Consider the following 72,089-nt stretch of genomic DNA (forward strand, 5'->3'; position numbering starts at 1 on the left):
GGTTTTTAAATGTTATGTACTGTGCCACCAAGATAGATGAGTGGTGTATGGCACTGGGCACAGTGTACGCTGTGATCCTGACACACGCACGCTGCCTTCCTAGCAGGCAACTGCAATTAGATTACAGGAAAAAAAAGCAGACTGATATACCAGCCCTAAAAAGTTTTTTTCGGGGTGCTGTCCTTACAGCAGAGATCAGATGAGTCTTTCAGGACACTGAAAACACTAGCCTAGCTATGCTTTCCCTGTCAATTCAGCAGCAGCAACACTATCCCTCCTCTCACTAAGAATGCAGGTTCCGAATGAATCTAAAATGGATGCTGCCCTAGAGGTGGGAGGGTCAGGGAGGGAGGGTATGCTGCTGATTGGCTGGAATGTGTCTGCTGACTGTGAGATAGAGGGCCAAAGTTTGCTCAATAATAATTAATAGGAGGCGGATCGAACAGCGCATATGTTCGCGCGCATCGGCGAACGCGAATGCGCAAAAATCGCCGCAAATTATTCGCCGGCGGACAGTTCTGTACATCTCTATTCATCACCCGCTGGGCAAACCGCTGCTACATGTCCCTCTTCCCGGCAACGGTAACAAATCAACCTTCTGGTCCTCTCCTGTGGGATGCGTCTTCCAGGCCGCTCTCGCCAAACATTAGCAGTAGTCCCGATAATTCCTCTAGTTGCTCCTTGGTACCTCTCTCCACCCCCATCCCTTGATGCAGTCTTACCTATAGGTGGGGAGGGTCTGGTCTTGGGGTGAAAAGTCTGTGCGTCTCTGGTGGAAGAGGACAAATTCTCTGTTGTTAGGTACCTTTCGACCAGGTCTACAAGTTTGTCTGCGGTTTCCGGACCACCATGGCTCACCCATTTCTGCAGGGTGTTGGGAAGAGACCTAAGAAATTTGTCCATGACTACTCCCTCCAAAATTTTTGGTCCGGACAGAGTTTCTGGCTGCAGCCATTTCTTAGCCAAATGGATGAGGTCCTACATCTGCGACCGAGGTGGCTTCCTCTGCTGATAACTCCAATTGTGGACCCGCTGAGCACGGACATCCAGGGTTACACCAAAACGTGCCAATATTTCCTCTTTTAATCGATCATAGTTTTTCACGCCTGCCAGCTCCAAATCGAAATATGCCTTTTGGGCTTCTCCAGATAATAGGGGGGCCACTAGTCCAGCCCACTGGTCTTTAGGCCAACTCTCTCTTTCCACTGCTCTATCAAACGTGGTCAGAAACATCTCCGGGTCCTCATCTGCAGTCATCTTTGGCAATAAGTGTCTTACCCGAAAAGTCGGTATGTTACTGGCCTGACTCCCAGCCTCGGTCTGCTGTATCTGAAGCTGTTTCACGATGGCCTCCATTTGCTGCTGGTGTCTCTGTTCCAAGCCTGCAATGCTCTCTCGGTGAGCTGCAAGGCTCTCTTGGTGAACCTGTTGTTGAGCTGCCATGCTCTCTTGGTGAGCCTGTTGTTGAGCTGCCATGCTCTCTTGGTGAGCCTGTTGTTGAGCTGCAATGCTCTCTTGGTGAACCTGTTGTTGAGCTGCGTGACCCTGTTGTTGAGCTGCAAGGCTCCGCTGCAAACCTGCATTCGTCTACTGTTGATTTGTATTTGCTATAGCCAGCTGTTTCAGTATCTCCTCCATTTTGGGTTTACTTTAACTGCCCGGGGCACTCCACCATGTGTAAGGGGTTTGCTCGGTAGCGGGGTGTGTGACCCCCTGGATGGGTTCACTACCCACTGAATTATAGAGAAACAGTCGAAGACGGTTGAAAACAAAGATTTTGGTTTATTCTTCCATCTTGCTGGAAACAAGTGCAAGCATCCAAACAGCATAAACAAAATCAAACATAAAATAAACCCTGGCCACTTGGGGCGTCTACCTTCACCACACAGGAACCTACCTATGGAGTCTGGCACACCCTAGTGCTGGGCAGACACTGCTGGTCATACAGCAGAAAAACAATAGTCTTTTGATTTTTATCACAAAGAAAAATCAATCACCTCCTCACCTCCTCAGAAGACTTTCAGCTACTGCTCTCCTTACTCACAAAGCCTCAGGATGCAGCAAATCAGTAGTAATCCTCTGGATTACTTCTAGAGGCCTTAATTGCCTCATTCTGAACAGCTGACGTTTTCCAACGCCCTTAAACCTTTTCTGGCTACTTCTGCAGCCGACGCCTAATAACAATTGGTGTATTGTCTAAACAAGGCAGAAATGTATCTCCCGTCTGTGACAACACCCACAGATTTACCTGACTTCCTGTCACAATATACTGTATATACACACATATACATATATATATATATATATATATATATATATATATATATATATATATATATATATATATATATATATATATATATATATATATATATAAAATATATAATTAGTATACCTGCATTAAAATGTTAAAATGCTATTAAAGTCATTTTTATATAATGTTTTTAAAAAAATGTAAACCCAAAAATATGGTTTTACCCATGGACTGTTCTATTACAGTTATACAGGGTTTATATTTCTATACTTAAAAAAAAATGTAATGATTATAAATGTATTTTTCATTGATATGAATGGTGTATAGCTGCATTACATATGTGGGATTCCATTCATTTCCTATACACCATTCACATGTAAATAGGCACATGTATGAGCTTTAAATATTGATAAAAACAATGTTTTTTAATAATTAGGTTAATGTATATTGTTTGGTGGGAATGTAACTTTATTATTTTATTAATATGTGGTGTATAATGTGTGCTGATTCGTGTTCAACTTTTGTATTTTTCACTTCCTCATACTGTAATCCCGCTACATCACGCGAGATTACAGTGAGAGAAGCAGTTCTCAGGAGTTTCCAGCCGTTTGTAGATCGTTCCTCATCTCAACATGAGAATCGATCTAAAAAAGCTTCATAAACAGGCACTCAGAGGAGAGCGATCTCCCCTGAGAACTGAATAGCGGTATTTTACCGCACTTTCATAAAAGGACACCCATGAGACGCTTCTCTGGGCTGCAGTTCCTCTGATCTCCACAAGATGGTGATCTCACTTCTACCATAGAGAGAAGAAGTCTCTATGGAAGACAGGAAGTGATGTCAGGGACAGACAGGAAGTTCCGGGTGAGAGGTGAGTCGGGAGGAAGTAGTGAGGAGACATCTTTGGAATCGGCAGCAGAGGAGGTAATAAGATCTTATCTTCTATTTACACCCAGTAACCCCGTCATGTCCGTCCTCTTCCTCCATAGTCACTGTGACGTCTTTTATCTCCAGCAGATGATGATACACACATATATAGTGTGGAGACCTAGATTAACCCCTTCAGGATCGGAACATTCCCCCACTTACAGGGCCGGAACATTCTCTTCATTTCAGTTTATATTAGGGTTGTCCCGATACCACTTTTTTAGGACCGAGTACAAGTACCAATATTTTTTTTCATGTACTCGCCGATATCGAATACCGATACTTTTTTTTAATGTGTCCCCACAAATGCAGCCATGTCCCCCACAAATGCAGCCATTTCCCCCCACAAATACAGCCATGTCCCCCATATATGCAGCCATGTCCCCCACAAATGCAGCCATGTCCCCCACAAATGCAGCCATGTCCCCCCACAAATGCAGCCATGTCCCCCCACAAATGCAGCCACGTCCCCCCACAAATGCAGCCACGTCCCCCCACAAATGCAGCCATGTCCCCCCATATATGCATCCATGTCCCCCTACAAATGCAGCCATGTCCCCCCACAAATGCAGCCATGTCCCCCACAAATGCAGCCATGTACCCCCACAGATGCAGCCATGTCCCCCACATATGCAGCCATAAAGTATCGGGTCTGGCATCGGGAGCATTTGCGCGAGTACAAGTACATGCTCAATATCGGTATCGGGACAACCCTAGTTTATACTAACGGATTATATGATAATACGGGATGGGGTTTTATTCAGAGGTGGACTTATGATACTTGTTTTTGATTTTATAATCTTCATGGAGGAGGAAATAACTATTCCTGATGTCTGTGAAGGTTCAACACAAGGGATGTGTCTGGATGATGACTTTATCTTTGTAAGTATCAGGTGATGTCACTGTCTATTACCCTATGCAGGAGTATTTAGAAGGACACAAGGATCTCTACAAGGACGTCATGATGGACAATCAGCCGCCCCTCACATCACCGGGTAAGAGGAGACTTTATTGTACAGGAGAGAGCAGTACGGAGGCTCCACATAGATCCCCCATCATCTGATAAACACATAGAAACAATGGATTCAGTCAGTGTGTGTGTTTCCTACAGATGGATCCAGTAATGGGAACCCACCAGAGAGATGTCCCCGTCCTCTGTATTCCCGGGATTATTCCACACAGGAAGGTCACACCATCCCCCACCATCATCAGGTAGATGAGGAACAATCACTGATAGTATCATTAGGATCTGTACATTATCTGCATTGTTACCATTGATGTCATTTTTATTCTATATTCAGAGTGGAAAGCTGAGAGATTGTAAAGTTGAGGTTAAAGAAGAGATAAACGTGGAGGATGATGAGTATGGGGTGATGGAGGAGTCAGAGTCTCTAAAAGAACACAAAGATCTGTACCAGCACACCATGGTGGAGTCATCCAGCTACAGAGACCCCCCAGAGAGATGTCCCCGTCCTCTGTATTCCCGGGATTCCACACAGGAAGGTCACACCATCCCTCCTTATTTAAAGGTTGGTGGGTTGGATCATCTAGAACATGGACTTGTGGAAACAATGTGTGGATTTTCTATGTGATATCACAATAATAAAGCTTATATCTTACAGATGATATTCTCTCTCATTTTCTTGGTTTAGAGTGGAGATCCAATCGATATAGAATTTGAGGTTAAAGGAGAAGAAGAAGAAGAGACGTATGTGAGGGATGATCAGCAGTCTATGGAGGAGGATGGAATAACGGGGACATTTATAGAGGAGGACACTCCTACAGAGATCAGCACAGGTGGGTCATTAACACTAAATACATTCCTCCACCCATACTGCTCACTGATTGGTCCAGAGTAGGGCGGGGACTGGGTGATATCAGCCTGTAATCCCCTGGTCGCTTTCCTGAGCTGTGTTCCCCGTCCTGTATTCCTGTATTTCTCTCAGATAATCTTCCTTCTCTGTGCGGAAGACACAATTTATGTCTCTAGACTGGATTTATGGAGATTCTGGGATTCAGCTGGCAGCAAAGTGTTCATTTCTCTGTCGTTCATGGACGGACACAGCACTCTCTTGACAAAGTGGGTATTCAGCCTTCAACTAGGAGAGGACTAGGCAGAAACAGGTTAATGTTTAAACATATCGAACAAACTGTACAGTACCGCCCCGGGGGCGGTCCCTCTAAGTACAACCCCTCTCCCTGCATCTTGCAGCTCAGTTTTTTTCTGCCTAGTATAGGGTAAGGACATGGCTTCCTTCGGGCCCATGGCTCTTGGAGTTTTTTTTTTCTTCTTTTTCAAATTTCCTTTTTGTTTCTGAGATCTGCTAGCAACTGCCGACTGGGCGACAAGCTGGATCCCAGATCCTTGGAGTCTCTACAGTTTTGGCCAGCAAGCGTGTGCCGACTGTTAGCTACGCGCTGGGTTGTCCACGACATGCCCCGTCATTCCAGGGGTGGCCAGTGAGCTACGTGCTCCGGGGTACGCATATGACCGGGCTCTATGCCTGATTCACAGTGTACTGGGCCGACAGTCGCCTCCGTTGCCTTGCGGAAGATGACCTGTCAGGGATGCTTCCAGCGAGTCCACGCAGGACAGGTAAGTAGCTGTTTTTTCCTTACTTCGGTGGGGGGGACATGGCTGGGCATTCCTGGGAGGCTGTTTGGGGGATTGTTTCCACCTCATTTCTCCTCTCTTTTCCCTCCTTCCTCCCTGCGCTGGGCTAGCTGCATGCTACGTGGGCCGCCTAGGGGGGACGTGATCCGGTGGCAGGGGGCTGCACTGTCCATCTTCTGGGGGTTAATTCAGCTGTCCATAGTGGGGGGGCCTCTGTGTGGGTCCTGAGTGTTTTTGGCCTGCTGCATGCCTTGTTTGCTTGCTACCTCTGTGATTACACACAACTGGCAGCCATTTTGGCGGCGCCCGGTGCTGCTTTGGCCTCTAGTGTACTTCGGTGGCCATTTTCTTGTGGCCGCGTGTCTTTTTTAGTCAGTCTGACGTTCGGCGGCCATTTTGGCAGAGGTTTTTTGTCCTCTAGTGTCTATAATTCTGTGCGAACGGCAGGCGCACACCACAGAGGGACGGCGTGATTCTCACAACAGACGCTGGGGGACTTCTCAGGCTGGAGACAGCTGACAACTGTGCGGTTTCCGTTGTTGGGTGGTGTGTCCTCTCATTCTCTGCAGCAGCTAGGAGGGTGGACAGCGTGCTGGGCCTTGGTCCTTGTGTCACATACGTGGGTCAGCATGACGTTGGAAGCGACTGATGTGTCAGTGGATGCTATGTCGGCGGTCCTGGAGGCCTTTGTTGCCAGGGTGGAAGCGGCGCATGGGGCCTCGGGGGGTAAAAAGCGCCCCCGCCATCTTCCGGAGACAATTCTGATGCTGAGTCGGGCCCGGCTGCGGCTCATGGCCAGGATTCTGATGCCTCAGAGACCGCAGACCGCGGCCATTCAGATAGTGAGGACGACTCTGGGTCTGGATCAGCACGTGAAAAGGCTCTGGTGAGCTGATCACCACAGTTGGAGGATTCTGCGGAAGAAGCGGAGGCGTTGGTCCCCTTTGGGTTCTGTAAGCCGACCCGCACTGCAAAAGTGTTTCCTTGTGTTTCTTATCTTGATAAGCTTTTGTACAAGGATTGGGAAAAACCACAGAAGGTTTTTTCTGCCCCAAAAAAATTGGCGGTACAGTATCCCTGTGAGGAGAGTTTCCTGAAGAAATGGACCTCTCCTCCGGTAGTGGACCCCCCTGTGTCCAGTCTCAACAAAGTGACCACAATTCCGGTGGAAGGGGCACCTACTTTCAAGGACCCTGCTGACAAGAAGGCTGAGGGGATTGCCCCCTATCTATTCACAGTGGTGGGCTCGGCTGTGCGCCCAGTGGTGGCTGGGGCTCTAGTGTCTCAAACGCTGACTGAATGGGCAAAGATACTGCTCCAGGGGCTAAAAGCTCATCATGCCCCTCTGGATGAGGTGGCTTTGGCCGACCAGCTAGTGCAAGGCCTTAAGCTCGTCTTCGAGTCGGACCTGGATACTATTCCCTTGCTGTCTAGGGCCTTGGTCTTTGCGGTGGTGTTGCGCCACCTGATCTGGCTTAAGTGTTGGTCGGTGGACCAATCTTCTAAGAAGGCCCTGATGGATTTGCCCATTAAGGGCGACAGACTGATGATATTATCAAGGATGCCACGGGGGCAAGAGCATGCTGCTCCTGCAATCCAAGAAGAGTCAGGAGTCACGCCGTAGGCAAGGCCCCTCTTTCACTACGATCAATCGCTTTTTTCATCCGCCCAGTGCCGCGGGTAAACGCTCCCAGGCTGACAAAGCACCTGCTGAGGGTCAGCAGCGAACTTGGTTTTGAAAACCCAACAAGCCTGCGGCAAAACAGTCCGCATGAAGGTTTGCCCCCCCCCCTCCCATTTCTCGGGTGGGGAGACGTCTTCGCGAATTTGCGACTCGGTGGTCGTCTCTGATCTCCGACCGATGGGTTTGTGAAGTGGTTTCTTCGGGGTACAAGATAGAGTTTCTCTCTCGTCCACCGATCAGATTTTTACCCTCCAGCTGCAGCCGGCGCGTCTGGCAGCCCTGTTTGGGGCGATTTAGGATCTGCTGGCTCGTGGAGTGATCATACCTGTTCCGTCGCAGGAACGGTTTCAGGGGTTCTACTCAAACCTTTTCATAGTGCTGAAGAAGGACGGAGTCCAACCAATCCTGGATCTCAAAACCCTCAGTTGCTTTGTGAGAGTGCAAAGATTCAGGATGGAGTCGGTTCGCTCAGTTGTCGCGCCTCTCCATCCGGGGAACTTTCTGGCGTCGTTGGACATCAAGGATGCATACTTGCATGTTCCCATATACTTCGGCCATCAGAGATTCCTGTGTTTTGGGGTCGTGGAGGATCACTATCAGGGTGTTTACCAAGGTGCTGGCTCCGATTCTGGCCCTGCTACGACAGCGTGGCATCGCTATCATGGGCTAGTTGGACGACTTCCTTCTGAGGGCCACTTCAAGCTCACAATTGGAGGAGGGCGTGTTTTTATAGCCTGTCAGACCCTCCGAGAATTTGGTTGGGTGCGGAACACCCAGAAGTCGGTCTTGGCCCCGTCTCAATCCTGGAATACCTGAGGTTGGTTCTGGACTTGTCGGAGCGTGCCGGCTCTGTCGGCCATCTACATTCCGGGCGTGGAAAACGTGGAAAACTGGCAGGCGGACTACCTGAGTCGTCAGATGCTGGACCAGGGAGAATGGTCTCTACATCCAGATGTATTTCGCCTCATTTGCCAGAAATGGGGCACACGGACGTGGATCGCATAACTTCTCGTCTCAATCGGAAGGTATGGAGGTTCGTGGCCAGATCAAAAAACACCTGGGCGGACGCGACAGATGCGTTGGTGGCACCATGGGGTTGGTATCTGCTGCTTTATGCTTTTCCTCCTCTAAAGCTTCTTCCTCATCTGCTTTGCAGAGTGGAGGCCGAAGGCATCCCAATGATCCTGGTTACTCCGGATTGGCCTCAGCGTCCCTGGTACGCCGACCTAGTGCGTCTGCCGCTGTGGGAGGACCTCCTGTTACAAGATCCCATACTTCATCCTGCTTTACAGTCGCTGGTTTTAACGGCCTGGCTGTTGAAAGCCAGGTGTTGAGAGACCAAGGCCTGACGGATTCGGTGATTTCTACCATGTTGAGGGCGCGAAAATTGGCTTCCAGGAAGATTTACCATCGCACTTGGAAGGCTTACATCTCTCTGTGTGAGGAGATGGGGTGGTGCCCTTGCACCTATTCGGTGCCGAGGGTCCTACTGTTCTTACAGTGTGGGGTGGACCAGAATCTTGCCTTAAGTACGGTTAAGGGGCAGATATCTGCCCTGGCTGTCTTTTTTTTTTCAATGACCCCTGGCGGCTCACTCTCTAGTGAGAACGTTCATGAAGGGGGTTCGGCATGTGGCCCCTCCGGCCCACAGAACTAGATACTCCTGAAAATAGGCTTCTCCCGACCGACGTAACTTTCCTACGCCGGCGTATCGTGGGCGCATATTTACGCTGGGTGCATCTTGCGCTCCCATTGATTTCCTATTCAAATATGCAAATGAGGGAGATACAGCGATTCACGAACGTACGTGCGCCCGGCACAGGCTATGCGCGGTGTGCATAAGTTGTACATCCGGCCTAAAGTTATCCCTCATAAAGGAGGTGTAACTCAGCAACAGACGTGCACAGGTCAGCTGGAGAGCAGCTGCAGCAGCACCGTTACGGAGGAGCTGAGCAACCACACTTGCAGGACAACACATCTGTATGCCAACATGCCAGGGGCAGCCATGGTCATAGCACTACTACTGTGTCCACAGGCACGTGCGAGGGCACGGGAGAGGATCTACCGAACGCGCATGAACGTCTTTGGCATGGGGGAATCGGAGGTGTATCGCATCTTCAGATTCAGCCCTGCTGCCATCCTGGAACTAGCCACAGCCCTGCATGATGACATCACCAGCCAGACACACCGCTCACATGCAGTGCAGCCACTGGTCAAGGTACTGGCAACACTCCATTTCCTTGCCAGTGGATCTTTTCAGCGTACAAGGGGAGCTGTGGCTGGGATGGCACAATCCTCCATGAGCAGGTGTGTGCACCAGGTTGTCCCCGCAATCCTCACACGCATGTCCCACCACATCATCAAACCCACCCAGGAGCATCTGCGGCAGAAGGCAATGCAGGATTTCTACAGAATTGCCAGATTCCCACGCACCGTGGGGGCCATTGATTGCACACATGTGGCACTACGCCCCCCCCCCCCCCGTGCCACAGAGCACATTTACCGCAATCGGAAGCAGTGGCATTCCATCAACGTACAGGTGATAGCCGATGCCCAATGCCTCATATGGCACGTCCTTGCCAAACACCCAGGGTCCAGCCATGACAGCTACATATACCGTCAAAGCCACATCTCCACAGAATTTGAACAGAATGTGTATGGGGACAGCTGGCTGGTTGGTGAGTGACATGGGAGTCAGGCATGACTGTCCCCCCCCCATGATGCAGACATCACGAGGGGCACATGCACGAATAACATCCTCCTGTCTTTTCCCTTCCAGGTGACGCGGCATATGCACTTGGTCCCCATCTCATGACTCCATACCGGAATCCCCAAACCAGAGGAGAGAGAAGATACAATGCTGCACACATACAGTACAGACCAAAAGTTTGGACACACCTTCTCATTCAAAGAGTTTTCTTTATTTTCATGACTATAAAAATTGTAGATTCACACTGAAGGCATGAAAACTATGAAGTAACACATGTGGAATTATACATAACAAAAACGTGTGACACAACAGAAAATATATTTCATATTCTAGGTTCTTCAAAGTAGCCACCTTTTGCTTTGATTACTGCTTGGCACACTCTTGGCATTCTCTTGATGAGCTTCAAGAGGTAGTCACCTGGAGCAGCACCCCATCACTCCCCTTCTTGGTCAAATAGCCCTTCCCCCGCCTGGAGGTGTGTTTGGGGTCATTGTCCTGATGGATGGAATAGCATGCCGCTGCAAGATGCTGTGGTAGCCATGCTGGTTCAGTATGCCTTCAATTTTGATTAAATCCCCAACAGTGTCACCAGCAAAGCACCCCCACACCATCACACCTCCTCCTCCATGCTTCACGGTGGGAACCAGGCATGTAGAGTCCATCCGTTCACCTTTTCTGCGTCGCACAAAGACACGGGGGTTGGAACCAAAGATCTCAAGTTTGGACTCATCAGACCAAAGCACAGATTTCCACTGGTCTAATGTCCATTCCTTGTGTTCTTTATCCCAAACAAGTCTCTTCTGCTTAAGATACGAAGAAAGAGGATGGATAGCCGCACTCCAATGACCAAACGGTTGTCTTTTATTCAAAAAAGCACAGCAAGTACATCACTTCACAGGTGCAACAAAGGACCAGGTAGATAGCCGACGCGTTCGCACTGAGCTAGTGCTTAATCATGGCCAATCAACGCGTCGGCTATCTACCTGTTCCTTTGTTGCACCTGTGAAGTGATGTACTTGCTGTGCTTTTTTGAATAAAAGACAACCGTTTGGTCATTGGAGTGCGGCTATCCATCCTCTTTCTTCGTATCTTATGCATGGTCAGTGCATTGCCAGCACCCACGGTATCCTGAGTCAGTCCATCTCTACATAGTGACCCACCTGGAGCGGTGATCCTTTCAAGTCTCTTGTGCTTGTTGTCTTTCTTTAGCAGTGGTTTCCTAGCAGATATTCTACCATGAAGGCCGGATTCACACCGTCTCCTCTTACCAGTTCTAGAGATGTGTCTGCTGCAAAAGGTGGAAGAACCTAGAATATGAAATATATTTTCAGTTGTTTCACACTTTTTTGTTCTGTATAATTCCACATGTGTTACTTCATAGTTTTCATGCCTTCAGTGTGAATCTACAATTTTCATAGTCATGAAAATAAAGAAAGCTCTTTGAATGAGAAGGCGTGTCTAAACTTTTGGTCTGTACTGTACGTACCCGTGCAGTGGTGGAACGCACATTTGGCCTCCTGAAGTCCCGTTTCCGATGCCTGGATAAGTCCGGGGGGACCCTGTTGTATTCCCCAAACTTTGTGTGCCAGATCATCGGTGCATGTTGCGTGCTACACAACTACGCCATGAGAAAGGGCCTGGAGTTTGACATATGTGATGACCTGACCCCCCAACCACACAGTCCCCCCCTGCCCGAGGCTACCCCATCTGCTGAGGGAACAGCAGTCAGGAGTTGCCTCGTGGAACGCATCTTTGCACGTTAAACACACACATTCATCATGGCACAAGGACAATGCACGCATGCACACCACTGTGGTCCCTAGCTCACACACCCCACATCCACATCACATTGGATTAGCCCAAGTCCACCAATCAGGACTTGTGAGCAGCAACGCCACACCAAGGCCCCAATGATGTTGCTGTCCATTCATACCACATTCACACGGTCGTAGGGATAACCTCTAACTGACGACCCAGGGTGACACACCTTGCTGGCAGGTATGTCCCCCCCACATTCACACACCAGTCACACTGTACCCTGCACTACTGACCGTGTACATTCACTACAAAAACGCTCATAACCTGAGCATAAACAAAAATAAAACGCTCATAACCTGAGCATAAACAAAAATAAAACGCTCATAACCTGAGCATAAACAAAAGTAAAACGCTCATAACCTGAGCATAAACAAAAATAAAACGCTCATAACCTGAGCATAAACAAAAATAAAACGCTCATAACCTGAGCATAAACAAAAGTAAAACGCTCATAACCTGAGCATAAAGAAAAATAAAACGCTCATAACCTGAGCATAAACAAAAGTAAAACGCTCATAACCTGAGCATAAACAAAAGTAAAACGCTCATAACCTGAGCATAAACAAAAATAAAATGCTCATAACCTGAGCATAAACAAAAATAAAATGCTCATAACCGGAGCATAAACAAAAATAAAACGCTCATAACCTGAGCATAAACAAAAGTAAAACGCTCATAACCTGAGCATAAACAAAAGTAAAACGCTCATAACCTGAGCATAAACAAAAATAAAACGCTCATAACCTGAGCATAAAGAAAAATTAAACGCTCATAACCTGAGCAAAGATAATAAATAAAAGGCAATCAATTGCCCTGTCGTGGGCCATGCCTGGTGCCACGGCTCCGGCTCCTTAGTTGTCTGGGGGAAGCCTCAGGTGGGGGTGGTGGGGCATCAGGAGGAGTCTCATCCACAGGTCTGCCACTCCTGGCAGGTGCTGGCTGCCTGCCCTCCTATGCCAGGGCAATGCAGGTGAGGACCGCATTAGTCTGCGCCTGCATCCACAGCTGGCGGGTGGTGTTGTGCCGCTGGTGGCGCTCCGTCTGACTCCCCCCCCGCCTTGATGGCAGCAGTATTGGCCTTTACAGCCACTGCCAGGCTCTTTACCTCTGCCACGAGGCATGATGATGTGGCCTGCAGCTCCCCAACGCAGGTGACAATCACAGCACAGTTCCCACTGACATCCTGCAGGCTGTCATTTATCTGTGCCGAGGAGGCCAGGCTGTCTGCCACACGTTGCAGGTCCCTGACTACAGCACCCATCTGGCGGGCCTGATCCATCGCAAGATTTTCCTGGAGGGACTCAGGAACACCCCTTGTCTTGCGCATTGCCTTCCTGGGGGCAGGAGAGGCTTGGGGCTGTGTGTATGGGGAGGCCCTTGAGGGGCTTCCCCTGATGGTGGAGGAGGGTGAGGGGGTTCCCCTGATGGTGGAGGAGGGTGAGGGGGTTCCTCTGATGGTGGAGGATGGTGAGGGGCTTCCCCTGATGGTGGAGGAGGGTGAAGTGCTTCCCCTGATGGGGGAGGAGGGTGAGGGGCTTCCCCTGATGGGGGAGGAGGTTTGGGAGGGTCCAGGGATGGTATCCTCAACGAGGTAGACAACTTCCTCCAGGTCCCCATGCTCCTCCACGACTTCCTCTAGAGGAGAGGTGTGGGCACACTTATCCGGGGATGGCGTGGGTCGTCCAGCAGATGACGATGGCCCAGCTCCCTCCAGCACATCTGTGGATGACACAAAGCATTCACATGTTTGGTGGACCCACACACTTGTCACATGTTCCCTTCCACCCCTCACATGCTACACACCGGATAGGGGATAAAACACACTTACCTGTCCTCAAGGCCTGGTCACCGGAGTCAAATCCCTCCATGCCCTCCACCAGCTCCCGCTGCAGACATTGGGCGATGACCTCCTCCTCATCGGTCAACCGCAGAGCAGAGGCTGGTCCTCCTCCCGTGCCCCTGGCGTGCCTCCTAGGGGCCAGCTTGTCACGGACCCGACGTCTCCAGTTATTTATCTTTTTGTTGACATTGTCGGGGGTCCTGGTCTCATTACCGACGGCATTGACCTCCAGGGTGATCTCCTCCAGGATCTCCCTCTTACGTGACCTGCTGGTCCGGGCACTGTGGGCACCATGGAGGAACTGATCAAATTTGGCTATTGCCGAAATAATAATAGCCCTCTCCTCCTTAGAAAAGTTCTTCTTCCTCCTCTCCTTGCCTCCATTTACAGTTGCCGCCATCGCTCAGCAAAAGTACCTTGCTTCAGGTGGGGAAACAAGCAGGATGTACTTTTGCGCCGGACGGGTGTATGGCTGGGCGTATTTATGCGCCGGCGTAGTTGTGAGCATGCGCACAGGGGAGTGATCATACGTCCACGTCACTGCGCATGCTCCGTTCATGATACGCCGGGCGTAAAACACTGCTCCACGCTCAGACCATCATTTGCATAAGGTCACACCCACTTACACTTACGCCTACGAAATTACGTCGCAGCGTTGGGAGCATTTCCATTGTGAATACTGTGCTCGCCGCACTGCGCAACGTCGGCGTAGCGTATATTCGATACGCTACGCCCGCCTAAAGATGCGCCGAGGTATGTGAATCTGGGCCATTGTCTCAGAAGGTGGTCTTCTTGGTGGCTATTACGTCCGTCAGACGTGTTTCTGAGCTGCAAGGCTCCGTTTCTGTTTTTTCACAAGGATAAGGTTGTGCTGCATCCGCAGCCTTCCTTCCTTAGGTCGTTTCGGCCTTTCATCTCAATGAGGATATTGTTCTCGCCCGTCACATCCAAGGGAGACTGCGTTGCACTCCTTATACGTTGTTCGGGCTCTGCGGATGTACCTTTCAACTACTGCTCCGTTCCGGAGGTCTGACTCATTGTTTGTTTCGGTGGCTGGTCCTAAGAAGGGCCTGGCGGTCTTGTCAGCCTCCATTTCTAGGTGGATCAGGCAGATCGTGATCCAGGCTTATGCTCTAAAGGGGCAGGCGCCCCCCTTTCCTGTCATGGCGCATTCCACCAGGGCAATAGGTGCCTCTTGGGCTTTCCGACACCAAGCGTTCGTTTCCCAGGTGTTTAAGGCGGTGACTTGGTCGTCCGTTCACACTTTTACAAAATTTTACAAGGTTGATGTGAGTGCATCTTCGGATGCTTCCTTCGGCCACAAGGTTTTGTAGGCGGCCGTTTGAAGGTTGCAACTCCTCCGTTGAGGAGCTCTGGGCCAGATCCACAAATAGCGGGCGCAACTTAACTTTTCCCATTTAAGTTACACTGCCGCAAATTTCCCAAGTTAGTGCCCGATCCACAAAGCACTTACCTGGAAATTTGCAGCGGTGTAACTTAAATCCGTCCAGCGCAAGGCGGGCCCAATCGAATGGGGCGAGTCCCATTCAAATTAGGCGCACTCCCGCGCCGGACGTACTGCGCTTAACGTAAATGGCGTCCAGCGCCATTCACGGACGTCTTACGCAAACGACGTTGAGGTTTAAATTTCGACGCGGGAAGGACGGCCATACTTACCATGGCTTAGACAAATAGGGCTCAGCCCTAGTTTTACACGGCGTAACTCGACGGAAACGACGTAGATTTAGATCGACGGGACGTTCGGGGATCGCTGTAAGTCTTCATTTGCATATTATACGCCGGCCGCAATGGCCTCGCCACCTAGCGGCCGGCCTAGAATTGCATCCTTAAGATCCGACAGTGTAATTCAATTACACCTGTAGGATCTTAGGGCTAGCTATGCGTAACTGATTCTATGGATCAGTCGCATAGTTAGAAACAGAGATACGACGGCGTATCAGTAGATACGCCGTCGTATCTCGTTTGAGGATCTGGCCCTCTGGTTTTTGTAGAGGTGATGTTTGGTTTTAATGCTGTTCCCACCCCTCTCTGAGTTCATGAACGGACACAGCACCCACCCCTCCTTTATGTGTTTGTACTGCTTTTTGACAAACTGAGCTGCATGGTGCAGGGAGAGGGGCTATACCTAGTGGGACCGCCCCCGGTTCGGTACTGTACACTTTGTTTGATATGTTTAAATTTTAACCTGTTTCTGCCTAGTCCAGTCCTAGTTGAAGGCTGAATACCCACTTTGTCAAGAGAGTGCTGTGTCCGTCCATGAACTCAGAGAAAAGGATTTTACGGTGAGAACAAAAATCCTATTTTTCCCCATAGGTGTTACTACACCTAGGCACCTGGGGTACGTGTTTTGGGTCTTCTATAGTAGACGGTCCATAATTAGATCAACCGGAGCTAGACGAGGAACGTCCAGCCAAGGCGCCCAGAATTTGTTGAATTTTTTCACACTCCCCCTGTGCTGATAAATGGATTTTTCCAGCCTGATAGTGTCGCCCATTTGATTCAGCCACTCCCTCATTGTGGGGGGGGGGAGGGGTTCCGTTGATTTCCAGTGCCTCAAAATGAGTTTCCTAGCCTGGAAAAGAGCCCTCGCTATCGCTAGTCTAGAGGCTTCCTCCTCAGGGACATCATCTATAATTCCCAACAAGCACAGTTTAGGGTGTCCAGCGAGATGGACCTGAAATACTCGGTTAATAGTTTCCAACACAACCTTCCAATAAATATGCAATTTTGGTCACCTCCATAACATATGGATCAGGTCACCGTGGTCCCTCATGCACCTTGTACCGGAAGGATTGTCACGCACGCCCATTCTCACCAGTCTAGCTGGTGCAAATATAACTGGGACAGCCTTTGGGCCACATTTAAGGAGCAATGGGGAACTGCGGCAAGAGCCTCCTCCCATTGGTCCTCCTCCAAAAGCTCCAATATCTTTTTCCCACTTGGATATAACCCCTGCGGTGATGTCTGGGAGGAATTTGTAGAGCAGCATATAGTAGCTGCATGAGATAAAACCTTTGTATGAGGTCACTTCCCTCATATGACTGAAAATGGGTGTGGGGCACTGGCAGGGCACAGAACCCTGGCTATGTGTTGGACTTGGGAGGCCGGGTAGTACAACCATGGGTTTGGAAGTGCCGTCCCACCTGCTTCCTTAGGATGCTGCAACTCTTCCAATTTTACCCTGGCTGGTGAGTGAAGCCAAATAAGAGACCTAAAAATGGAATTAATAACTCAAAATGTCTCCAGTGGAAGAACCATAGGGGAGTTGTGGAGTATGTATAGGATCTGTGGCATCAAAATCAGAGGAGCCATTTACTAGTTACCTTGAGGGGGGAATTGTAAGATCCTCAGAGACAAAGCTGCCTGATGAGGGCGGAGTCCTGGTTTAGGGGAACCAATCAGCTCATGTCTAGTAATAATCTTTGTATTTCTATTTTAGTAGATGGACGGGAGATGAGGAAAACCTCAGAGGATTGTCTCACTTTGTCTCCAGACTGTAAAGTAGAAGATGAGGACATCACACAGTATAGTCCAGGAGAAAACCCGACTACCTCAAATGTCCATCCGGCACCACACAGTGTAGATGGACCATCGTATTCCTCTTATCCTGAGGAACCTCAGACTGTGCGGGACGGTGCCGGACCATCGTATTCCTCTTATCCTGAGGAACCTCAGACTGTGCGGGACGGTGCCGGACCATCGTATTCCTCTTATCCTGAGGAACCTCAGACTGTGCGGGACAGTGCCGGACCATCGTATTCCTCTTATCCTGAGGAACCTCAGACTGTGCGGGACAGTGCCAGACCATCGTATTCCTCTTATCCTGAGGAACCTCAGACTGTGCGGGACGGTGCCGAACCATCGTATTCCTCTTATCCTGAGGAACCTCAGACTGTGCGGGACGGTGCCGGACCATCGTATTCCTCTTATCCTGGGAAACCTCAGACTGTGCGGGATGGTGCCGGACCATCGTATTCCTCTTATCCTGAGGAACCTCAGACTGTGCGGGACGGTACCGGACCATCGTATTCCTCTTATCCTGAAGAACCTCAGACTGTGCGGGACGGTGCCGGACCATCGTATTCCTCTTATCCTGAGGAACCTCAGACTGTGCGGGATGGTGCCGGACCATCGTATTCCTCTTATTCTGAGGAACCTCAGACTGTGCGGGACGGTGCCGGACCATCGTATTCCTCTTATCCTGAGGAACCTCAGACTGTGCGGGACGGTACCGGACCATCGTATTCCTCTTATCCTGAAGAACCTCAGACTGTGCGGGACGGTGCCGGACCATCGTATTCCTCTTATCCTGAGGAACCTCAGACTGTGCGGGACGGTGCCGTCCTTCCAACAGATGAGAGGTTTTCCTGTACAGAGTGTGGGAAAGGTTTTCGTTCTAAATACTATCTTAATAAGCATAAAAGATCTCACACGGGGGAGAAGCCGTATTCCTGTCCTGAGTGCGGGAAATGTTTTTCAGTGAAGTCCAGTCTTTCCATGCATCAGAGATCTCACACAGGGGAGAAGCCGTATTCCTGTCCTGAGTGCGGGAAATGTTTTTCAGTGAAGGCCGATCTTTACAAACATCAGAGATCTCACACAGGAGAGAAGCCGTATTCCTGTCCTGAGTGCGGGAAATGTTTTTCATTGAAGTTCAATCTTTACACACATCAGAGATCTCACACAGGGGAGAAACCACATTCCTGTCCTGAGTGCGGGAAATGTTTTTCATTGAAGGCCGATCTTTACAAACATCAGAGATCTCATACAGGGGAGAAACCACATTCCTGTCCTGAGTGTGGGAAATGTTTTTCACTGAAGTCCCAGCTTTCCATACATCAGAGATCTCACACAGGGGAGAAGCCGTATTCCTGTCCTGAGTGCGGGAAATGTTTTTCACAGACGTCCCATCTTTCCGCACATCAGAGATCTCACACAGGGGAGAAGCCATATTCCTGTCCTGAGTGCGGGAAATGTTTTCCACAGAAGTCTGATCTTGTCAAACATCAGAGATCTCACACAGGAGAGAAGCCGTATTCCTGTCCTGAGTGCGGGAAATGTTTTTCACAGACGTCCCATCTTTCCATACATCAGAGATCTCACACAGGGGAGAAGCCATATTCCTGTCCTGAGTGCGGGAAATGTTTTCCACAGAAGTCCGATCTTGTCATACATCAGAGATCTCACACAGGGGAGAAGCTGTATTCCTGTCCTGAGTGCGGGAAATGTTTTACACAGAAGTCCGATCTTGTCATACATCAGAGATCTCACACAGGGGAGAAGCCGTATTCTTGTCCTGAGTGTGGGAAATGTTTTTCAGACAATTCCAGTTTTAACAAACATCAGAGATCTCACACAGGAGAGAAGCCGTACTCCTGTCCTGAGTGCGGGAAATGTTTTTCAGAGAAGACTAGTCTTTATAGACATCAGAGATCTCACACGGGTGAGAAGCCGTATTCCTGTCCTGAGTGCGGGAAATGTTTTTCACAGAAGTCCAGTCTTTACAGACATCAGAGATCTCACACAGGGGAGAAGCCGTATTCCTGTCCCGAGTGAGGGAATTGTTAGTCACTGAAGTCCTGTCTTCCTGTACATCAGGGATCCCCCTCGAGGTGTATTAGTGCCTTGAGTGCGGGAAATGTCTTGTATATGAATGTTGCTGGACATCACAGCTCTCATGTGGGGAAGAAGCACACCCTGATATACACCTCAGATATACTCCATGGCTGATCTTCATCATGTAAGAAACACTTCCAGGGGTGTGGACATTTTTAAAGGGTGTGGGAGTTCATTGAAAACTACAAGCCGACATCGGCAAAGGACAGAACTCCTTTAACCCTTTCACTGCCAGAGACATTTTTGTGGGGTTATTTTTTGCCCGCATGTTTAACCCCTTCAATACCGGACACTCCCCCCCCCCCCCCCCCCCTCCTGCCCAGGCCAATTTCCAGGTCTCAGCGATCTCACACTTTGAATGACAATTACTCGGTCATGTGACACTGTACCCAAATGAGACTTTTTATATTTTTTTCCCACAAATAGAGATTTATTTTGGGGGTATTTGATCACCTCTGTGGGGGTTTTTTTTGTGCTACGAATAAAAAAAGACAAAAAATTATGAAAATGTTTTCTTTGTTTCTGTTATAAAATGTTGTAAATAAATACGTTTTTTCCTTCACTGATGAGGAGGCACTAATATGCAGCACTGATGGGTGGCACTGATCAGGAGGTACTGACAAGCATTCCTGGTGGGCACTGATTGGATTATCTGGTGGGCACTGCTGGTCATTGCTGATGGGCCTGTACTGATAATCAATGCTGAATATCAGTGCAGATCCCCCCTGTCAAGAGAGTCGCTGATTGGCTCTCCTCTACTCGCGCCTTGTCAGCATAAAGAAAGGAAAGCCGATAACCGACACTTCCTGGTTACCATGTGATTGGCTTTGATTGGACACAGCTGATCACATGGTATAATGGTATAGACCCCAAGTCATAGGCTCTTTACCGAGATCGGAGATGCAGTGTTTCAGAGCGACACACCTCACCACCGATCACCGCGCCCGAGCGGCTTATTCTTCTGGAATGTCATATGACGTCCAATCAGGATAATGGAGCCCCCCCCCGCCTGGCCGTCATTCTGCTATAGGGCAGGAAGGAGTTAAAAAATAATTTTAGGCCTGAAGATTATAAATAGGGTTGAGCGAACCCGAACTGTAAAGTTCGGGTTCGGTACGGACTTTGGGTTTTACCCAAACCCGAATAATTGGAAAAAGTCCGGGTTCGGAGTTCGGGTATGTTTTGGCGCGCTGCACGGCAGCCAATCGCCATTCGTTTTACTACTGTGACTGGGAACTGATCACAGCCATGCCTACTTATGGCATGGCTGTGATTGGCCAGTGCAGCATGTGACCCATCATGTGACCAGCCTCTATATTAGAAAGAGGCACACAGCACAGATCGTCACTCTGCTTCACTAATGATAGGGAAAGGCTGCTGAATCTGCTGCTTAGGGACAGTGGGGTGGATTCAGGTAGGGGCGTGCACTACTACGGAGGCGCAGCGTACCGTTTTTACGCTGCGCCTCCGTAAATTACGTGCGCTACGCTTCATTCATGAAGCAGTAGCTCCGTAATTTGCGTGTGCGCTCCGTAAAACTGCCCGGCGTAAGCGTGTGTAATTTAAATTATCCCGTAGGGGGCGTGGATCATTTAAATTAGGCGCGTTCCCGCGCCGAACGTAGTGCTCATGCTCCGTCGGGAAACTTTCCCGACGTGCATTGCGGTAAATGACGTCGCAAGGACGTCATTTGCTTCAACGTGAGCGTAAATGGCGTCCAGCGCCATTCACGATTCACTTACGCAAACAACGTAATTTTTAAAAATCGCGACGCGGGAACGATAGGTATACTTAGCATTGGCTGCCCCTGCTAATAGCATGGGCAGCCTTACGCAGAAACCGACAAACGCAAACAACGTAAAATGCGAACGCAGGGCGCGCGTACGGTTGTGAATCGGCGTGAGTATGCAATTTGCATACTCTACGCTGACCACTACGGGAACGCCACCTAGCGGCCATCGTAAGAATGCAGCCTGCGATACGACGGCATAAGAGCCTTATGCCAGTCATATCTTAGGCTGCAGTCGGCGTATCGAGCTTTCTGAATACAGAAAAGTCGATACGCCGGCGCAACTAAGCAATTGCGCTGCATATCTATGGATACGCAGACGCAATTGCATACTGAATCTACCCCAGTGTTAGGTGTATCCTGCTCCAGATATCTCAAGAAGCACACTTTATTTCTTTGATATCTGCATCATCTTATGGTATCTGGCTCGTTGTCACTGTGCTTCACTAATGATATGGAAAGGCTGCTGTTGCTGCTTAGGGACAGTCTTTGGTGTATCCTGCTCCAGAATACTCAACAAGCACTCTTTATTCCTGTGACATCTGCTGTGCTTCATATAGTTTAGGAATTTTGTTCAGCTATAGGGGCAGTCAGCAATCTATAGGTGACTCTGAATATTTCAACAGCACTGCACCTGTGATATACTGTGTTTTTCTGTCAAGTACATAGTTCAGGGACAGGTTCCAGAAATGTTCCTATAGGGGCAGTCAGCAATCTATAGGTGACTGAATATTTCAACTGCACCTGCCACCACCTGTGATATACTGTGTTTTTCTGTCAAGTACATAGTTCAGGGACAGGTTCCTGAAATTTTCCTATAGGGGCAGTCAGCAATCTATAGGTGACTCTGAATATTTCTACAGCACTGCACCTGTCCCCTGTGATATACTGTCTGTGCAGTAAATTGTTTAGGGCTGGGTTCCTGCTTCTTGCTATAGGTAGAGAAATATATAGGTGAATCTCTGCCTATTTCACCAGCTTACACTATTTTTGTATTTAAAATTTGTCAAAATTAGGGCAAGACCCTAAATTTGAGAAATATATAGGTGAATCTCTGCCCATTTCACCAGCACTCCGCCAGTACATTGTTTAGGGCTGGGTTCCTGCTTCTTGCTATAGGTAGAGAAATATATAGGTGAATCTCTGCCTATTTCACCAGCTTACACTATTTTTGTATTTAAAATTTGTCAAAATTAGGGCAAGACCCTAAATTTGAGAAATATATAGGTGAATCTCTGCCCATTTCACCAGCACTCCGCCAGTACATTGTTTAGGGCTGGGTTCCTGCTTCTTGCTATAGGTAGAGAAATATATAGGTGAATCTCTGCCTATTTCACCATATTACACTATTTTTGTATTTAAAATTTCTCAAAATTAAGGCAAGACCCGAAATATGAGGAAAACGTCAAATAAGGGACGTGGCCGCGGTCGTGGTGCTGCTGGTGGAGCTCCTGTTACAGGGAGAGGACGTGGTCGATCTGTGCCAGCTACACGCACAAGTGAAACACCTTTCTCAGGTGCGAGTAGGCGACAGAGCCTGCAGCGGTATTTGGTTGGGCCCAATCCAGCTCTACGAATGTTGAGGCCAGGAGCAGAACAGGCGGTAGTAGATTGGGTTGCTGACAGTGCCTCCAGTTCCTTCACATTGTTTTCCAACCAGTCTTGTGCTGAAAGTTCAGAGTTGGCGCCTGCAGCCGATGTCCACCATCAGTCTTTCACCTCACCCCCTTGCAAATCAGCCAAGCAGTCTGAGCCCCAAATCATGCAGCAGTCTCTTCTTCTTTTTGATGAGTCTGTTAGCATGTGTTCCCAGGGCCATCCACCTAGCCCAGCCCCAGAAGGGGAAGAGATTGAGTGCACCGATGCCCAACCACTTATATTTCAAGATGAGTACATGGGGGGACCATCACAGCACGTCTTGCATGATGATGATGAAACACAGTTGCCAAATGCTGGTGCTTTCACAATTGTGCAGACCGACAAGGAGGGCAGTGTTGAAGACTGGGTGGAAGATGATGTGGTGGACGATGAGGTCCTCTACCCGACATGGAATCAACCTCATGCAGGTGACCCATGTAGTTCGGAGGAAGAGGCGGTGGTCGCACAGAGCCACCAGCACAGCAGAAGAGGGAGCAGGGGGCCAAAGCAGAGCGTCCGTCCCCTAGACAGTACGCCTGCTACTGCCCAACGCAGCAAGGGACCAAGCACACCAAAGCCAGGTCCAAGGAGTTCCCTAGCGTGGCAGTTCTTCACACAATGTGCTGATGACAAGACACGCGTGGTTTGCACGTTGTGCAATCAGAGCCTGAAGCGAGGCATAAACGTTCTCAACCTGAGCACACCTGCATGACCAGGCATCTAAGTGCAAAGCACGAGCTGCAGTGGAGTAGACACCTCAGAAACCAAGAAAGGTCTCTGGCTCCTCCTGCTTCCTCTTCTGCTTCAGTCTCGGGCCTCTCAGCCTCTTCATCCACCTCCGTAGTGACAGTGCCACCTGCCACCCCTCAATTAGAGGACCGGCAAGCAACACTGCCACCTGGGTCACCAAACATCTCCACAATGTCCCATGGAATGTCCTATGGAAGCATTCAGCTCTCTATATCCCAAACACTGGAGCGGAAGAGGAAGTACCCCTCTACCCACCCGCGATCCCTGGCCCTGAATGCCAGCATTTCAAAATTCCTGGCCTATGAAATGCTGTTATTCCGTCTGGTGGAGACGCAGAGTTTTAAAAGCCTGATGGCATTGGCTGTCCCACAGAAGTCGTGCCCAGCCGCCACTACTTTTCCAGGCGAGCCATCCCTTCCCTGCACAACCAAGTGGGGGACAAAATCAGGTGTGCACTGTGCAATGCCATCTGTGCCAAGGTCCACCTAACTACGGATACGTGGACCAGTAAGCACAGTCAGGGACGTTATATCTCCCTAACAGCGCACTGGGTAAATGCAGTGGCGGCTGGGCCTGAGGCGGATAGCAGTTCGGCGCATGTCCTTCCACCACCGAGGATTGCAGGGCGCTTCAGTTTGCCTCCTGTTCCTAACTCCTTCTACTCCGCTTCCTCATCCTCTACCGCCTCCTCATCCAGTCATTGTAACAAATTCACCACCAACTTCAGCACAGCCATGGGTAAACGCCAGCAGGTAGTTTTAAAACTTTCCTGTTTGGGGGAAAAACCACACACCGCGCAGGAGTTGTGGAGTGACATGGAACAACAGACCGATGGGTGGTTGGCATCAGTGAGCCTCAAGCCGGGCCTGGTGGTGTGCGATAACGGGCAAAATCTTGTAGCAGCTCTGGGCCTAGCCGGTTTGACGCTCATCCCTTGCCTGGCACATGTGCTGAATTTGGTGGTGCAGAGTTTCCTGAGAACTTACCCTGATATGCTACAGCTGCTGCAGAAAGTGCGGGCCGTCTGTGCGCACTTTCGGCGTTCTCACCCTGCTGCTGCTCGCCTGGCAGCGCTGCAGCGTAACTTCAGCCTTCCCGCTCACCGCCTCATATGTGATGTGCCCACAAGGTGGAACTCCACCTTGCACATGCTGGCCAGACTGTGCGAGCAGCAGCAGGCGATAGTGGAGTTCCAGCTGCAGCACGCACGCATGAGTCGCTCTGCGGAACAGAACCACTTTACCACCTTAACTGGGCCTCCATGCGAGACCTGTGTGCCTTGTTGCGCTGTTTTGAGTACTCCACCAACATGGCCAGTGCCAATGACGCCGCTATCAGCGTGACTATCTCAGTTCTATGCCTCCTTGAAAAAACGCTACGGGCGATGATGGAAGAGGATGTGGCACAGGAGGAGTAGGAGGAATCGGGATCATTTGCAAGGCTTTCAGGGCAGTCATTCACAAGTGCCTCCGAGGGTGGGTTCGTGCACCAACAAAGGCCAGGTACACAATTGTCTAGCAAGGGCACAGTTCTAGAGGATGACGTGGTGGAGGATGAGGAGGAGGAAGACATGGAGGGGAGGAGGAACCATGTTCACAGCAGGATAGCATCCAGACCAGCTCATGGCCATTACTGGTGCGTGGCTGGGGGGATACAGAGGACACAGATGATACACCTCCCACAGAGGACAGCTGTTCGTTGCCTGTGGGCAGCCTGGCACACATGAGCGATTACATGCTGCAGTGTCTCCGCAACGACCGGCGTGTTTCGCACATTATGACAGGTGCTGATTACTGGGTGGCCACGCTGCTGGATCCCTGTTACAAGGACAATGTACCGTCCTTAATCCCCTCACTGGAGCGTGAACGCAAGATGCGCGAGTACAAGCGCACACTGTTAGGCGCGCTGCTGGTGCAATTCCCACCTGGCAGCGGGGGCACAGTGGAAGGCGAAGGCAGAGGAGGAGGAAGAGGTCGCCAACGCAGCAGGAGCACCGCCAGCACCTCAGAAGGCAGGGTTAGCATGGCCGAAATGTGGAAAAGCTTTGTCAGCACGCCACAACAAACAGCACCACCAGCTGAAATGGAACGTTTTAGCAGGAGGCAGCATTTCAGCAACATGGTGGAGCAGTATGTGTGCACACGCCTACACGTACTGAATGACGGCTATGCCCCCTTAAACTTCTGGGTCTCCAAATTGGGCACATGGCCTGAGCTTGCCCTTTACGCCTTGGAGGTGCTGGCCTGCCCTGCGGCCAGTGTATTGTCTGAATGTGTATTTAGCACGGCAGGGGGCGTTATCACAGACAAGCGCAGCCGCCTGTCCAGAGCCAATGTGGACAAGCTCACGTTCATTAAAATGAACCAGGCATGGATCCCAGAGGAGTTGTCCGTACCTTGTGCAGAATAGACACCAGGCCGGCCTTACCCAGCCATTGTTTTTTTTCTGATCTTTCTAGGGTTGCCATCTCATCCCTTTCAAAGCAAAAACATATTAATTACACAGGTTCTCTGGCTGATTAAGGTGCTGCTAATTAAACTCACTTGGTGCCTTATCGACATCAAATTAGCCCCAGAACCTGTGTAATTACTCTGTGTTCAGGTTTAAAGGGATGAGGTAGCAACCCTAGATCTGTCTCACTCTTTTGGGGTTTACCCTAATTTAAAAAATAAATCAATTAAAAACCAAAACCTGCTGTGTTGGCTACCTCCTCCTCCTCCACCGCTGCTTCCACCTTCAGTCACATTCTTAGGCTTGCGCACTGCAACTGCTTTCTTTAAGTCCCACCAGAGGTTCTCAATCAGATTTAAGTCTGGTGACTGCGATGGCCACTCCAAAATGTTCCAGCCTTTAATCTGCAACCATGCTCTAGTGGACTTGGAGGTATGCTTGGGATCATTGTCCTGTTGAAAGGTCCAACGTCTCCCAAGCCTCAGGTTTGTGACGGACTGCATCACATTGTCATCCAATATCTCCTGGTACTGAAGAGAATTCATGGTACCTTGCACATGCTGAAGCTTCCCTGTACCTGCAGAAGCAAAACAGCCCCAAAGCATGATTGACCCCCCGCCATGCTTCACAGTAGGCAAGGTGTTCTTTCATCATAGGCCTTGTTCTTCCTCCTCCAAACATAGCGTTGATCCATGGGCCCAAACAGTTCTAATTTTGTTTCATCAGTCCACAGAACACAATCCCAAAACTTGTGTGGTTTGCCCACATGACTTTTGGCATACTGCAGTCGACTCTTATTCTTTGGAGACAGCAAGGGGGTGCGCCTGGGAGTTCTGGCATGGAGGCCTTCATTACGCAGTGTGCGCCGTATTGTCTGAGCAGAAACTTCAGTACCCACATCTGACAAATCTTTTCTCAGTTCCTCAGCAGTCACACGGGGACTTTTCTCCACTCTACGCTTCAGGTAGCGCACAGCAGTCGAAGTCAGCATCTTCTTTCTGCCACGACCAGGTAGCGTTTCAACAGTGCCCTTTGCCTTGAATTTTGCATTTACTACTGTATTACAAAACCAATTGATGTCATATTAGTTGCATATGGTTCTTTATGAAGTCCTTGTAGGATTTCATTCTGAATACAATTACAAATGTACACTATATTCCCTAAAACCCTTTACAGCATTGGGGGGTTGAATAATTTTGAACAAAACTGTATGGACCTCGTCCTCAAAGGTCAAAATCATTATATTTTTATTTTTATTTTTTTTATGTTATTTTAAGTTATTTCCCTATCCACATTTATTTCCAGAGTACTTGCCATGCTCTTCCCGACATTTTGCAGCCCTCCAGCCCTTCCCCTTAGTTTTTTAGAGACATTTTTGTAGTCAAAAGTCCGGGTCCCCATTGACTTCAATGGGGTTCGGGTCAAAGTCCGGGTTCGGGTCCGAACCCGAACATCCAGGTGTCCGCTCAACTCTACTTATGATAAATTGGGTGAATGCTCTGAAGCATCTCAGTTTGTCAGCAAAAGAAACCTTGAACTGTCTGGTCGCTCTACTTTTGATTCAGTAAGGGACAGCCCCACCTCACCCCTTGGCACATCTGTACTAGACACGGTAGTATCAGCTGTGAGTGCACAGGATAGCTTCCCGTCCTATGACAATTGGTGGGAAGCTCCTCTGTCTGTATTGTATGACAGTATAGAGCAGTGTTTCCCAACTCCAATCCTCAAGGCACACCAACAGGCCATGTTTTCAGGCTTTCCATTATTTTGCACAGGTGATTTGATCAGTTTCACTGCCTTAGCAATTACCACAGCCGTTTTATCTGAGGGAAATCCTGAAAACATGACCTGTTGGTGTGCCTTGAGGACTGGAGTTGGGAAACACTGGTATAGAGGCTAAAATACAAGATAGAGTTAGCAATTTGAACCTCTTTGGAGGACCAAAGAGATAAAGTAGGGGGAGTGTGTAGCGCTGATATTCTCCCATGTTGATGTGTGTTTGCATACTTTAATAAAACGTCTATGGACATTGCTATGTTTGAGTATTTGGAGCCATCTAGTGACCAAATACTGGTAATGCAGATATGTTTTTTTTCTGAAAGAAGCTCAAAGTACTAGACAGGAAGTGACAGTTGTTTTGGGAGGAGGATGCCGACCGTTTTCACCCAGGAGGTTTGGTGACCTACCCATGAACACTTTCTTGAGCAGTGCATGCTGGGTAGGAGATAAAAGGAGCCGGAGCGGCCATTTTAGGTCTCTTGGAATCGTGTGGCCTGCCTGAGAGGATCTGTGGGGAGACGGTGGCCAGATTGCAGAGACCCAGAGACACTCATCCGAGCATCGGAGGACCGGGTCCACGAAGCGGAGCGATTGGCCCAGCTGACCGAGAAGCAAGTTGCAGTCACCGGACAAAAGTTACCACACAGAGCCTCTATCCAGTGGGTGAGCGGGTCATGGCCCACAGTTTGTTAAATCTCACATGCAGTTAGACTCATATACATGCCTCACTGGGATTTATAGTTCCACAAAGGAGCAGAGCAACTGACACTGAGTAGGCTTGAGGACTATCTACCTTGATGTCTCAAACAATGTTAAAATAGTTGTTACAGCTACACCAGGAGCATTTTCACTTCACTTTAACTCACCGAAACTGTGGATTACAAATTACAAGGAGCCACTTTAGCTAGCGAAGAAAAGAAGATCCAGGACTAAGTACTTTAAGTGAGATCTCACACATAGCTTATAAAGTAGGGGGAGCTCCCAGGTATAGACATATATATATATATATATATATATATATATATATATATATATATATATATATATATATGTATACAGTTTTGTGTTCAAATTGTTTATATTGAAATCCATTGTGCTGTCGTCTTATGTTGGGATGACAGCACAATTACTGTAATCACTTTTTTGCATATTCTACAGTAAAATATATCTCTGGTTAAGTATCCAGTTGTTGTGGCGTACTGCTTTCTCCCACAAGGTGCAGTCAGTGGATCCTGGGGTGACAATACAGGTATTTTGTACTGTCTTACATTGTATTGTATTGCATTGCATCACAGCTGTGCCAAGGGGATTGAGCCAAGTTAGTGGGGTTTATTGGTAGAGTGCAGGCCCAAATCAAACCAGCAGCTCCTTCGGGGGTCAGTGCTATATATATATATATATATATATATATATATATATATATATAAAATATTTATAAAAACAATGGCCCGGATTCACAAAGGCTTTACGCCGGCGTAAGTACAAATGTGCGCCGTCGCATCTTTGCACCGATTCACAAAGCAAGATACACCGAAAAACATGGCTTCAGTCGTCCGACGTAACTTGCCTACGCCGGAGTATCGTGGGCGCATAGTTACGCTGGACGCATTCGACGTTCCCATTAAAAATATGCAAATGAGTAAGATACGCCGATTCACGAACGTAGATGCGCCTGGCGCATTAATATACGCGATTTCCGTAAGGCTTACGTCCGGCGTAAAATTGCCCCTGCTATATGAGGCGCAGCTAATGCAACGGTATGGGCCAGGGAACGACGCCGTCGAATTTTACATTGTTTACGCCGTTTACGTAGTACGTGAATAGGGCTGGGCGTAGGTTACGTTCACACGTCGTAGGCGTCACTTAGGGAGTTTTTTCGACGTGATTCTGAGCATGCGCACGCATGCCCAGTTCGAGCGGCCATTCATTAGCATGGGGTTACGCTTAATTTAAATAGATGACGCCCACCTCCTTCCTACTTTGAATTACGCGAGCTTACGCCGGCCAATTTACACTACGCCGCCGCAACTTACGAAGCAAGTGCTTTGTGAATACTGAAATTGCCTCTCTAAGTTGCGGCGGCGTAGCGTAGAGAAGATACGCTACGCCCGCACAAAGATACGCCGCTGTACGTGAATTTACCCTAATGTTTTTTAATAATTAGGTTAATGTATATTGTTTGGTGGGAATGTAACTTTATTATCTTATTAATATGTGGTGTATAATGTGTGCTGATTCGTGTTCAACTTTTGTATTTTTCACTTCCTCATACTGTAATCCCGCTACATCACGCGAGATTACAGTGAGAGAAGCAGTTCTCAGGAGTTTCCAGCCGTTTGTAGATCGCTCCTCATCTCAACATGAGAATCGATCTAAAAAAGCTTCATAAACAGGCACTCAGAGGAGAGCGATCTCCCCTGAGAACTGAATAGCGGTATTTTACCGCACTTTCATAAAAGGACACCCATGAGACGTTTCTCTGGGCTGCAGTTCCTCTGACCTCCACAAGATGGTGATCTCACTTCTACCATAGAGAGAAGAAGTCTCTATGGAAGACAGGAAGTGATGTCAGGGACAGACAGGAAGTTCCGGATGAGAGGTGAGTCGGGAGGAAGTAGTGAGGATCTATCTTTGGAATCGGCAGCAGAGGAGGTAATAAGATCTGGGCCCAGATTCACGAAGCAGATACGACGGTGTATCTCAGATACACCATCGTATCTCGGATTTTTTCTGGTCCTATCTATGCGCCTGATTCATAGAATCAGATACGCATAGATAGGGCTGAGATCCGACAGTGTCACACTGTGTTACACTGTCGGATCTTTTTTTTGAATTAAAAATGGCGCCGGGGGCGTTCCCGCTGATTTACACTGAATAATATGTAAATCAGCGAGATACGCGAAATTCACGACCGTACGCGGACCCGACGCGGTGTTCTTACGTCGTTTCCGTAGCGCGGTACCCGTCGTATACTTACCCCTGCTAAAAGCAGGGGTAAGTATTGTTAAGTATGGCCGTCGTTCCCGCGTCGATTTTGAAATTTCCTACGTCGTTTGCGTACGCCGATTCACGAACACGCGCGTCGCAAGTCTAGATCACGTCGCAACCACTGACGTCCTATTGACGTCAGTGGGAGCAATGCACGCCGGGAAATTCCCCGGACGACGCATGCGTATTTAAATCGGCGCGGGAGCGCGCCTGATTTAAATATGACACTCCCCTAGCCGCGGAATTTGAATTCCGCTGGGGGATTTAGGATCCGCCGTCGCAAGTTTGGAGGTAAGTGGTTTGTGAATTAGCCACTTGCCTCCTAAACTTGCGGGAGCGGATCTTAATTCACGTAGAACGAGCGGATCTATAGATCCGCTGATCTACGTGAATCTGGCCCCTTATCTTCTATTTACACCCAGTAACCCTGTCATGTCCGTCCTCTTCCTCCATAGTCACTGTGACGTCTTTTATCTCCAGCAGATGATGATACACACATATATAGTGTGGAGACCTAGATTAACCCCTTCAGGATCGGAACATTCCCCCACTTACAGGGCCGGAACATTCTCTTCATTTCAGTTTATATTAGGGTTGTCCCGATACCACTTTTTTAGGACCGAGTACAAGTACCGATATTTTTTTTCATGTACTCGCCGATACCGAATACCAATACTTTTTTTAAATGTGTCCCCACAAATGCAGCCATGTCCCCCCACAAATGCAGCCATGTCCCCCCACAAATGCAGCCATGTCCCCCACAAATGCAGCCATGTCCCCCATATATGCAGCCATGTCCCCCATATATGCAGCCATGTCCCCCATATATGCAACCATGTCCCCCCACATATGCAGCCATGTCCCCCCACAAATCCAGCCATGTCCCCCATATATGCAGCCATGTCCCCCCACATATGCAGCCATGTCCCCCCACATATGCAGCCATGTCCCCCCACAAATGCAGCCATGTCCCCCCATATATGCAGCCATGTCCCCCATATATGCAGCCATGTCCCCCCACAAATCCAGCCATGTCCCCCCAAAAATCCAGCCATGTCCCCCATATATGCAGCCATGTCCCCCCACATATGCAGCCATGTCCCCCCACAAATGCAGCCATGTCCCCCCTCATATGCAGCCATGTCCCCCACAGATGCAGCCATGTCCCCCCACAAATGCAGCCATGTCCCCCACAGATGCAGCCATGTCCCCCCACAAATGCAGCCATGTCCCCCATATATGCAGCCATGTCCCCCCATATATGCAGCCATGTCCCCCCACAAATGCAGCCATGTCCCCCCACAAATGCAGCCATGTCCCCCCACAAATGCAGCCATGTCCCCCCTCATATGCAGCCATGTCCCCCACAGATGCAGCCATGTCTCCCCACAAATGCAGCCATGTTCCCCCACAAATGCAGCCATGTCCCCCCACAAATGCAGCCATGTCCCCCACAGATGCAGCCATGTCCCCCCACAAATGCAGCCATGTCCCCCATATATGCAGCCATGTCCCCCCATATATGCAGCCATGTCCCCCCACAAATGCAGCCATGTCCCCCACAAATGCAGCCATGTCCCCCACAGATGCAGCCATGTCCCCCACAGATGCAGCCATGTCCCCCACATATGCAGCCATGTCCCCCACATATGCAGCCATGTCCCCCCACAGATGCAGCCATGTCCCCCCACAGATGCAGCCATGTCCCCCCACAGCCATGTCCCCCACAGATGCAGCCATGTCCCCCACAGATGCAGCCATGTCCCCCACAGATGCAGCCATGTCCGCCACAGATGCAGCCATGTCCGCCACAGATGCAGCCATGTCCCCCACATGGCATCGGCATCGGGAGCATTTGTGCGAGTACAAGTACTGGCGCAAATGCTCAATATCGGTCCCGATACCAATACTAGTATCGGTATCGGGACAACCATAGTTTATACTAACGGATTATATGATAATACGGGATGGGGGTTTTATTCAGAGGTGGACTTATGATACTTGTTTTTGATTTTATAATCTTCATGGAGGAGGAAATAAATATTCCTGATGTCTGTGAAGGTTCAACACAAGGGATGTGTCTGGATGATGACTTTATCTTTGTAAGTATCAGGTGATGTCACTGTCTATTACCCTATGCAGGAGTATTTAGAAGGACACAAGGATCTCTACAAGGACGTCATGATGGACAATCAGCCGCCCCTCACATCACCGGGTAAGAGGAGACTTTATTGTACAGGAGAGAGCAGTACGGAGGCTCCACCTAGATCCCCCATCATCTGATAAACACATAGAAACAATGGATTCAGTCAGTGTGTGTGTTTCCTACAGATGGATCCAGTAATGGGAACCCACCAGAGAGATGTCCCCGTCCTCTGTATTCCCGGGATTCCACACAGGAAGGTCACACCATCCCCCACCATCATCAGGTAGATGAGGAACAATCACTGATAGTATCATTAGGATCTGTACATTATCTGCATTGTTACCATTGATGTCATTGTTATTCTATATTCAGAGTGGAAAGCTGAGAGATTGTAAAGTTGAGGTTAAAGAAGAGATAAAAGAGGAGGATGATGAGGATGGGGTGATGGAGGAGGAGTCAGAGTCTCTAAAAGAACACAAAGATCTGTACCAGCACACCATGGTGGAGTCATCCAGCTACAGAAACCCACCAGAGAGATGTCCCCGTCCTCTGTATTCCCGGGATTCCACACAGGAAGGTCACACCATCCCCCACCATCATCAGGTAGATGAGGAACAATTATTAGTAGGTATAAGTTATACGCAGATGTGTTTGTTATAATGAATATCATATCTTTCAGAGTGGAAATCTCGGGGATGATAATATTGATGTTAAAGAAGAGTATAAAGAGGAGGATGAGGAGTATGGAGGGATGGAGGAGTTATCAGAAGGACACAAGGATATGATGGAACCACCTAATACCAGGAACCCACCAGAGAGATGTCCCCGTCCTCCATATGAATGGGATTCCACACAGGAAGGTCACACCATCCCCCACTGTTACAAGGTTGGTGGGACGGAAGTTATAAAACACACTTATAGAGACAATGGGCTAGACTCACGTATGTCCGGCCGGCACATTGTTTTACGTTGTTTACGTTTTTTCGGCGTATAGTTACTCCTGCTATATGAGGCGTATCCTATGTTAAGTATGGCCGTCGTTCCCGCGTCGAGTTTTGAAAATTTTACATCGTTTGCATAAGTCGTTCGCGAAAAGGGATGTACGTAATTTACATTCACGTCGAAAGCAATGACGTTTTGCGGCGGATTTTCGAGCATGCGCACTGGTATTTTTTCACGAACGGCTCATACACCGTTCGTAAAAAACGTCAAATACGCAGGGTCAGATTTAATATACATAAAACACGCCCACATCATCCACATTTGAATTAAGCGGGCTTACGCCGACACAGATACGTTACGCCGCCGTAACTAAGGGCACAAGTTCTTTCTGAATACAGAACTTGCGCCCTAAATTACAGCGGCGTAACGTATGTGAGATACGTTACGCCGGGCAGAAAGATAGACGATTCTATCTGAATCTAGCCCAATGTGTGTATTTTCTATGTGATATCACAATATTAAAGCTTATATCTTACAGATGATATTCTCTCTCATTTTCTTGGTTTAGAGTGGAGATCCAATCGATATAGAATTTGAGGTTAAAGGAGAAGAAGAAGAAGAGACGTATGTGAGGGATGATCAGCAGTCTATGGAGGAGGATGGAATAACGGGGACATTTATAGAGGAGGACACTCCTACAGGGATCAGCACAGGTGGGTCATTAACACTAAATCCATTCCTCCGCCCATACTGCTCACTGATTACGCCCATTCAATTTTAGACGACTAAAGCGTACTTTAGATTTTAGTCGTCTAAAACGTAGGACATTTTAGTCGACTTAAATGTACTGGACATTTAGTCGACTAAATATGACTAAAACGAAAAAAATTGCAGAAGACTAAAATGGGACTAAAACTAAAATGCCATTTTAGTCCTAAGACTAAAATTAAATCGAAATTTGCTGCCAAAATTAACACTGGAAGGCAGTAACATGATCCCAGAGAGAGGGGGTGCCCAAGAAGGACATCAAACTGGCAGTCATGTTCCCCCAGCTGCAGCATACTTCCAGGTTTGCTCCAGTGATGAGGAGGGAATGATGGGGTCACTGACTACGTGGGTACCTGATAGGAGAGAGGAGGAGGAGGCACATCTCCAACGAGGCAGGATGCCCTCCAGGGTCCAGCTTAAGTTCAGCACACCGACTGCATCATACCGCAGAGCTCTGCATGTGCAGGGCGCTGCTGACTCCGCACAGTTTTCCAAAAGTTCTTTGGTGTGGGCCTTTTTTGAGACGTGTGCAGCAGATCACACCTTTGCTGTTTGCAACATATGTCTGAAGCGTATCAAGCATGGCCAAAACAGCAACCGCTTGGACACCACATGCTTGACCAGACATATGACCTCCCATGCAGTCTGTTGGCAACAGTACTTAAAAGATCGACACCAAAGAACAAGGCGGACCTCTCCCTGCTCCTCATCAGCTGGGATCTGCAACCCCACTATACTTTCAGTCCTCTCGGAGACCTGCAATGAGAGGAATGAAAGTGTAGAATTAGGTGTCCCAAGCGCTTGCGTGCAATCTGCTAGCGGTTCACCAACATCTGATTGTAGCAAGCAAATTTCCCTACCCCTATTGCTAAGCCGTCGAAAAAAATTTGGTCCGAGCCATCCACATGTTCAGCGGTTGAATGCTAGTTTGGCTAAATTGCTAGCACTCCAACTGCTATCTTTTCAGCTGGTAGACTCTGCCGCCTTTTCAAGAATTTGTGGAATGTGCAGTACCTCAGTGGCAGGTTCCTAAACGGCATATTTTTTTCTCGGAAGGCCATTCCAGCTCTCTACCGACATGTGGAAGGCAATGTCTTGGCCTCGTTGGACAGGGCAGTCATCAGTAAGGTGCATATTACCGATGACTCATGGTCCAGCAGGTAGTGGTGCAACGGATAACCATAACATTAGGAAAGGCTGCGGCTTCGGCCCAACCCTGGAGCCACGGCCATAACATTAGGAAAGGCCGCGGCTTCGGCCTAGCTCCAGAGCCGCGGCCATCTTGGTGCACCCGGCGGCGGCCCCTTCTCTCTGTTTACTCCAACAGAGGAGAAGGAGCCCGCACTCGTGGGACACACACACAGCTGGAAGTCATACTACTGGGGGGTGTCTGTACTACCTGGGGGGGGGGGTATCTGCCTGTACTACCTGGGGGGGTGTCTGTCTGTACTACCTGGGGGGGTGTCTGTCTGTACTACCTGGGGGGGTGTCTGTCTGTACTACCTGGGGGGGTGCCTGAACTACCTGGAGGGGGTGTCTGTACTACCTGGGGGGGTGTCTGTACAGAGGGGGGTGTCTGTACTGATAGTGGGGTGTCTGTACTGAGAGGGGGGGTGTTTGTACTGAGAGTGGGGGGGGGTGTCTGCACCGAGGGGGTTCTTTACTGAGGGGGGACTATAGTTGGTGGGAGGGGGGGTGACACTATTTTTTTCTGCACCGGGTGATATTAACCCTAGTGATGCCACTGCATTGGGGGAGAAGTGGATATTACAGTGCGGGGGGGGGGGGAATGTGGATATTACAGTGGGGGAGAATTTATTTTTTATATTTTGTGCCGATCCGAAAAATGATCCGATCCATGCCGATCCGAGAAACGGTCCGAACCGTGAGTTTTTTGATCCGTTGCACCCCTACCAGCAGGCATGGACAGGGACATTACCTTTCTTTCAAGGCACACTGGGTAACCCTCATGGCAGCTGGGAAGGATGCAGGACAGGGTGCAGTATTGTTGGAGCTTGTTCCACACCCACGCCTCCAAAATACTGGTAGTGGTGAACCTGCCACACCTCTCTCCTCCAGCCCCTCCCCTTCTTCTTCCTCTATGGCCTCTTCCTGTGCTGATTTGTCCTTGGAACCAGCGGTGCTCCGTAGGCATTCTAGGGGATACACAAGATGCCATGCAGTGCTTGAGCTGGTCTGCTTAGGGGACAGGAGCCACACTGGGGTAGAAATTCTCTCAGCTCTGCAGGGGCAGGTTTAGAGGTGGTTGACACCATGCCAGCTTCAGCCAGGAATGGTGGTTTGTGACAATGGCACCAACCTCCTCTCCGCCTTCTGACAGGGACACTTGACCCATGTGCCCTGTTTGGCTCACGTTCCTAATTTGGTGGTGCAGCGGTTTTTGTGCAGGTACCCGGGCTTACAGGATGTCCTGAGGCAGGCCAGGAAAGTCTGTGGGCATTTCTGCCGGTCATTTAATGCCAGTGCTCGGCTAGCTGAACTTCACAAGGAATGCAACCTGCCCAAGAACCGCCTCATCTGTGACATGCCCACCAGATGGAACTTAACGTTGGCAATGCTGCAGCGGCTGTACACAGCAGAGGGCCAACAATGAGTACCTGTGCGAGTATGGTACCAGGACAGGGTCAGGGGAGCTTGGCTTTTTTTTGCCACTCCAGTGGGTACTGATAAAGGATGCATGCACTGTCCTGTCAACATTTGAGGAGGTCATGAGGATGGTGAGCAGTGACAGTGCATGCATCAGTGATACTGTTCCTCTTGTCTTCATGTTGGAGCACACTCTGCATGGAAAAATGGACAGGGCACTTGAGGCAGAACAGAGGGAGGAAGAGGAGGACTTCCTTACCTCTCAAGCCCCCCTTTATCCAGACAGTATTCCTGTGGGCCCACCGCTCACACAGGAGGAGGGGGAAGATTGTGTCAGCATGGAGGTGGAGCCTAGCACTAAGCATCAGCAGCAGTCTTCGAGGGATCGTTTACAGTCCCCAGAAAAAACAATGGACTTGTACGTGGCTGGGAGGAGGTGGCTGTGGATCATGTCGTCCTTGGTGACCCTTCTTGATCCACGTTACAAGGGTAAGGTTGTGTAACTTATCCAGCCTTCGCAGAGGATGAAACATCTTTAGGAGGCCTTGCAGAAAGATTTGTGCAATGTGTTTCCAGAGCCTGGGAGGTTACAAATTCCTGGTCCTCCTGGACAACGTGTTGCTGAGGCTTTGGTCAGTCACAGAAGGGGCGGTGGAGAAGTTGGCCGTCTGACCGATGCGTTCAGACAATTTTTTAGTCCGCAGCCCCAAGGTCTGATCGGTTCCAGCAACCATTGATCAGATCAGACTTGGAGACCTTTCGAACTGAAAATCCACTGGGTTACTGGGTCTTGAGGATGGATCACTGGCCAGAGCTTGCACAGTATGCAATTGAGCTACTGGCCTGTCCTGCATCCAGCATTCTTTCGGAACGTACATTCAGTGCTGCTGTAGGCTTTGTAACCGATCACAGAGTGCACCTGTCCACAGAGTCAGTTGATCGGCTCACCTTCATAAAAATTAATCAGTCTTGGATCACCAGCTACCAAGCACCTGATGCTGATGTAACTGATTAATTTTTTTATGAATGAGATCCCTTGAAGACTGCCTATGCTGATGCTGAGTGACTATCCTATTCCTCCTCAATGATCATGTTGATAGCTTCTAAGAACATTTTTGGTTCTGGGCACCAGCACCAGTGCCTAAAGCCCAATTTTTCTGCCCCTGTTTAACAGGGGCGTGTAATTAAAATTTTTGCTATAATATTTCGCAGCAGGGCTCGTTCCTTTCCTTAACAAGAGTATCTGTGAGGCTTTACAGTGTTGTGTCACCGCACCCCGCCGCTTAAGGCCCAATTTTTCTGCCCCTGGGGCGCGTAATTAAAATATTTGATCTAATATTTCACAGCAGGGCCCGTTCCTGCGCCCAACAAGAGTAACTGTGAGGGCTTACAGTGTTCTGGTACCACCAACACCTAAGGCCCAATTTTCTGCAGAGTATATAGGGCAGGCTGTATAGTATATACAGGCGGTCCCCTACTTTCAAACATCCGACTTACAAATGACTCCGACTTACTAACGGAAGGAGACAACAGAAAGTGAGAGGAAATCTACCCCTAGGAAGGGAAATTCTCTCCTGTAATGCCTCGTACACACGACCGGTTTTCCTGGCAGGACAGATTTTGGTCAGCAAAACTGGCCGTGTGCATGCTCCATGGGAGTTTTCCTGCCAGCAAAACCGCCGGGAAGGAAAAATGATAGCTTGTCTTTCCTGCCACGATTCCGGCCGTGTGTAGGGGGGGGGGGGGAAGCTGCCGAGCAGGTCCTTGGCTTTTCCCCTCAGTTTTCCTGGCGGTAAAAAGTCTGCCGGGAAAACCGATCGTGTGTATGCGGCATAAGAGTTAATATGGGAAAAAGGTGTCTCCTCTCCACTGATGCTTTATCACGAATCCTTGTTTCCCTAAAAAAAACAAATTTTCTAAATCCAATTGTCCTTGGGACAGAAAGTGAGGTGAAATCTTCTGAACAGGGGCACAGACAGCAAAACAAATGTTACAGGGGTGATAACCCTTCCCTATGATATCCAAAATATATCTTAAAAATAGATTTTTTGGGCTGGAGCTACACTTAAAAAATGTACCTGTTCCAAATTACAAACTTAAAGCGGGAGTTCACCCATTTATAAAAAAAAAATTTTTCTCCCCTTAGCTTCCTGCTCGTTCGGTCTAGGGGAATCGGCTATTTGTATTAAAATATGAGCAGTACTTACCCGTTTTCGAGCTGCATCTTCTTCCGTCGCTTCCGGGTATGGGTCTTCGGGAGCGGGCGTTCCTTCTTGATTGACAGCCTTCCGAGAGGCTTCCGATGGTCGCATCCATCGCGTCACTCGTAGCCGAAAGAAGCCGAACGTCGGTGCGGCTCTATACTGCGCCTGCGCACCGACGTTCGGCTTCTTTCGGAAAATCGTGACGCGATGGATGCGACCATCGGAAGCCTCTCGGAAGACTGTCAATCAAGAAGGAACGCCCATTCCCGAAGCCCATACCCGGAAGCGACGGAGAGGATGCATCTCGTAAACGGGTAAGTACTGCACATATTTTAAAATAAATAGCCGATTCCCCTAGTAAAAACGAGCAGGAATCTAAGGGGGAAAAGTGCCCTCTAAGGGTGAACCCCCGCTTTAAGAACAAACCTACAGTCCAGTAGACAGATTCAGAAAGACTTACGCCGGCGTATCTACAGATACGTGGTGTAAGTGTAAATATGCGCCGACTTATTTATGTTCCGTACCCACAGAACAAGATACGCCTGAAAATAGGCTTCCTCCGACCGACGTAACTTTTCTGCACCGGAGTATCGTGGGCGCATATTTGCGTCGGGCGTATCTGGGCGCACCCATTGATTTCCGATGCAAATGAGAGAGATACGTTGATTCAGAAACGTACCTTTGGCCGGCGCAGGCGCGTAAGTCGTACGTCAGGCGTAAAGTGTTTCCATCAAAAAGCTGGAATATCTTTGCACCAGACTTGCACAGGTCAGCTGGAGAGCAGCTACAGCAGCACCGTTACGGACGAGCATCTGTGTGCCAACATGCCAGGGGCAGCCGTGGTCCTAGCACTACTAATGGGTCCACCGCCTCGTAGGAGGGCACGGGAGAGGATATACCGCACGCGCATGGACGTCTTTGGCATGGGTGAATCTGAGTTGTATCGCATCTTCAGATTCAGCCCTGATGCCATCCTAGAATTAGCCACAACCTTGCATGATGACATCACCAGCAAGACACAACGCGCACAGTCAAGGTACTGGCAACACTCCATTTCCTTGCAAGTGGATCTTTTCAGCGTACAAGTGGAGTTGTGTCTGGGATGTCACAATCCACCATGAGCAGATGCGTGCACCAGGTTGTCCCTGCAATCCTCAGACGCATGTCCCACCACTTCATCAGACCCACCCAGGAGCATCTGCAGCAGAAGGCAATGGAGGATTTCTACAGAATTGCCAGATTCCCACGCACCGTGGGGGCCATTGATTGCACACATGTGCCACTACGGCCCCCCCGTGACACAGAGCACATATACCGCAATCGGAAGCATTGGCATTCCATCAAAGTACAGGTGATAGCCGATGCCCAATGCCTCATATGGCATGTCCGTGCCAAACACCCCGGGTCCAGCCACGACAGCTACATATACCGTCAAAGCACCATCCCAACGGAATTTGAACAGAACGTGTATGGGGACAGCTGGCTGGTTGGTGAGTGACATGGGAGTCAGGCATGACTGTCCGACCCCATGATGCAGACATCACGAGGGGCACATGCACGACTAACATCCTCCTGTCTTTTCCCTTCCAGGTGGCTCGGCATATGCACTTGGACCCCATCTCATGACTCCCCAAACCACAGGAGAGCAAAACTACAATGCTGCACACATACGTACCCGTGCAGTGGTGGAACGCACATTTGGCCTCCTGAAGTCCCGTTTCCGATGCCTGGATAAGTCTGGGGGTACCCTGTTGTATTCCCCAAACTTTGTGTGCCAGATCATCGGTGCATGTTGCATTCTACACAACTACGCCATGAGAAAGGGCCTGGAGATTGACCTACGTGATGACCTGACCCCCCAACCACACAGTCACCCCCTAACTGAGGCTACCCCGTCTGCTGAGGGAGCAGCAGTCAGGAGATGCCTCACAGAAGACATGTTTGCACATTAAACACACACATTCATCATGGCACACGGACAATGCACGCATGCACACCACTGTGGTCCCTAGCACACACACATCACATCCACATCACATTGGATTAGCCCAACTCCACCATGCAGGACTTGAGAGCAGCAACGCCACGCCAAGGCTCCAATTATGTCGCTGTACATTCATACCACATTCACGCGGGTCATGGGGATAACTTCTCCCCAACGACCAAGGGTGACACCCCTTACTGGCAGGAGTGTCACCCCCCCCATTCACACTGTAGCCAGCACTCCTCACTGTGTGCTTAAAAAAAAAAAAAAACTCATGACCTGAGCATAGAAATAATAGTCTAAAAAAAATAAAGGCACTTATTTTGCCTGACGGGGGCTGTGCCTGGTGGCAGCTTTCTGGGGTGGGGGGTGGTGGGACATCTGGAGGTGGCTCATCCCCAGGTGATGGCTGCCTGCCCTCCAAGGCCACGGCAATCCGGCTCAGAAATACATTTGTCTGGGCCTGCATCCTTAGCTGGCGGGTGATGTTATGCCGCTGATTGCGTTGCCTCTGTCTCCCCTCCTCCTGGATGGCAGCGGTGTTGGTGTTGACGGCCTCAGTAAGGCTATCAACCTTGGCCACCAGGTTCACAGTGGTGGCCTGCAGGTCCGCCACACAGGTGACCACTGCAGAACTATTGCAATTGCCATCCAGCACTGCATCATAGATTTGGCCAGTCTTATGTGCCATCTGCTGCAGGTGCCCGGCTATATCCCCCATATGCCAGGTCTGCTGGCCCTGGTCCAGGGCTATTTGGTCCTGGACACTGATAGGTATACCCCTGGTCTTCCTTGATGCCTTTCTTGGGGCAGAAGACGCGGGTGTAGGGTGAGCCCCTTGAGGGTGTTCCCCTGCTGGTGGCAGAAACAGAGGGGCTTCCCCTGATGGGAGGGGATTTGTGAGAGGGCCCAGGCAGGACACTGGACTCCTCTATAATCAGACCTATCTGCCCTAGGTCCACCGACTCCTCCACCACCTCCTCGAGAGGTGTGGGAACTCCCCTCCCCCGCTGGATCTTGGGGGTCTTGCTGAGGCTGCTCCTGGGACGATGTGGTGGGACGGCCAGCGCCAGCAGATGGGCACGCTCCCTCCTGCACATCTGTGGATGACATAAAGCAATAAAATGTTGGGGAACCCACACACTTGTCACAAGTTCCCTTCCACCCCCTCACATGCTACACACCAGATAGGGGATATAAAACACCTGTCCTCGAGGCATCGTCACGGGAATCGAAGCCCTCAACTTCCTCCAACTGCTCCCTCTGTATACACCGGGCGACCATCTCCTCATCCGTGGTCAAAACAATATTGCAGGGTGGTCCACCCCCCGTGCCACTCTGGTGCTTCCGAATGGCGGACAGCTTCTCCCGCACACGGAGCTTCAAGTCATTAATGTTTTTGTTAATGTCCTTGGCGCTGCGGGTGGCATTGCCAAGGGCACTAACTTGAGAAGCAATCGTATCACGGATTTCCTGCTTCTTGGCGCGGCTGGTATCCCGACTCTGGGCACCATATCTCTCCATGCCAGCAATCACGATTGCCCTCTCCTGGGGAGTAAAATTTCTCTTCCTCTTGCTGACTGGAGCAGCCATAGCACAGCAAAAGAGAGCAGTAATAAAGAAAAGCAAAATTACCTTGCTCAGGGGGGAAAAAGCAGGATGTAATTTTGCATCGGACGGGCGCATGTCTGGGCGTATTTATGCACTCGGCGTAAGCCGGTAGGCCGGCGTAAACCAGGAAGTTCGGCCGCCCTAGTTGTGAGCATGCGCACAAGGAAGCGTTCATACGTCGACATCACTGCGCATGCTCCGTGGAAGATACGCCGGGCGTAATCCACTGCTCCGCGCTCAGGCCATCATTTGCATAAGTTCACACCCACTTACACTTACGCCGGCTTACCCCTTCACATTTAAGTTACGCCGGCGCAACGTGGAGAGCAAGTGCTTTGTGAATCATGTACTTACCTCTCTGACTTATGCCGGCGTAGCGCATATACGTTGAGTTACGCCGACACAAAGATGCGCCCATCTACCTGAATCTGGCTACCTCTCTTGTTTGCACCGCCTATATGCTGATGTTCAAAGTATATAGGGCCTGGGGGCCCCACGACTTTTCTTTTTTTAATTTGGGTGCGGGGTTCCCCTTAATATCCATACAAGACCCAAAGGGCCTGGTAATGGGGGGGTGGGGGAGTACACATGCCGTTTTTCTCAATGATTTTTTTTCATCTATTTTGCCAGGACCCGACATTACATTACAGCCACAGGCAGTTTTAAATGACTTGTATTCCTTTTGAAATTTCATTTTGTGCAGGGACTGTTCTAAACACGGGAAACATGCGCTACTTTACAGGCAAACTATAGACACCCCCCCAGGTATGATATTTAAAGGGATATTTAACTTTAATTTTTTAAGCATTATTAAAATTAAAATCACTGCTCCCAAAAAACGTTAGTTTTTAAGACTTTTTTGCATTGATACATGTCCCCTGGGGCAGGACCCCGGTCCCCAAACACTTTTTAGGACAGTAACTTGCATATTAGCCTTTAAAATTCAAACTTTTGATTTCTCACGTTCGGGTCCCATAGGCTTTAACGGTGTTCGAATGTTCGTGCAAACTTTCGGTCTGTTCGCATGTTCTGGATGCACACCGAACCGGGGGGGGGGGGGCAGGGTGATCGGTTCATGACTGAATCATGGACTAAATAAGGAAGTGCAGGACTTCTTGTGTTGGGAAGATGGCAATGAGTGATAGAGGGGGTGGGGACACTCGTCCTATAATCCCCTCATCACTGTCACTCCTATAAAAGACAGTTCTCGTTGTTTCCTCACTCTCTGACTAAGGTCCATGAATAAAGAAATTAACTGGGAGGAGATCAGAGGAACCGTTTTTTTTTTTAAGTCAAACTTTATTGAAAGAACAATAAATGAGAAGCAGTACAGTATACAAGATCTTGTACATATCAGACATAAACCTTCAGCTTTTGGTAAGTAGCACTAAATCACATAAACTCGGTACATCCGCATACGACTCGGATCAGGCAATAAACAATCAAACAGTAGACTTCTGTGAAGAATGGAGACCCCGGGTGGAATACTCATTCCAGTGACTATCATACCCCCTCTACAATAGTAGACGCTCCATAATTAGATCAACCGGAGCTAGACCAGGAACGTCCAGCCAAGGCGCCCAGAATTTGTTGAATTTTTTCACACTCCCCCTGTGCTGATAAATGGATTTTTCCAGCCTGATAGTATCGCCCATTTCATTCAGCCACTCCTTCATTGTGGGGGGGGGGGGGTTCCGTTGATTTCCAGTGCCTCAAAATGAGTTTCCTATCCTGGAAAAGAGCCCTCGCTATCGCTAGTCTAGAGGCTTCCTCCTCAGGGACATCATCTATAATTCCCAACAAGCACAGTTTAGGGTGTCCAGCGAGATGGACCTGAAATACTCGGTTAATAGTTTCCAACACATCCTTCCAATAAATATGCAATTTTGGTCACCTCCATAACATATGGATCAGGTCACCGTGGTCCCTCATGCATCTTGTACCGGAAGGATCGTCACGCACGCCCATTCTCACCAGTCTAGCTGGTGCAAATATAACTGGGACAGCCTTTGGGCCACATTTAAGGAGCAATGGGGAACTGCGGCAAGAGCCTCCTCCCATTGGTCCTCCTCCAAAAGCTCCAATATCTTTTTCCCACTTGGATATGACCCCTGCAGTGATGTCTGGGAGGAATTTGTAGAGCAGCATAGAGTAGCTGCAGGAGATAAAATCTTTGTATGAGGTCACTTCCCTCATATGACTGAAAATGGGTGTGGGGCACTGGCAGGGCACAGAACCCTGGCTATGTGTTGGAGTTGGGAGGCCGGGTAGTACAACCATGGGTTTGGAAGTGCCATCCCACCTGCTTCCTTAGGATGCTGCAACTCTTCCAATTTTACCCTGGCTGGTGAGTGAAGCCAAATAAGAGACCTAAAAATGGAATTAATAACTCAAAATGTCTCCAGTGGAAGAACCATAGGGGAGTTGTGGAGTATGTATAGGATCTGTGGCATCAAAATCAGAGGAGCCATTTACTAGTTACCTTAAGGGGGGAATTGTAAGATCCTCAGAGACAAAGCCGCCTGATGTGGGCGGAGTCCTGGTTTAGGGGGAACCAATCAGCTCATGTTACATAGTTACATAGTTACATAGTTAGTCAGGTTGAAAAAAGACACAAGTCCATCCAGTTCAACCACAAAAAATAAAAAAACAAAATAAAAAACACAGTAAAATCCTATACACCCAACTCCATACCCACAGTTGATCCAGAGGAAGGCAAAATAATAATCTTTTTATTTCTATTTTAGTAGATGGACGGGAGATGAGGAAAACCTCAGAGGATTGTCTCACGTTGTCTCCAGACTGTAAAGTAGAAGATGAGGACATCACACAGTATAGTCCAGGAGAAAACCCGACTACCTCAAATGTCCATCCGGCACCACACAGTGTAGATGGACTATCGTATTCCTCTTATTCTGAGGAACCTCAGACTGTGCGGGACGGTGCCGGACCATCGTATTCCTCTTATCCCGAGGAACCTCAGACTGTGCGGGACGGTGCCGTCCTTCCAACAGACAAGAGGTTTTCCTGTACTGAGTGCGAGAAGAGTTTCCATTGTAAATCCAAACTTAATAGGCATAAAAGATTTCACACAGGAGAGAAGCCGCATTCCTGTCCTGAGTGCGGGAAATGTTTTTCACAGAAGTCCCATCTTTCCATACATCAGAGATCTCACACAGGGGAGAAGCCGTATTCCTGTCCTGAGTGCGGGAAATGTTTTTCACAGAAGTCCAGTCTTTACACACATGAGAGATTTCACATAGGAGAGAAGCCATATTCCTGTCCTGAGTGCGGGAAATGTTTTTCACAAAAGTCCTATCTTTCCATACATCAGAGATCTCACACAGGTGAGAAGCCGTATTCCTGTCCTAGGTGTGGGGAATGTTTTTCAGACAATTACTTTTTTAACAGACATCAGAGATCTCACACGGGTGAGAAGCTGTATTCTTGTCCTGAGTGCGGGAAATGTTTTTCAGTTAAGTCCAGTCTGTACAGACATCAGAGATCTCACACAGGGGAGAAGCCGTATTCCTGTCCTGAGTGAGGGAATTGTTCCTCACTGAAGTCCTGTCTTCCTGTACATCAGGGATCCCCCTCGAGGTGTATTAGTGCCTTGAGTGCGGGAAATGTCTTGTATATGAATGTTGCTGGACATCACAGCTCTCATGTGGGGAAGAAGCACACCCTGATATACACCTCAGATATACTCCATGGCTGATCTCCATCATGTAAGAAACACTTCCAGGGGTGTGGACATTTTTAGAAAAAAATACTTTTCCAAGGAACTAAATCTGGGTCCCGATCTCCTTGTCCCTCATGACGATCTCCTTGTCCCTCATGACGATCTCCTTGTCCCTCATCTACCAGAGAGCTCAGCAGTGGTGTGGGAGTTCATTGAAAACTACAAGCCGACATCGGCAAAGGACAGAACTCTGTGAATGAATGGCACGGCCGCGCTCTTTTCATAAAGTGACAGCCGGTACAGGGAACTTCTCCCCGCACTGCTGTCACACAGAGGGATCGGATCGCTGAGCCGCTGCAGGAACATGTAACATCTTCCCGAAGGTGAACGCTTCCTTTAACCCTTTCACTGCCAGAGACATTTTTGTGGGGTTTTCTTTTTTGCCCGCGTGTTTAACCCCTTCAATACCGGACACCCCCCCCCCACCCCTCCTTCCTGCCCAGGCTAATTTCCAGCTTTCAGCGATTTCACACTTTGACAATTACTCGGTCATGTGACACTGTACCCATATGACAATTTTTATCTTTTTTCCCCACAAATAGAGATTTATTTTGGGGGTATTTGATCACCTCTGGGGGGTTTATTTTCTGTGCTACAAATAAAAAAATAAAAATAATTATGAAATAATAAAGTTTTTCTTTGTTTCTGTTATAAAATGTAAGTAAGTTTTCTCCTTCACTGATGAGGAGGCACTAATATGCAGCACTGGTGAGGAGGTACTGACCAGCATCCCTGATAGTGTAACGGAGGAGGTCTGGTGATAGAATTATCACTCTCATTCCGGCCTGTGCGGTCATATGTAACATGTGTATTGCCATTAACGTTTTCAGGCGTAGGCACCCCCAATGTATGATTTTAGGTTTTTTATATGTGGGGGCGGGGTCCCAAACTTTATTTGGGGCGTTATGTGTCTGGGTTTAACTTTGATTAATTTCATTCAATTTTTTTTTTTAACAGAAGGAATGTTTATTTCATAATGAATCAGTTACATGTAAAACAGTTTGGTATCATATCAAAAATACAATAAGCAATATGACAACAGGAGAGAATAAAAAGGAACAGACAAAATCATATGGCAAAGCAAGAAGCCATGTAGCATCAGGTTAACACATCCCAGCAAGGTACCTATCATAATCATTTGAGAGAAGGCAGTATCCGGGCACACTATAAGTACCTAAACAGTATGGACAATAAGCCCGATAGACAATAACGTGGGATTGAGAAACCACTAAGGTTCAGCTTCAAAAATTAGCTCTTGAAAACACCCTAACAAAAGGCAGGGGACAAAGAGACAGGGAGAGGGGGAGAAGGGAACATATCTCCGTCAGGTTCCACCACAGGCAAACCCAGAGGCCACCGGACCGGGCCACAGGAGGACCCACCGTCCGAGATCAGAGCGTGAGATGTCTCGCCTCCACCCACGCGGCCCAAATCTTGTGGAATTTCCCAGGACAGTTACGTCCCATGTACGTCAGTTTATATAGAGGCAAAGCTGGGTTAACCAGGTTTCTCCAGACAGTAACCCGGGGAGGCTCCGCAGCCTTCCACTGGAGCAATATGACCTTTCTGGCTTAAAATGCAGCATAAAAAATAAACAGTTTCTTATGCGTGGTCGTAGGCGAATTATCCGTGATATCCAGCAATAGGACCAAGGGGTCAAGCCCGACAGATATTCCACTAATCGGGTCTATGTCAGCAGCCACTGCCCTCCAGAACTCCTGCACCCGCGAACACATCCAGATCATGTGAATTAGACATGTGCACAGAAATTTTTTTTGTTTTTTTTTGTTCTGGTTCGTATCGTTCCGTAGGTTCGTTTCCGTTCGTTTTTCGTAAGACGCACGTTTTCCTGTTCGTTCCCGTTCGTTTTTCGTACGACGAAATTTTTTCGTATTCCGATCGTTTCGTATTTTCGTTACCGTTTTATTTTCGTACATGTTTAATTCATGTTCGTTACTTGTTAGACAATAATTTTCGTGAATTTTTCTGTGTTTTGGATTCCTTTTTCTGTTCGTGTTTTCGGTCGTGTGTTCGTGTGACATCTATGACAATTTGTTGTGGATGTCATGTGGGCATGCGACTGAAGATACGAACAGAAAAAGGATTTTCGTCATTTTGTACTTTCGTAAATATATCGCGGGATTCGCGGCACTTTCAACACGCGGCTCATCCATATTAACGATTGTTAAGCCCCATACACTTGGTCAGACTTTTTTAACAACAAACATAAAAATGATCGTTTTACCGAACGTTCGTTCGTTTTTAAACTCCATCAGAAAACCATTTTTGGGTTCAAAAGTCTGGCCAACTGATCTCCCTTCAGATGAAAATCCACAGAAAAGTTTATTTGGCTTTACTGTACTACTCAGCACAAAAGAGAAGCTTCTTCACTAACTACACTCACTGCCCATTCAAAAAACGAAAATGACATCTATAATAAAAGATTTCTATTCTGTATTTTGGGTCCTTTTTCTTTTGGTGTTTTCGGTCGTGTGTTCGTGTGACATCTGTGGCAAAAGATTTGCATTCTGTTGAATCCAAAATACAAACAGAAAAAAGGAATTCAAAATACAGGGTGCGGGTCTTTTGTTGTGGATGTCGTGTGAACATACGGCTGAGGATATGAACAGAGAGGGGATTCAAACAGGATACAGAATGCAAATCTTTTGTTATAGATGTAATTTTTGTTCTTTTGCCGTTTTCGTTTTGTCGTATTTTCGTCAGATCGTTCGTTCGTATTTGCGGTTGTTCGTTATGCGGCTCATTCGTAATCCTGTCGTTTTCATATTTTGGTGCTTTATTTTTTTCGTATGTACACATTATTCTGCGGGTACGAAAATGAACATTTTCGTATGAAAATAACATTCGTACGAACGGGAATGCACATATCTAATGTAAATATAATTACCAATCTCTAGCCTGGACCTGTCCTCAGAAGGACGATACATCACTGCCAGTCTCTGAGGTGTATAATATACCCTATGAAGAAATTTAAGCTGTATAAATTTATCGCGCACAGAGATCATCAGGGGAATAAACTGTTGTAGGCCCTCAGACCAGTCCTCCTCGTCCAGCACCGGAAAGTCCCGATGCCAAGCCGAGAAGGCCCTGGAAGCTCCAGTGCCACCCGCACAGGTAAGGCAAAGGTAGATGGAGGACAGCGTCCCGCCCACAAAGTGAGACGTGAGCAATCTCTCCACCGTGTGAGGCTCCACCTTAATAGACTCGGGAAATTGCGCTCTAAGGGCATGTCTTAGTTGCAGGAACCTAAAATACATCCATGGGGGCAGCCCGAACTTACCCTTCAGCTTGCCAAAGGGGAGCAAGCGTCCCTCAGGCATGACATCTCTCAAGTTGCGCAGCTCAGAGTACGACCCCAAGACAGCCGCTTCCAAGTTGACCGAGGGATTAGAGTGATCCTGCGCGAACCACCATCGCACAGTGACCAAGACAGCAGCCCAATAATATTTCCTAAAATTGGGAAGAGCTAGACCACCCCCCGAAAGGGAGAGCCGGAGCATAGACCTGGCCACCCTAGGGACCAAACCCTGCCATATGAATAAAGTGACAATTTGGTCTAGTTTGGCAAAAAAAGAGGCAGGTATAGCGACAGGAGTGTTCCTAAAGACATACAAAAATTTCGGGAGAAAGGACATTTTTAACAAATTAACCCTACCGACAGGGGTGAGTGGCAGAGACTTTCAGACTGCAGTTCTTTGCACAAGCTTCTGGAGGACCGGAAGCACATTCACTTCCATGTATTGCGGCAGGCGTCTATGAATCTGGATACCTAAGTATTTAAAGCTATCGAGATAGATAGATAGAGGACCCGGTAGCTCCCGGGGGGGGGGGGGGGGACACACCGCCCAGGGGAAATATGACCGACTTATCCCAATTTATTTGAATCCCAGAGGATCTGCCAAACACATCAATCAGTTCAAGGGCCGCCATCAGAGACTGCTGGGGATTCTGTAAGTAGAGGAGGGTATCATCTGCGTACAAGGACACTTTCTCAACGATAGGGTGAATCGGAATTCCAGCAACTACCGAGGAGGACCGAAGCAGAATTGCCAGAGGCTCGATGGCCAGAGCAAATAAGGCCGGGGAGAGAGGGCAGCCCTGCCGAGTGCCTCGGTGAAGTGGGAATGGAGCAGAGAGAAGGCCACCTGCCCGAACCTGTGCTGTCGGGGCAGAGTATAACATCCGAAGCCAGGATAGAAAGATGGGGCCCAGGCCAAATCTCTGAAGGACAGTCCACAGATAGTCCCACTCCACCGAGTCAAAGGCCTTTTCAGCATCCAATGACACTTTTACCTCAGATGCCCCCAACGGAGCTGGAAGAACAAAAAAAAAGAGAAGGGGGAGAAGTATCCCCCGGCTGAGTCAGGAGGATAGGCTTGTGAGGCCCCGTAGAGGAACAAAACAGGACACAAAATCTAGTCCATCAGTCAATCAGTCTCCCCCAGTTCTCGCAGTTCAGCCGAGCAGGGGAATTCCAAGGCTGGACCGACCATCGGTGTAAGGGGCGATTGTAACCCCCAGAGCAACGATGCGGAGAGAATACAATAAAAATAAAATAAAAATAAGAATAAAACGGTGGGACGTACTCACAGGATAACAGAGAGGGTTGCCAATCCATCCCGCACAAAGTCAATGTTCTGTAAGGGCAGGCAGTCAGTCCCAGTTTAGGCAGTAAGGTCTCCCCCGAAGCGAGGCCCATAGGAACCAACGGGTCGGTCACAGCCAGCCAGAAAGAGGGAAAAAACTGAAGAGAAGGATCCCAATCTCCAGCGCAGACCTGGAACAGGACACTAACGACAATCCCCAAAATGGGCTAAACAATAAGTGAGACTTCACATCATCTCGTTCCGACTGAGAAATCCCAGGACTCCGGATCATCCATGAAGGAGGGTATTCACCCACTGTGCCGCATCTTCGGGCGAAGTGAAGAACCGTACCACTTCTCCGTCAACCACCCTCAGGCGCTCCGGGAACATCATGCTGTATTTGATGTTGCGAGAGCAGAGAGAATTGCTTCTCCGCATCGAACGACTTCCGTCTCCTCTGGGTGTCCACGAGAAGTCCGGGAAGAACATGAGGCGGGCAGCCTCGTGGCGGATGGCATCCATCTTTCTGGCCTCCCGAAGCACGAAATCCTGGTCACGGAAGTTTAGAAGCTTGAAAATGAACGTGCGCGGAGGCGCCCCCGGGGGCCCGTGGTTAGGAGGCATCCTGTGGGCTCTCTCCACCACAAAGTGAGGGGAGAAAGCCGCCTGGGGAAAAAGCTCACGGAGGAGACGCTCGGTAAAAGCAGGAGTATCAGAGCCTTCAGTCCCTTCAGGTAAGCCAATAATTCGCAGGTTATTGCGTCTGTTACGATTTTCGGCATCTTCAGACCTGGTTTCCAAGTGTTTGAGTTGGACTTGAACAGTGTGGAGGGTGGCAGCGTGATCCCTCACCGTCTCCTCTGTGTCTCCCACGCGGCGCTCAGCCTCGTCCACCCGCCGGCGGATCTTGTCATAGTCCTTTCTCAGTAGACCCATCTCGATCTGCAGGGAATCGATCTTAGAGGTAAGGGCAGTTTGACACCAATTGATAGCCTACATGAGCGCCACGAAATTAGCACTGTCTGGGAAGAGACCTCAGACATGAGATATGAGGGATTTAATAGGTTAATAGTTTTTTTTTTGCAGGATATCAAATTCCCTTACTGGAATAATTGGTATATAGGGGGGTGATGCAGTTTGCGTCTTCAACAAAGACATAAGGCCCAGGAGAAAAACGATCGGTGTCCATCTATTCATCGAAGGTGTTGTCTTTGAAGAGGATGCCGCGGGACAGCTTGATCAGAGTGATGTGATTGGTGGAGTTACTGGAGTTGTTCTTGGGGGGGGTATGAAGACCTGAGAAAAGATTTGTTAGTAATTTGTATACATTTTAATAAATGAGAACTAATGTTCTAGAATATATTACTGAATTTTCTAATAAATGTAAATCTGAGAAATGTGGCTTCCAATAGACCCCATAGTGGGGGAATAAAGTGGTGATGTGAAAAGCAAATATGCGGACAATCTTCTAGGAAGGCCTGGTGAGGTTGTGACTTTACATTGACCCTGGATGTTCTACTTATACTAAATGTTGAGTTTGTAACAGACACGTGGTGGACACTACACCCAACAGACCGAGATTACTCACATTACTCTCCAACCCATACCTCCTACTCAACAATCAATTGCATTTGTAGACCATTACCACTTACAATGGCTTAGAGAAGCCACTATTGATGTAGTTAACCTTTCTGACCACGTCCCTATCTCAGTGCGCTTCTCCATACCCCCCCCCCCCCGATCCTCAAACTGGAAGCTCAACGACTCCCTTCTCTCTAACCCCACGGACATCAAGGATCTTTCCAATCACCTTCATCATTACAGGGAGTGCAGAATTATTAGGCAAAGGAGTATTTTGACCACATCATCCTCTTTATGCATGTTGTCTTACTCCAAGCTGTATAGGCTCGAAAGCCTACTACCAATTAAGCATATTAGGTGATGTGCATCTCTGTAATGAGAAGGGGTGTGGTCTAATGACATCAACACCCTATATCAGGTGTGCATAATTATTAGGCAACTTCCTTTCCTTTGGCAAAATGGGTCAAAAGAAGGACTTGACAGGCTCAGAAAAGTCAAAAATAGTGAGATATCTTGCAGAGGGATGCAGCACTCTTAAAATTGCAAAGCTTCTGAAGCGTGATCATCGAACAATCAAGCGTTTCATTCAAAATAGTCAACAGGGTCGCAAGAAGCTTGTGGAAAAACCAAGGCGCAAAATAACTGCCCATGAACTGAGAAAAGTCAAGCCTGCAGCTGCCAAGATGCCACTTGCCACCAGTTTGGCCATATTTCAGAGCTGCAACATCACTGGAGTGCCCAAAAGCACAAGGTGTGCAATACTCAGAGACATGGCCAAGGTAAGAAAGGCTGAAAGACGACCACCACTGAACAAGACACACAAGCTGAAACGTCAAGACTGGGCTAAGAAATATCTCAAGACTGATTTTTCTAAGGTTTTATGGACTGATGAAATGAGAGTGAGTCTTGATGGGCCAGATGGATGGGCCCGTGGCTGGATTGGTAAAGGGCAGAGAGCTCCAGTCCGACTCAGACGCCAGCAAGGTGGAGGTGGAGTACTGGTTTGGGCTGGTATCATCAAAGATGAGCTTGTGGGGCCTTTTCGGGTTGAGGATGGAGTCAAGCTCAACTCCCAGTACTACTGCCAGTTTCTGGAAGACACCTTCTTCAAGCAGTGGTACAGGAAGAAGTCTGCATCCTTCAAGAAAAACATGATTTTCATGCAGGACAATGCTCCATCACACGCGTCCAAGTACTCCACAGCGTGGCTGGCAAGAAAGGGTATAAAAGAAGAAAAACTAATGACATGGCCTCCTTGTTCACCTGATCTGAACCCCATTGAGAACCTGTGGTCCATCATCAAATGTGAGATTTACAAGGGGGGAAAACAGTACACCTCTCTGAACAGTGTCTGGGAGGCTGTGGTTGCTGCTGCACGCAATGTTGATGGTGAACAGATCAAAACACTGACAGAATCCATGGATGGCAGGCTTTTGAGTGTCCATGCAAAGAAAGGTGGCTATATTGGTCACTGATTTGTTTTTGTTTTGTTTTTGAATGTCAGAAATGTATATTTGTGAATGTTGAGATGTTATATTGGTTTCACTGGTAAAAATAAATAATTGAAATGGGTATATATTTGTTTTTTGTTAAGTTGCCTAATAATTATGCACAGTAATAGTCACCTGCACACACAGATATCCCCCTAAAATAGCTAAAACGAAAAACAAACTAAAAACTACTTCCAAAAATATTCAGCTTTGATATTAATGAGTTTTTTGGGTTCATTGAGAACATGGTTGTTGTTCAATAATAAAATTAATCCTCAAAAATACAACTTGCCTAATAATTCTGCACTCCCTGTATTTTGCTGACAATGTTAGTGAGAACATCTCTCCTGCACTCAGCTAGGAGGCTCACAAAGCCTTCTTAAGAGGTTGGCTGATAGAATTAGATACATACTCCTTGCTTTCCGAGAAACGTTGAAACATAAAGGGAGGATCTGAAAGCTCTCCTTCATGAGGAGCACAAGCGAGCCTTCCAGCTGGTACACAGGGAGATATACAAATGGGGAAATAGGCCCAGCAAACTGCTAGCGATTGCCCTTAAATCATAAAAGTCACCACATTTTATTTCCAAGGTTAAATCTAGATCAGACTGTCTGGTGTATACTTCAACAGACATAGCCAAAGAATTCAGGGATTTCTATCAAGGCCTTTATAATGTTCAAAAAGAACATCCTGCAACTGACCCCGCTACTCATAAGACATTGATAGATACATTCCTGTCCAAATCATGCCTAAGCTACCACCAGAAACTCTGAACCTTCTGGAACTTCCCATCACAGAAGACGAAATCGGTACAGCTATCAAAAACGTAACCTCTGGTAAGGTCCCTGGACCAGACTGTTACACCGCCAAATACTATAAGACATTCCAACATATCCTATTTACTCCACTGACAGATCATGCCAACTTTGTGTCTGGGGAAGGCTCTTTCAGACCTGAAACATCTCAGTTATTCCCAAACCAGGCAAAGACCCAACTTGCTGCGGAAGCTATAGACCCATTTCGCTATAAAACATTGACGCCAAGATATACGCGAAGGTCTTAGCAAACTGTCTGCTTCTGAAATGGGTATCCCCAGACCCGACAGGTTTTATTCCCGGCAGAGAGGCCAAAGACAACTCTCTTAGAACATTAATGCTAACAGTACATACACAGCGTTGTTCCCAGCCCACCCTGCTACTCTCTACAGACGCTGAAAAAAGCATTGGACAGGATGGACTGGTACTATCTGCTGGCGGTCCTGTCCCATGTAGGATTTGGCCCCTGGATGCTCGCTCGGGTGGCAGCTCTCTATAGGCATCCTACTGCCCAAATTAGAATTAAAGGGTTGCTTAGTGAACCCTTCACCCTGTATAATGATACATGTCAGGGCTGCGTCTTACCCACCCTTCTTTTTTTTCCTCTCTCTAGAACCCTTCCCATTTAACATTAGACAAAACCCCAACATCAATGGCATTACGATAGGTCAAAAAGAACATAAGTATGCTGTGTATACAGACAACATCCTTTTTTAAATCCAACACCCTAAGACTACCCTGCCCAACTAAATGTCCGCATTCTCAGAATATAGCCCGATTTCCAATTTCAAAATCAACCTTACTAAATCAGAGATCCTTAATCTCAATGTCCTGCAAATTGACGTTCAATCCCTGAATCCCTCGTTCCCGTTCACATGGCAATCCTCCCTTTTAAAGTATCTTGGTATTTCCCTGACCTCCCCCCTCCACAAACTGTTTCACGCTAACTATATGCCTCTACTTAATGCAATAAAGCGTGATCTGAGTCGCTGGAAGTCACTTGCTCATACTTGATCCCATTTGCTGTCCCACCTGGTTACTTCTCCCTCCTCCAATCCCTTATTGGCAAATATGTTTGAAAATGTTCCAAGCACCGATTACTCAGATTCTGTGCAGATCTAAAAAAACGAGGTGGTATTGCCCATGCTTGAAAGTGGGGGACAGCCTGTATATACTCTGCAGAAAATTTGGCCTTAGGCAGTGGTGGTGGTGCCACAACACTGCAACAGATACTCTGAGCGCAGGAACAAGCCCTGCTGCAAAATATGACAGCAAAAATTGTAATTACACTCCCCCTGTTAAACAGGGGCAGAAAAATTGGGCTTTAGGCACTGGTGCTGGTGCCCAGAACCAAAAATGTTCTTAGAAGCTATCAACATGAACATTGAGGAGGAATAGGATAGTCACTCAGCATATAATGGTTATGCAGTAATGTTTGTCTGTTAGCTTACCTCTCCTCCATGTGTTCTGCTTTAGAGGTCAGCCACTCTCACCTGGTTGCTTAAGTAATCTCTCCTCTAAAAATGGCTCCACCCCAGGCCCTATCAGGGAACTCTATATTAACCTGTGCACTGCAAGCCAGCCGTGCTGATCAACACTGTTTGTTAAGCTATTATGTGTTTGGTTTCCTTCTTGCTGTGTGCTCTATGTCTGTCTCTGTTTTACCGATCTTGGCTTGTTCTTAACTATCCCTGCCTGCTTGTGACACTGACCTCTGGCGTGTTCTATGTTTATCCTTGTCTGCTAGTCACCCCAACCTTTGGCTTATCCCCTTACTTTTTCTTGTAATCCTGGTCTGCTGCTTCCTCTCTATCCTCCTGTAGCCTACTGTGAGCGTGAGCTGGGACACTCTGGGGGCCAGAACCTGAAGCCAGTTGCAGCCCAGTCCATCCTCACCACTAGAGGGCCTGGTAAACACCTGCTGGCTCTGAGACTCCGCACTCTGGGGAATCTTATGCTCTAGCTCCCTGTTGGTGCTCCAGTGGACCTGCCTCCCTTAACCACCCAGAGTTCCATCCGCAGCAGTCAGCCGTAGGGTCCACTACCTTAGCAGTGCACTCCTGACCCCAACGATGTGCATCTGTCACCTGGCCTCAGATGACCTGACACAGCCTAAGCAGTCTTCAAGGGATCTCGTTCATAAAAAAAATTATCGGTTACTTCAGCATCAGGTGCCTGGTACCTGGTGATCCAAGACTGATTCATTTTTATGAAGGTCAGACGATCAATCAAGTCAGTGGACAGGCACACTCTGTGATCGGTTACAAAGCCTCCAGCAGCACTGAATGTGCGTTCCGAAAGAACGCTGGATGCAGGACAGGCCAGTAGCTCAATTTCATACTGTGCAAGCTCTGGCCAGTGATCCATCCTCAAGACCCAGTAACCCAGTGGAATTTCGGTTGGAAAGGTCTCCAAGTCTGATCTTGCCCCTAGGTATTCCTGCACCATGTAAATCAGACGCTGGCGACGGTTGCTGGAGACCTTGGGGCTGCGGACTAAAAAATTGTCTGAACGCATCAGTCAGATGGCCACCTTCTCCACCGCTCCTTCTGTGACTGACCAAAGCCTCAGCAACACGTTGTCCAGGACCAGGAATTTGTAACCTCCCAGGCTCTGGAAACGCGTTTCACAAGCCTTTCTGCAAGGCCTCCCGAAGATGTTTCATCCTCTGCTCCCTCTGCGAAGGCTGGATAAGTTCTGCAACCTTACCCTTGTAACGTGGATCAGGAAGGGTTGCCAGCCAGTAGTGATCCCTCTCCTTGATCACACAAATCCGAGGGTCCTTTCGCAGGCTTTGCCGGATCAGGGAGGCCATGCAGCATAGGTTTGCTGAGTCATTCGGTCCGGAGTCCACTGGGTCACTAAGGATGGCATGATCCGCAGCCACCTCCTCCCAGCCACGTACAAGTCCATGGGTTTCTGGGAACTGTAAACGTTCCCTTTAAAGACTGCTGCTGCTGCTGCTGAGTGCTAAGCTCCTGTTATGTACGAACGTACCTGGTAATCAGAGCCTAGTTGCAGGAGAAGGCCTCTCTTACAGCCCTGGCTCGTGAGTTACTGGAATGGGGACAGCAAGCTCAGGAGCGCAGTGAGGTAGGAGTGTCGAAGTAGTGGCTGTAGTCGGGCACTGGATGCTGATCCTTCAGGAACGACTGGAACCGAGGACCCGGATACAGATACAGAGCTGCAGATAAGACAGCACTGAATTGGTGCAGCTAGTGGATTTTTAAAGGGGAATTGGCGACAAACCGAATTGGCATGCACGCGTGCGCTCCCGGTGTGCGCGCACCCGTCATGCACGCCTGCGCATCATTGGCACATTCGGCGCGCAGTTACAGACAGCCGCTGCTGCCTAACTTGTGCATGCGCGCACGCCGGTAACGAGAGGCAGGTCCCTGACATTGCCCCCCCAAGGGGCAGCCTCCAGATGCCTAGTCGGGCTCTCTTGTCAGGATGGGCAAGAAAAAAGGCACGTATCAGTCTTTTGGCATGGTTATTACCTTCTGGTTCCCAGGAGTTGTCCTCCGGTCCGTACCCCTTCCACTTGATCAGGAATTGAGTTTGCCCTTGCCGTTTCCTACAATCAAGGATGGCCTCTACCACATATTCCTCGCAGCCATCGACACAAACAGGTTCAGGTGGTCTGGCCCCTCTGTCAGGAAAGGAGCTGCAGGTTTTAACAAAGAGACATGGAATACTGGGTGCACTTTAAGAGAGTCAGGTAAAGACAGTTCATAGGATACCTCATTGATCCTTCTCCTTATTGGAAAGGGTCCAACTTTTTGGATGGACAGGCTAACCTGAGGTTGTTCGTAGAGAGCCATACCTGATCACCTGGTTGAAGGCCCAGCTCCCCTCTCCTTTTCTTGTCAAAGAACTTCTTACTGTCGGCTTGGGCTTTGGTCACTGCTTCCCGTAACAACTGGTTGTGGTTGAGGAAATCCACCGTGCTCTGTACTGCTGGAACTGAAAATTCTGAAAGAAAATCTGGTAAAAATGTTAGATTGAAGCCATAATTGGCAAAGAAGGGGGATTGCCCAGTGGCCGAATGGTTGGCATTATTGTATGCGAATTCCGCTAAAGGTAGCAGGGAGACCCAGTCATCTTGGGAAAAGGACGTGAAACATCTGATGTACTGCTCCAGGGTCTGTGTCAGGGCCCCAGCTCTGCAGGCATCCGTGCGGCGCGCATGCGCGGTAGATCTGCGCTCCAGCGCTTACCTGGGCACTTTGGCGGGTGCGCGGTGCAGGAGATAGTAGCAAGATCCGGGTCACAGGCCAAAAGTCGGGGTCAGGAGAGAGCAGCGAAGTCAGAAGCAAGCCAAGGTTGAAGTTCCGGGAGAGAGCTGAGTCGGGAGGAATTCCGGGTCAAGGTACAAGGGAACAGCAACAAGGACACATAAGCTGACGATAAACCAGCCCCTGTCTACAGACAGGGGCTGGTTTAAATAAGGCGGTCATGCCTCTGATTGGTCCCGCAAAGGTGCGCGCTCGTGCACGCGCCGGGGGGGTGCACCATTGCGTAGGGTTGCCACCTCATCCCTTTAAAACAGAACACATTTGAATTACACAGGTTCTGTGGCTGATTAAGGTGGTAATTGAACTCAAGTGGAAGCCTTATCTAAATTAAATTAGCCTCAGAACCTTTGTAATTCATATGTGTTCTGTTTTAAAGGGATGAGGTGGCAACCCTACCATTGCGGGACCAATCAGAGGCATGACTGCCTTATTTAAACCAGCCCCTGTCTGTAGACAGGTTGCTGGTTTATCGTCAGCTTATGTGTCCTTGTTGCTGTTCCCTTGTACCTTGACCCGGAATTCCTCCCGACTCAGCTCTCTCCTGGAACTTCGACCTTGGCTGGCTTCTGACTTCGCTGCTCTCTCCTGACCCCTGACATTATTCCATGCAGCGTGTGCTTCAACAGGTAGACAAGAGGGACAGTATCACTGATGCATGCACTGTCACCATCCTCGTGGCCTCCTCAAATGGTGACAGGACAGTGCATGCATCCTTGATCATGAGCCACTGGCATGGCAAAAAAAATCCAAGCTCCCCTGACACTGTCCTGGTGCCATACTCGCACAGGTACTCGTTAATGGCCATATGCTGTGTGTGCAGCTGCTGCAGGATTGCCAATGTTGAGTTTCACCTGGTGGGCATGTCACAGATGAGGCGGTTCTTGGGCAGGTTGTATTCCTTGTGAAGTTCAGCCAGCCGAGCACTGGCATTATATGACCGGCAGAAATGCCCACAGACTTTCCTTGCCTGCCTGTAAGCCCGGGTATCTGCACAAGAACTGCTGCACCACCAAATTAGGGACATGAGCCAAACAGGGCACATGGGTTAAGTGTCCCTGTCGGAGGGCGGAGAGGAGGTTGGTGCCATTGTGGCAAAAAACCATTCCTGGCTGAATGGTGTGGTGTCAATCACCTCTGAGCCTGCCCCTGCAAAGCTGTCAGAATCTCTGTTCCAGTGTGGCTCTTGTCCCCTAAACAGACCAACTCAAGCACTGCATGACATCTTTTTGCCTGATTGCTTGCGTAGCCCCTAGAATGCCTACGGAGCACTGCTGGTTCTGAGGACAAATCAGCATAGGAAGAGGCCATAGAGGAAGAAGAGGAGGAGAGAGGAGAGAGGTGTGGCAGAATCAACACTACCAGCATTTTGGAGGTGTGGTGGTGGAACAAGCTCCAATAATACTGCACCTTATCCTGTATCCTTCCCAGCTGCCATGAGAGTTACCCAGTGTGCCATGAAAGAAAGGCAACGTCCCTTGCCCGCTGGACCATGAGCCAGCGGTAATATGCACCCTACTGCTGACCGCCCTGTCCAACGAGGCCAAGACATTGCCTTCCACATGCCGATAGAGAGCCGAAATCGCCTTCCGTAAAAAATTGGCGTTTGGGAACCTGCCACTGAGGCACCGCACATTCCACAAATTCACGAAGAGTCTACCAGCTGAAAAGGCAGCACTTGGAGTGCTAGAAAATTAGCCAAGCCAGCATTCAGCCACTGGGCATGTGGATATCTGGGACCAAATTTTTTTTGCCGGTTTAGCAACTGGGGTAGGGAAATTTGCCTGCTGCAATCGGATGTTGGTGTAGCGATAGCAGATTGCCCACAAGTACTTGGAACACCTAATTCTACACCTTCATTCCTCTCAGTGCAGGTTTCTGAGAGGACTGAAGGTATACTGGGGTTGGAGATCCTAGGTGATGAGGAGCAAGGAGGGGTCCACCTTGTCCTTGGGGTGGGTCTTTTTTTTTTTTCATATTTAAATCTTTTATTTTATTTTTCTTTTATGGTAAGGTTCACAGAAGGTTAACATATCTTATACAATGGATACATAATCATATAGTTCTTATCACTACACACTTATGATGGGCTAACAAATAAACAGGTTGGGATTCAGAAACTTAAGAAGAATAAACCAAAAGCAGTACCTCCCCGGTCCTCTTGCTCTGTTCCCATGCCCGCCTGCCTTTTATCAGTAACTTATTTTCCCGTTTCCTAATACCACTGTATTGACCACACACTTCTTCCTCCCCTCTGTTCCCTTGTCCATTCCTATACCCCACCTAACCCCCCCTTAAACCTTTTTTTTTTTTTTTTTTCCTTCTTTACACTGAGAGGAGATGGAGTCACAGGAATAGAAATAGTACTTAGAGGATGGTTAAGAAATATGGGGAATGAGAGATATGAGAGGCAGGTGGAGAGAGGAGGAGGAGGAGGAGGAGAGGGGGAGGGGGGCGGAGGGTGATGAGAGGGGGGAAGGAGGAGAGGGGGGAGGGGAAATTAGGGGAGACGAGAGGAAAAGGAGGCGTATGATTTAATGAAGATATTGGGACTTTTCCCCCTGAGGGGGTTTTCCTTTTTTTTTTTTTTTTTGTTTGTTGTTTGATGGGACAGAATGAATAATGCTATTAAATTGCTTATATATATATATATAAATAGGTGGGCTACGGACGGAGAGTCCGCTCTGACTCAGCTGCTCTCTACCCTAACCCCTCAATAGGCCAACACTCAACTATAGGTTGGGAATTGAGTGTATAAAGCAAGAAGCTTTACTGACTTGTGCGGCCAAGTAGGGGTTGGTTGTCGAGTTATTAGGGGAATTTTTTTTTTTTTTTTTTTTTTCTCTTTTCTCTCTCATTCTTCGTTTCCACTTTCTCTCCCTTCCCCTCAACGTCGGAGATGGAGGGATTAAAAATAACCTCCCTGAACGCAAAGGGACTTAATGTCCCAGAAAAACGCAGGATGTTGCTGAACGATTTGCGACATTCAGAGACAGATATTGCCTACATACAGGAGACTCACTTTAGGACGGGGGGGCTCCCATTATTGCAAAATAGGTTCTTCCCTTCGGCCTACCACGCAGGGAACCAGGAAGCAAAATCCAAGGGGGTCTCTATTTTGATTTCTAATAGGATCCCATGGACATTAGAAAATTGCTATCGAGACCCAAAAGGGAGATACCTTTTTTTAAAAGGGAAGATAGGAGAAACAAAAGTGACTTTAGCTACAGTGTATGTGCCTAATGTACATCAAGATACCTTTATGAGGAAGACTCTCAAAGAATTGATGGAGTTTTCAGAAGGCAAATTGATTTTGGGGGGGGATTTTAATATCCCCCTGAATCCAAAGATAGATACCTCAAGGGGAACTTCGTCTATCACAGAGGGGGTCAGACGGGAGGTCCTACGTAGACTGTACGAAATCCAGCTGGTGGATGCATGGAGGATGTTACATGGGGAAGAGAGGGACTACACCTTTTTCTCCAATCCCCACCAGGTGTACTCCAGGATAGATCTCTTCATGATACCTCACTATCTGATCTCCTCTGTGAAGGAGGTGTCCATTGGTAGTATTACATGGTCGGATCATGCCCCAGTTAGCCTGCGTATCTCACTATCTGGCATAGGGCTTGCACAGGAGAGAAGGTGGCGTCTAAATGAAAGCCTCTTGCAGAATAGGGAAGTGAGAGAAGATGTTGCTCGGGAAATCACAGAATATTTCCAAATGAATGCTACCCCCGGGAGTAATCTAGGGATGGTGTGGGAAGCGCACAAAGCGGTGATCAGGGGGGTCCTTATCAGACATGGATCGATTCTAAAAAGGAAGCGAGAACAGCAGGTTAAAAATCTACTAACAGAGATCCAGGAATTAGAACTACAACATAAAAAGACACATACCCCTCAAACAGGCAGAGAATTGAGCCACCTGAGAAGGCAGTTGACAGAGATCCTACGCTATAAGGCCAAAGCAATAATACAAAGAGGAAGGAAAATAAATTACGAATTTGGAGACAAGTGTAGTAAACTACTAGCTGGGAAATTGAAAGAGAAGAGTCAACAAACGTATGTCCCGCAAATTAAGGGGAAGAAGGGACAATTAAAACGTACGCCAAAAGAGATAGTGGAGGAGTTTGGGAGATATTACTCCTCTCTATATAATTTGGCACAGCTACCAGTAGCCCCACCCAAAATAGAAGAATATCTTTCAGCAATGGACTTAGCTAGGTTACCATCAATAGCTCAGGCCAGTTTAGACACCCCCATCTCGATAGAAGAAATAGAGGCAACGTTAAAAACTATGAAGGAAGGGAAAGCCCCGGGACCGGATGGCTATACGATAAGATACTATAAAGAATTTGTAACACTACTGAGAGGGCAGTTAGCAGAGTTTCTCAATGCAGTAGGCCAGACGGCTGGGTTCCCGCCGGACGCATTACTAGCTCAAATTATAGTCATTCCCAAAGATGGGAAAGATCCGGCGGAGTGCGGCAGCTATAGGCCGATTTCATTGTTAAACTCCGATTTAAAACTCTTTACGAAGTTACTAGCAAGACGGATCCAAGTATGGTTACCCGAGCTAGTTGATATGGATCAAGTCGGATTCGTACCTACACGGGAGGCAAGAGATGGTACAATAAGGGTTCTTAATCTGGTGCAGGAGGCCACTGACGGGGACATCCCTTGCGTGTTCCTAAATACTGATGCCGAGAAGGCTTTTGATAGAGTGAGCTGGAATTTCCTGTTCTCAGTACTGAGACACGTGGGCCTGGGGAAGAATATGTTAAGGTGGATAGGAAGTGTTTATACAGACCCACGTGCCTCAGTGAGAGTTAACGGGATGTTCTCTAAAACTTTCCAAATCACAAACGGAACGCGCCAGGGATGTCCCCTGTCACCGCTACTATTTGTGCTATCTTTGGAGCCCTTATTAAATAAAATACGCCAAAATCCGGATATACAGGGTATACAGATAGGGGGGAGAAGGCATAAAATAACCGCATTTGCAGATGACTTGCTGTTTACTATATCAAACCCTCACGTATCTCTTCCCAATCTCGTCAAAGAAATCGCTAAATTCGGAGAGCTCTCCAACCTAAAAATAAACCAAGCAAAATCTGAAGCAATGAGTGTGTCAATGACACCCCAGAAACAGTCAAGTATACAACAAAACTTTGGTTTTAAGTGGAAGACTGCGCTAAAATACTTGGGTACCCTGATTCCAGCAAACATAAAAGAAGTTTTTAAAATAAATTTTCCACCTCTTCTTACTTCAATAAGAATGCTACTTGAGAAATGGCAACATGGACTACATTCATGGTTCGGCAGAAATAATATAGTCAAGATGAGCATCTTGCCAAAGATTACGTATTTGTTTCAAACACTGCCGATATTGATACCATCGGCCTTCCTACGGCAAATTAGTGCCCTCCTGATGAAATTCATCTGGGCAGGGAAAAAGGCAAGAATTAAGAAAGAGGTGATGAGGTTACCCAAGTGTTTTGGGGGGATGGCAGTCCCGGATATTGCCAAATACTATCAAGCGGCACATTTGACGAGATTGATAGACTGGTGTAGAAACGGACACTATAAAAGGTGGGTTGAGGTAGAACAGCAGACCTGTCCAATAACACTAAGTAGAGCCCCTTGGTGTTATAAGTTATTGCCAAGTAAGATGAAGAAACATCCCATAATTGGCCCAACGTTGTCAATCGCAGCTAAAATATGTAAAAATCCAAAATTCTCATCGAAGTGTTCTCCTCTGTTCCCTATATTAGGGAACCCAGGCTTCATACCAGATACAGCAGGAGCAGTTTTTAATAAATTAAAACAAAGGGGTAAAGTACAGGTATCACATTTTCTGCAAACTGGTATGTGGCCATCATTGGAGGCCCTAACAAGGAGAGGAGGGAATTATGAGTTATCCTTTTGGCAAGCATTTCAAATAAGCAACTTTTTAAGATCCCTGGGACAACCATCTAATTTTCGGCGACAACTAACAAAATTTGAACAATACTGCGACGAGGAGGAACCAATACAAAGAGTGAGCTCAAAGATGTATAGACTATTGAATTCCCCTCAGGAGGATTTTGAGTTGCCGGGACTGGGGAAATGGGAAAGAGATCTGGGGAGAAATTTCTCACAGACTCAACGTAAACACATAATTCACTTAGCACTAAACTCCTCAATATCTACGCGAATACAGGAATCCAATTATAAACTATTGTTCCAATGGTATTATACACCAGTAAGGTTACATAAATTTTCTAAAGGCTACTCAGAGTATTGTTGGAGATGTGGTGTGGAGCAGGGAACCTTGCTGCATATATTTTGGTCCTGTGCAAAAGTAAGAGATTACTGGAAGGAAGTCCAGAGAATTGTTCAAAAATTTACGGAGTACCAGATTCAGGAGGATCCAGCTTTTTTTCTGCTCCATTGCTCACAAATCCCAGTGCGAGAGTACAAAAAGATGGTGATATGTCACATGATAAATACTGCCAGAAATGGAATAACATTACAATGGAGAGACAGTAGATCACCCTCTATTGCGAGATGGCTCAATAGAGTGAGAGAGACTGGAGCTATAGAAGACCTGATCCTCTCAGCCCGGAACAAAAGGGAACAGTATGTAGAAACTTGGACAGGTTGGAATCAGTTTATGAGTACGGAAGAGGGGAAGAGATTACTGGAGGAATAGATAGGGGAGAGAAGAATCCTTTCTGGGTAGAAGTGAAATGGGAGAGGCCGAAGGGTTGAAGTAAGGGGGGATCCGTCCGTCCCCGGCGAGGTAGGGGAGGGGGTTGGTGGGGTTTTCTCTTTTTTTTTTTGGTTGTTGTTTCGTTTTGTAGAGGATTATGTTGATTCTGGGGTGGGTCTTTTAAGTAGTTTTGCCAACGGACTCCATGGGATCTGGACATATGTCTGGTCAAGCATGTGGTGCCCAAGTGGCTGCTGTTTTGGCCACGCTTGATACACTTCAGACATATGTTGCAAATGGCGCGATCTGCTGCACACGTCTCGTTAAAGGTCCACACCAAAGAACTTTTGGAAAAACGTGCAGAGTCGGCACCGCCCTGCACATGCAGAGCTCTGCTTTGTGATGCAGTTGGTTGTCTGCCCTTAAGCTGGCCCCTGGAGGGAATCCTGCCTCGTTAGAGATGTGCCGCCGCCTCCTCCTCCTCTCTCCTATCAGGCACCCACGTAGAGTCAGTGACCTCATCATCCCCTCCCTCCTCGTCACTGGAGCAAACCTGGCAGTATGCTGCAGCTGGGGGAACATGACTGCCAGTTTTTTTGTCCTTCTTGGGCACCCCCTCTCTCTGGGCTCTCGTTACTGCCTTCCTCAACCTGGGTACCATCATCGGAGCTTTCAAAACGCTGCGCATCCTCCTGCAGCATGTATCCAACACTGTGGTCGAACAGTTTGGGGGATTCCTCCTTGCAAGATGGTGGGGCTAGGGAAGGAGTAACTGATGACATTGAGCCGATCAAATAGGCCATTTTGGCAGCTGCATTGGTGGCCAAAGTCCTCTGAGCCTGGGTGACAGAGGATGAGGACTGCTTTGCACCCACTCTACCAAGTCTTCTGCGTGTTGTGGCTCAACACGGCCAGCTGTCAAAAAAAAGGACAAGCATGCCCCACGGCCACGTGCTGATGAGGATGCACCGTGTCCACGACCAGCACTGTTGGCTCTAGACACAGAGCCTGCTTGCCCTCTTTTAGTGGCCTGTGAGCGTCTGCCTCTCCTTGTTGGCCTTCCAGACATGATGTAAAATTAGAGTAGCAAAACACCGCCTGAACTTTACTAGAAAAAGTACACCAGGAATGGCCTGCAGTCAGGTATAGGCTTGGTTAGACTGGATGCAGTGGATATATATATATGTAGGAGACAGTATATATATTTTATGCACTGCGGATCACTGAATCACCTGCCTGCCTGAAAGTGTATTTTAATACAGACACCAGGAATGGTCTGCAGTGAGATCTAGCTACACAGGATACAGTGTGTGTATATAATATATATATACAAGCCGGGATGTATATATATATTCTGAATACACTGCAGCTAACTGAATCAACTGCCTGCCTGAAGTATTTTAGAAACAGTACACCAGGAACGGTCTGCAGTGAGATCTAGCTGCACAGGATACAGAGTATGGCCCGGATTCACGTAGAAGCGCGTATCTTTGTGCGGGCGTAACGTATCCTATTTACGTTACGCCTCCGCAACTTTTACAGGCAAGTGCCGTATTCTCAAACGAAAGTTGCGGCGGCGTAGCGTAAATAGGCCGGCGTAAGCCCGCCTAATTTAAATGTGGTAGATGTGGGCGTGTGTTATGTTAATTTTATGTGACCCCACGTAAATGACGCTTTTAACGAACGGCGCATACGAATTTGCGTATCTAGCTGATTTACATATTTCTAGGCGTAAATCAGCGTACACGCCCCTAGCGGCCAGCGTAAATATGCAGTTAAGATCCGACGGCGTAAGAGACTTACGCCGGTCGGATCTAATACAAATCTATGCGTAACTGATTCTAAGGCCCCATACACGCGAGAGGATTTATCCGCGGATACGGTCCAGCGGACCGTATCCGCGGATAAATCCTCTCGAGGATTTGCGCGGATTTCCATCCGATGGAGTGTACTCACCATCGAATCGAAATCCGCGCCGAAATCCTCTGGCGATGACGTGTCGCGCCGTCGCCGCGATGATGACGCGGCGACGTGCGCGACGCAGTCATATAAGGAATTCCACGCATGCGTCGAATCATTACGACGCATGCGGGGGATCCCCTCGGACGGATTGATCCGGTGAGTCTGTACAGACCAGCGGATCGATCCGTGGGATCCGATTCCAGCGGATAGATTTGTTGGCATGTCAACAAATTTTTATCTGCTGGAATTCGGAAATATCCGCGGATAAAGATCCGCTGGAGCATACAGACCAGGGGATCCATCCGCTGAAAACCATCCGCTGAGATTTTTCAGCGGATGGGTCCTCTCGTGTGTATGGGGCCTAAGAATCAGGCGCATAGATACGACGGCTCAGACTCAGAGATACGACGACGTATCTCCTTTGAGAATTTGGGCCTCTATATATATATATATACACAAAGCTGGAATGTATATATAGAGCCAGATTCACGTAGGACTTACGCCGACGTATGTTGAGATACGCCGCGTAAGTCCAAATGTGCGCAGTCGTATCTGTGCGCCGTACCCACAGAACTAGATACGCCTGAAATTAGGCTTCTTCAGACCGATGTAACTTTTCCACGCCGGCGTATCGTGGGCGCATATTTCCACTGGACGCATCTGGCGCTCCCATTTGATTTCCTATTTAAATATGCAAATGAGGGAGATACGGCGATTCCCGAACGTACGTGCGCCCGTCGCAGGCTACGCGCGGTGCGCGTAAGTTGTACGTCCGGCCTAAAGTTATCCCTCATAAAGGAGGTGTAACTCAGCAACAGACGTGCACAGGTCAGCTGGAGAGCAGCTGCAGCAGCACCGTTACGGACGAGCTGAGCAACCACACTTGCAGGACAACACATCTGTATGCCAACATGCCAGGGGCATCCATGGTCATAGCACTACTACTGTGTCCACAGGCACGTAGGAGGGGACGGGAGAGGATATACCGAACGCGCATGACCCAAGTATAACAGATGTACCATTACCCAACATAAATAACACCTTAAACCAACCCAAACTTAATTCCCCCCCATTAACATGGAGACCACACCATTTTGTTGGGTAAATAATAGGCCGTAGCAGCCTTAATTTATTAAAGATAATAATAATAATTTTTAACGTAAACACCTGTCATACTGACTAACTGCCTATTTGGTCTCCGCAGGCGAAAGCCTATAACTGTAAAACCTAAATTGTATATATAAACATATATACATAAACATATATACATATAAACATATGTATCCCAACTCTCTAATTGCACTGCGGTCCCTCGTGCCCTTCTGACAGGCCTCAAGCCGATGCTGGCTCAGAGACCTTACGACCGCAGTGCACCATGCTCATTCCCCAGGTAACCTCCGTTCTCTGGGCATCATATATCCCCTGTCACCAACAGGTCTTCAATCCTTTATTGTAACCCGGCTCCTCCTTCACCCGCAGAGACCAAAACCAAGCCACAGCACCCAAGGGTAAAACCTTATCCTTGGGTGCCCCTCCACACCCTAATGGCCCTCTGAATCCCGTCCTGCAATCCCAGAACCCACATGTCGATGCCCACATCTGTAAGGTGCACCCCATCGCCCCGCAGGTATCTCCAGGTCTCTTCCTCCAATTCCAGATGCCAGACTACCAGTCCCCCATTTCGAACGATAAACCTGCCCACGTCTCGGTTGATCTTCCTTCGGGCCCGATTGATTCTACTGACTGACCTCGCTAGTCTCCATGCGGTCCGAGCAATAATGTCGGACCAAATAATTACCATATCCGGGAAAGCCATCCTCAATCTGAGGACATCAAATTTGATGTCCCTCGTGATCTCCAGCATGGACCTGACCCCCAGATCGTTGCCCCCCACGTGTAGTAACAGCACGTCGGGTGCACGGTCCAGGCGTGCATAGCGGTGCACCTCTCCCACCAACCTTCCCCACAGCATTCCCGGGACCCCCAGCCAGCGAACACAGGCTTCCTCCCTTGGGAAGCCCATCTGCCGACCTTCCGGCCTAGCATCCGCCCGCCTAGCTCCCCACGCCACATAGGAGTGGCCCAAGATCCACACCAGGGCCGGAATCCCACCTGTAAAGAGATTTGTACAAACGGGGTAATACACTGCGCATCCTCACACCGACATACACACACATCACCACCTTCAAAAAACCCCGAATGCTCTACCCTCTTCCTCTGCCCCCCCCCCCCTTACCGGAATTAACCGTCCAGGAGGTGGGGGCGCACGTAGCTCTGGAATCGCCTGGATTCCCACCTGCCAATCTGTTTCACTACCTCCACTCCCAAACCACTCCTAGCTGCTTCAGTTTCCGCACCAATGCGTCACTCCCAACGCACGTAGACCTTTTTTAAAGATGGCTATGAATTGGTACTTAGACAGTGGAGACCCGTCCCCATGTATCAGAAACGACCCTCCCACTTGTGGGCGCATATTTAGGAAAGCCCGCACCGCCCCCACTGGGCACAACGGAGAACCTGGTAACGCAAAGACCAGCACCTCCCTACCCTTACCTGCCTGGTCCGTCTTGGACCTGCGCAGCCATATGGATACCCTGTCCTCACCACAACTCACCTCATGGGCTCCCAAGCCATCGTGTTTCTTCTTGGACGGACTAACCAGCTCCCCTATCCTAAAGGCCCCAAAGAAAGCTAACAAGAAAGCCACCGTAAATAGCCCCACTTCGTACTCCGAAGAACATATTGAAGGCAATTTCTCCAACAGCCCCTGTAGTACTGAAAACGACACCGGGCGTCTCGAGTCTCTAGAAACATTCGCCTTCCTATACCCCTTTACCGCTTGTCTCACCCAAAAATCCTTGGTAAAGTCCTGACATCCCCTTAGCTTAAATAGAAACGCCAGCCCCGCCAGCTTTTTATTTAACGCCGCCACTGACACCCCATCTTCCATGTTCCTAGAAACAAAATAAAACAACAAACCCCGCGCCTCCGACCCAAAGGGTTCCGCTGCTGCCCAGTCCACCAAGGTCTCCCAGTCCCGCCATACCTTACTGTACGCCACCCATGTGGTCTCGCTCACTGACTTTCTAAGCCAACCAGAGATCACGCCAACGCAATCCTCCATAGCCCTTCCGGACAAGGTACTCCGTGTTGTTCCGATTCCGGCACCAACTCTCAGAACCTGTCCCACTGAAAGCGAGACAATGCGTCAGCAATAACATTTTCCACCCCAGGGATATGCACTGCATGAATAAAAACATTCGAATGCAAGCATCTAAGTACCAAATGTTGCAGAAATCGCACCACCGGCGGCGACGATGCTGATACCCGATTAATCGCCTGCACCAGCTCGCCGGCCACGGGCCCGCACACCACCTGCCCCTAAAGAAGGCCCCAAAGCCCGAGGAACCTGCCGCGCCGGTGTAGAGTTCCAAGTCAAAATTGCTAACCGGGCCGGACATCCACAACGCCCTACCATTAAAGGATTCCAAGAAGGAGTGCCAAACCCGCAAGTCTTCCCTGTGTACTGTTTGTAGGGTAACAAAGTGGTTCAGGGACTCCACCCCCGACGTGCTAGCCGACAGCCGTCGGCAAAAAACCCGTCCCATCGGCAAGATGCGGCACGCAAAGTTCAGCTTGCCCAGTAAGGACTGAAGCTCCCTTAGCCGAACCTTGCGTACCCCCAACATGCCTCTAACTTCCGTCTTGAGCGCCAACACTTTGTCCTCCGGCAGCCGACATTCCATGGCCTCGGAATCCAAC

This window comes from Rana temporaria, chromosome 1 (assembly GCF_905171775.1).
Source record: "Rana temporaria chromosome 1, aRanTem1.1, whole genome shotgun sequence".
Lineage (NCBI taxonomy): Eukaryota > Metazoa > Chordata > Amphibia > Anura > Ranidae > Rana > Rana temporaria.